General features: G+C 48.6%; 1 protein-coding gene across 1 annotated transcript; it reads right to left on the bottom strand.

Annotated features, from left to right (window-relative positions):
* Nucleotides 1-5,144: 5,144 nt before the first annotated feature.
* Nucleotides 5,145-44,457, bottom strand: TGM3 (transglutaminase 3). Its single transcript, XM_035006019.1, has 13 exons — nucleotides 44,267-44,457; nucleotides 33,454-33,627; nucleotides 32,826-33,068; nucleotides 32,085-32,203; nucleotides 30,368-30,496; nucleotides 27,592-27,769; nucleotides 27,362-27,497; nucleotides 18,729-18,832; nucleotides 16,094-16,339; nucleotides 12,438-12,746; nucleotides 10,198-10,355; nucleotides 6,121-6,254; nucleotides 5,145-5,745 (listed from the first exon to the last, which is right to left on the bottom strand). The coding sequence occupies exons 1-13, from the start codon at nucleotides 44,421-44,423 to the stop codon at nucleotides 5,598-5,600; spliced, it is 2,235 nt and encodes a 744-aa protein (XP_034861910.1). The 5' UTR covers nucleotides 44,424-44,457; the 3' UTR covers nucleotides 5,145-5,597.
* Between the last annotated feature and the right edge of the window lie 26,822 nt (nucleotides 44,458-71,279).

A 71,279-nucleotide genomic window follows, 5' to 3' on the forward strand; every position in this document is an offset into this window, starting at 1 on the left:
GATTGAACCCCCTTGATTACATCTTCTGAAACATGCTAAGTGTGGGTTTATCCCATGAAAATCAGAGACATAGATCATCCAAGGCAGCATGCAGGATTAATGGAATCACTGTGTTAACACTCCAACAACAAATTATGCTGTGCAATAATTCGAACACCTTGGATTTATCAGGTAATGTCATTGAACGTATCATATATTCTAATGTGATATCAATACATCATTTTTATGCACATTTGCTTATGTTTCCACCCTGTAGATGGGCAACCATTGACAGATAAGTGATTGCAATAAAATATTGTAGGTGATCATAAAGGCATATGAAGGCTAGAATGAGAGCAAAGAATGGAGAGAACTTGCTCTGGCCTCTGTTGGTACACAAGGGTGGGTAAATAATGTCCCTTTTTGAAGGTTGCCAGGAGGAGAAGCAACATAATGGGGGAACCCCTCCTACTGGGCAGGCTCCTACAGATGCTGGTTGAATCCACTGGTCTAAGGCTGACTTCTGAGGCACATATGATCAAGGTCGGGAGGAGGAATGGCTGAGAGCCAAAAGCAGGGCAGATGAAGAGGCTGCTTCTGGGAAAGGGGCCCTTGGGGCCCCTGCTGATGGCACCTCCTCGGTATGGGAATGTCAGAGCCGGTAAATAAGCAGTTGTGGGAAGGTAGGTTGGGAGGAGGCATCCAAGAATGCCTCTCCAGGGTTGGGTGCCACGGCAGAGACATGCTTCCTTGAGTTTCTGTATCATTTACCTCCCTGTCTCTTTGTAAACCTGTGATAGAATTTATCACTGGATACCTTTTGAGAATTTGTGTAGGTAACACTGCATAACACCCAGCTTGGGCCCTGGAGCCAGCCTGCCTGGGTACTGCCTTTACTAACTCTCCCGTGACCTAATTAACTATCTGAGTCTTAGTTGTCTCGTCTGTAAAATGAAGGCAATATTAGTCTTTTCCTCAAAAGATTGTTGGAAGGAGTAAATCCACAAATACCAAAAAATGCTTAGAACAGGTTTCTGGCTTCTGGTCTGGCAAGTACAAAGCTTGAACATCGTCACTCCATCCTAACAGGTACAAAGCTGAGCCAACCAACTCTTTTTAGAACCATGAAAGAAGCGAGGTCACAGTGCAAACCCCAAAATTGGAGACACTGATGGGTGAATATAGAGTCATAACTTACAGGAGCAGAAACCCCCTGAGCAGCATCTTCTGTGGACATCAGTGCTGGGGTAGGGAAACCTGAACTGTGGTTGATGAATTGCTGGAGGCTCAGTGTTGACAAGTCTGAGCATTAAAAACTCCAAAGCGTCCTCCAAGGGCACTCCACAACTTTGTGACTTTTACCCCCAGGAGCCCTACTAGATTCTCCCAGTGAAGATCAGAGAAAAATACCCTCATGCTTCAGGAGGAGGAAGGGAACATGAAGAAGGGTTTTGAAATACTTTGAAATATGCCAGAATATTCTGTTCTTCTTAAAAAGGTCTGCCCTCAGGAGAAATTGTTTAACCAGAACCTGATCTGTTGGGGTTTTGTCAGCATCTAACTGACCCAGAGGAAGGGAAATACCCAACCTCAGCCCCCTCTCACCTTCCACATGGGAAAAGGGAAATACACATCTCCAGTACACTCTAGCCATACAGTCCCCCCTGTGGAGGAGGGGCAGGAACTGAGAAGCATGTGTAAAGTTCACAGTTCAGGGGCACAGACTCGTGAAAAAACAGACCTAATCATAAGACTATAGGATGCTTCCCTTCTTCCCACACCTGATCACCACATTACTAAAGGTTATTTTCAGCAGCTCATTTTACCCAGTGCATCATGTCTGGCTCTCGAGAAAAAATTACAAGGCTTACTACAAGGCAAAAACACAGCTTAAAGAGACAGAGCAAGCATTGAAACCAGACCCAGATACAGCAAGGATGTTGGCATTATCAGACCAAGAATTTAAAATAACTATGATTAATAGGCTAAGAGCTCTAATGGATAAAGTAGACAGCATGCAAGAGCAGGTGGGCAGTGTAAGCAGAGAGATGGAAAGCCTAAGAAAAAACAAAAAAAGAAATGCAAGAGATCAGAAACACTGTAACAGAAGTTAAGAATGTCTTTGATGGGCTTATTAGAAGACTGGACATGGCTGAAGAGACAACCTCTGAGCTTGAAATAGCTCAATAGAAACCTCCAAAACTGAAAAGCAAAGATAAAAAAAAGACTGGGGGGGGAAAAAAAGCAGGACAGAGTATGCAAGAACTGTGGGACAACTCCATATGATGTAACATAGATGTAATGGGAACATCAGAAGGAGAAGAAAGAGAGAAAGGAATAGAAGAAATATCTGAAACAATAATGACTAAGAATTTCCCCAAGTTAATGTCAGACCCCAAGTCACAGATTCAGGAAGTACAGAGAACACCAGGCAGGATAAATGCCAAAAAACCCCTACACCTAGACACATCATTCTCAAACTGCGGGAAATCAAAGATAGAGAAAAAATCCTGAAAGATGAAACCAGAGAGGGAGAAAACCCCACCTTCTCTATCCAGGAGCAAACATAAAAAATCACATCTGACTTCTCAGAAAGCATGCAAACAAGGAGAGAGTGGAGCAGAGTATTTAAAGCATTGAGACAAAAAACCCATCAGCCTCGTACCCTGTGAAATTATCCTTCAAAAATGAGGAGAAACAGCGACTTTCTCAGGCAAACTGAAACTGAGGGAATTTGTTGCCTGCAAATTCGCCTTGCAAAAAAAGGTTAAAAGAAGCTCATTTGAGAGAGGAAAAATGAGATAGTTCAGAAACTCAGCTCTACATAAAGAAAGGAAAAGCATCGGAAGGGGCATAAGTGAAGGTAAAATAAAAACTTCTATTTTCTTATTGTTCATTGATCTAAAATATAACAGTTTATTCAAAATAATAATAATATACCTGAGCTTATATATACATACATATATATAGTATATGTGTGTATGTTTATGAATAAGTGAAATGAAGAACAGCAATGATCAAGGAAAACCACAAAAAGGCAGAAAGATAGTGTGAGACAAAAATAGGAACAAAGGACAAGAGGAAGAAATGGAAACGAGTAACAAATATGGTCGATACGAATCCAACTGTGTCTAATTACTTTCGATGTTAATTGTCTAGATACACCCATTAAAAGACAGAGATAGTCAGAATGGATCAAAAAAAGACTCAACTATATTTTGTTTAGAAGAAACCCACTTTAAGTATCAAGACCCCTTAGATTAAAAGTAAGTGAATGGAGAAAGATATACCATGCTAATGAAAAGAAAGTGGGAGTAGCTATATTATTTTCAGACAGCACAGATTTCAGACCAAGGAATGTTCTGGGAGATAAAGAAGGGCATTCCATAACGATAAGGAGGTCAGTTCTCCAAGAAGACATGGCAATCCTTGATGTGTATGGGCCGAAAGACAGAGTGTCAAAATACACCACAACCTCCAACTTCAGTTCTCCCAGGAATCAACGTAGTGCCATGGCTTCTGCCTGCTTTCTTTTGTTCCGTTGCTAAAATTCTCCAGAACCCAAATGGGGTGGAGGGCTTCTATTAGACACAACTCTTACAGGACACGTGTGCCTGGGGTTGGTTAGAAACTCCACACGGATTTTTTAATGCCACACCTTAAGAGTCCCCTTTGAGGGTGGAAACCCAAGGGCAGGGCTCATGCTGTGGTTGATTTTCCATCTCTCTTGATCCCATGCCCAACAGAAAGCCTGGCCCAAAGTAGGCACTGAGGAAATGCTTGCTGATGAGATGATGCTTAAGGGAATTAAGGTCTGGGGCAGGCCTCACTGGGACGGGAAGAGAGGGAAACCTCTGGATTTCCTTCTTTCTATCAGAAACTGGAGTAGGTGTCTGTCCATTTCACCCTCTCCCTCCTCACTGGGGACTGGTGCAGAATCTCATGAGGAGGAATGGAACACCCCATCTCCAAGGCTCCCAGAACTTGGAGAGAGTGGCAGAGCTTGCAAGAAGAGAGACAAGCCCCTTGCTCCGCAGGAGAAGCCTGCTGCATCCAGGACACCGGAGCTGGGGCCTGGTGAGGGTGCCTTGACCTTGGGAGCACAGGTGGGCGCTGGTTCCGGTGCTGACCGCCCCCAGGGAATTATGGAGGTGGGAAGCTGAGCCTGGAGCAGCTTGAGATGCAGGAGGAGGAGAGGGGCATCTGGGACCAGCCAGCTCACCCCCTGTTTGGTGGATCAAACGCCAGTGGGCCCCACGAAAGGAAAGTGGGCTCAAGCCATCATGAGAGCACTTCCAGTGCAGTTAGCCATAGTGGGGTGAGTCTCCTGGGGCTGAAACTGAGGGCCGTGTTGCCCCATCATGGACCACGTAGGGCAGAAAGCCTGCCTTTACACCCCAGTCACACAGAGGACCTCAGCGGCCAAGCTGTTGTGTTCCTCCAACTCCGGCGGATGCAGCAATAGGAGGGGCAGGGGGATGGAAGACAGGAGTGCGTGAGGCCTGAGCTGAGCACAGGGCAGATGCTTTGAGCTGGGTGTGAGGTGGAAGCTTCTGTGTAGCCTGGACTGGCCCCTTAGATTCAGAAAGCGAGGCACGATTGCCAAAATGGGATTCGTCAGCACAAGCGACAGGAAAGCTATGGACTCTGCTTGGGGTCATTTCAAGGGGCGAAGACTGGGGAGCCATCAGAGCGCGTGGGAAGGCAGAGAAAGTTCTAGCTGAGTTAGCAGGGCTGTGGCCTCCTGGCTGCAGGAGGGGCAGTGTGGCTCCAGGGGGGAAGAGCCCCGTGGGAGCAGAGGTGGGGCCACCACGGGGGCCTGCTCTGCAAAAGCGTTCCAGAAAAGATTCTGCTGTCCTTTCTCGCTCTGCTATCTGCAGAGTTTGGCTGCCAGCCACACAGAGAGTGCTCGAAGCCTGCCTGGGACGAGATGCTCCCTCTCCAGGCACCCTCCTCATCTATGTTTGGACATCCTATTAGGAAGGTTTCCTAAATTCACTTGAACTGTCTCTCTGGTTCTGCCCCTGGATCCACACAGGGCAAGCCCGCTCCCTTTGGACGTTGGCATGTGGGGAACAAGGCCCCTTTGGGGTCCCCCTTCTCCCGAAGAACACGGCCCCCACCCCTCTTTCTCCTCCACCTCCTTAGGCAAAGCCGCAGTCTTGGAGAGCCCATGCTAATTTCGTTCTTTTTATTTTGAGTGTAAAGACGTGAGCGCCGACCATCCCCTCCCCCCACGGTGGCCCGAGGGGGGCGTAGGAATGTCCCAGCTGCAGGCTTGGGACCAGCAAAGAGTCTGTCTTCTCCCCCGTATCCATTCAGAGAGTCGCTGGGTCAGGGGCCACTCTGTCCCGCAGTGCTGATGGGCTGGAGGGCCGAGCAGGGCCCTGGGGCTCCTGGGGATGTGCAAAAGTGAGCAAGTGCCAGGCTGGGGTGGGGCCCGCCCAGCCTGGGAGTGAGGGAGAGGGCGTGTGCCCGAGGCTGGGGGTCCAGTCCAGGCCATCTTGGGGGGTATTGTGGGTTTCCTAGGCCGGACAGCGTGGGCAGGGGGCTCACTCCACAGGTGAGCCCTGCCTGCTCCGTGTTACCCAAGTTTGTAGGGGGGCCCCTCGCGCCCTTCACTCGGCCACGTCGACGGGCACCACGGCCTTGATCGCGGGGAACTTGTTGCAGGAGAAGTCGGCGAGCAGCTGCTTGGTGCCACTCCGGGTGGGCAGGATCTCAAAACACACCCGGGACCGCTCCTTGGGGCGCAGGGCCGGCACGCTGGTGGGGGAGGGCATGGGTCAGTGTTGATGGGGAGGCTCACGGGACCTCAGGCAAGGTGGGCCCTCTGTGGCCCTCAAGTCCTGTGCTGGTGAGGTGGCCCCCTCTGGCCGCCTCCCTGGGTCATGGACCCCGCGAGGCCTGGGGCCCCTCAGCAGGGGAGGGAGGGAGTTCCGTGAGCTCCCACAGACGCTGAGCCCTGAGCACCAGCTCCCAGCTCTGCTGATCTCGACTTCCCGGGAGTTTGCGTCTGGCAAACCCCCAAACCAGAGGCAAATGTGCAACCCCACACGCAGGTTGTCCCTGGGGCTGTGGGGAGGCCCCCTGGGACGCCCTCCCGCCATCCCCCACTGGCCCCTCAGGCCCGGGACTCACTCGATCCGGAGGCTGCCCATCAGCAGGCCACTGCCCTCCACCATCAGCACGCAGTCTTTCACCGGCTCGTCCAGCGGGTTGGAGAAGAGCATCTGGACGTTCACGGGCTTCTGCACCTGGGCCTGCTCCAGCACCTGCGGGGAGAGGGGTGACCGCGTCGGTGAGAGCCCACCCGGCTGGGCGGGTGACGTGGGGATGGGGAGACATCGTGCAGGGGGTTCCTGGGAAACTGCTATCATCCCCACGCTTCGGACGGGACCCCCGGGGTTAAAAGGGAGAGGCGGCACATTGTGTGGCTGAAAGCACTTTAGCTTCCCCGCCGGGTTCACGGTCGTCCTGGGGAGGGCAGCCCCGCTTCCCAGGAGAGCCGAGCTCCCTGTGGGCTGCTCAGAGGGCTGGGGACTATTTCATTCTGAACTTAGTGACAGTACTTTCCTTGAGGCTCCTACTCATGGGTCCTGTTTCTCCCCTTCTGGCCTGGAAGTGCCCTCCCCAGGAGGCCTGAGCCGGCTCAGACACCCCCTCTCCTCAGAGCCTCATGCTCTTCTCCACAGGCCATGGCATTGGGCCCCCACCTCAACTCAGGCCACTCTCCTCCGATGACACCCCAGTCTATTGCTGTCCTTCGAGCCCAAAGCTTCCCTGTGTGCCCTGTGGAGTCTGGACAGGGCTCCTGCACCCCACTGTCTTGGTCAGAGGCCGGAGAAGGCTTGGTTTCCCGTCAGAAAAGCCACCTGGACTATATGTTTGCTGTTGAAGAGAAAGCTATGCTTCTGCCAAGAAACAGCCTTGACTGAGCAGACACGTCATCTCTCTGGGCCTCAACTCCCTCATCTGATAAAGAGGGCTAATCGTCCTTCCCTGCCCTGCATGGAAGGAACCGAGTGAGATCATGGATGCAGAAGAAAACGTCTGGGAAATAGAACCTGGATCGGTGTGGCTACTGGATTTCTTTTCTCCTTCTTTGAGGGATCATCTGTTGTTAGTGTGGTTTTCCTTTTCTTGCCCCTCATCCGCACAGCTACCATTTGGTAGCAATAAAGCTTCAGTTCAGATAAATTCAACAACCAAGGCCTCTCTGGTTCCAGAGCCTTTGCCCTTCTTACCAGGCCCTGGGATATCTACCAATACTTTGTGCATACCATGATCTCTACCGTAATTCTTCCCCTGGAACTCACTCACGGCTGGGACGTGATGCTCAGTGTGAAGCATAATTTTATGCCATTGGGATATAACATGGCTACATAAACAGTGCCATATTTTTCACATTGATATTCACTTTGAGATTTTCATGTATTTGTTCTTCATGGTTGCTTACCACTGTGGCCCATTGACCCATATCTGTAAATGCACCCAAAAGAGAGGATAAGAGCCACCAGAAATCTGTGTCTGATCATCAGTGGTTCATGGGCCAACATGAAGGACATCACCCTTTGGAACAAAGTTCACATTTCATGGTCTGATTCCAATAGAACATCCTCAATGTCTGCTGTCAATCAGTGCCAGATCAGATCATGGGATTTCACCCAAATTATTATCTTTTCATAGAGATTACCCTCATGAGTTTAAAAATCTGTGCCTTGCTCCGAGTGAGCTCTGTGCTGATTCTTTCATCAAGACAAGAATGTGTTGATGCCCTGAAGGCTGAAGTAACGGTGAGGTTGTGTTAGGAGGAAATTCACACAAAGATGTCCAAAAGAAGAATGATCAGATGCCTTTTTTTTTTTTTTAGAGGGGGGGAGAGGGGCAGAGGGTGAGGGAGAGAGAGCATCTTAAGCAAGTTCCATGCACAGCATGGAGCCCAGTCTCACAACCCTGAGATCATGACCTGAGCTGAAATCAAGAGTCGGATGCTTAACCGACTGAGCCATCTAGGCGCCCTCAGATGCCTTTTTTTTTTAAAAAAAGATTAAGTAAGAAAGTTCTTGGTGGCACCTTTTCAGCCTGTTTATATTCTGATCTCCTTTCTAAAGATATTATAGTCTCTTTAAAGACAGAGCTGACTTGATATGGAAATCCGAAAGATGTAGAGCAAAAGTGTTGAATAAAAGATAAAGCTATAAGAATGTTTGAGGATAAAGGAGTATAATGGGGAAAAAACTACCTTCCCTTAAACACTCATCATTTTAGCACGGAACGTTTTCCTAACTGAACTGGTTGCTACCCAGGGTCACCTCCCAGCCTCAGGGGGGCATCAGCCCTTGGCTGTCCATCACGTCTGCAAGGACGAGGCACAGTTCTTGGACCTGTCTTAGGAAGCAGGAGAGGCTTCAGCATGCAGAGGACAAGCACGGACTGACAATGACAACTCTTGTGGGTGGGGCAGAATGCACGAGGGCTCGGCTCCAGTCCTGGTTATTTTACACAATCAGATTAGTTTCCAAGATACCGTACCAGGGATGGCAGTGATGGGCCCGGAATGGGGCAGTGCCTCCCCTGTTGGAGCTGACCGTCTGGTCGGAGACCAAGACCAAACAAGTACACGAATAAAGGTATGACTTCCACTAGAACAAAGTGAGAGGACAGAAGGCTCTCAAGGGCATGTAACTGGAGACCATGCCTGATTTGGAGGGGCTGGGAGGGGGCACGTAAGGGAAAGGCTTCTCTGAGGACAGGACACCTGCAAGGAAGTATTTTATTATCCCCATAACAGCGTTGGGGCACCTGAGACACAGAGATCAAGGGCCACTCAGTGTGGCTGTTGATTCATCGTGGTGATTCAAGGGCTGAACTCGTGCCCTTCTCTGCTTCCCCTCAAACTGCCTGTCCGGTTACTGGTTCTCCCTCTGAGGTAGGGGACCGGTCCCCATTCTGAAGCACAGACCGGACCAACTGGAACAGCAAAAGAGCTCAGTCCCAGGCTAGCTGCAATGGGAGTGTGCACCCTTGGTCTCTGCCCTCCGAGGTCAAGAATCCCTGCAGCTAGGGTGCAGCTTAGGGAGGGGTGGGACTAGGGCGGCCACAATTAGCTGGCTTCTCTAGAAATCTGGGGCTTGGAATGCTGGTGGCATTGTGATGGGACGGAAAAGGCAAGCACTGTCTTGGCAGCTGGGGCAGATGGTAGATACAGCAGATGTGGGTGGACCCGACCGTGAGGCTCTCCGTGGGACCTCGCAGGAAGATCCATCTCCTCTGCGCATCCATCCTCCTGTCCTTGCCTGCCAGCACCTCACCCCTCAGATCCGTGCCTTCTGCCTCTGGTGGCCTCTGCCCTGGGCTGGCGGGAGGAAAGGGTGAGTAGGTCCTAGGTAGGCTGGACAGGAAGGGACGGGCTTGGAGTCAGCGCAAGTACTGGCCTGGTGCTCAGGAAGGGACAGAGTGGTCCCAGGTGCCTCAGTACACCTCCCCCCCCCCCCCCCCACACCTGGGCTCCTGGAAGGACCCTGGGAGCCAAGTCACAGCCAAAAGCAAACCCTAAAAGCAGAGACAGAAACATCCTCATCCTCAACCACAGTGAAGATGCTCTTGCTGGCTGTGGACACACCCAGACACCTGGAAAGGGCCCTGGGCTGGGAGTCCCAGGGCCTGAGGTCCAGCCCTGGCTCTGGGCAGGGATGGCAGTTCTCTTTTCTTCTCTGGGCCTCAGTTTACTCATGTGTGAAGCGGCAGGGTTTGGGAGCATGAGAGTGGGCTCCTAAGAGTCCATGATTCTGTAACTCTGGCGTCTTGAATGTGGAGAGAGGCAAGCGAGTGGTGCCCCATTCTCCACCAACACGGCCAGGGGCTGGGCCGTGGGCTCCCTGCGGGCAGGACCCTCCCCTTGTGACTCTTCGTGATTCCTGAGCCTGGCAGAGCCCAGAACACAGCAGGTGCTCAGAGCTGAGTGTGCGAGGGAGCCGAGGAGTCCCTCTAGCTGTTTCTCAGTGGATGTTCCCGGTGCATCTGGGACCAGAACCAAAGAAGCCCATGGGCAAATGTGCCTATTTATCACAAGGAACAAGGACGCCGGTCTGAGCAGGAACTCTGGCCAATTCATGTGGCAGAGGCTGGACCCGAGCTAGGCCCAGTTCCCTGCCCCTCTCAGCAGGGAAGGAGATTCCTGGTGGCTTGGGCGTGCACCCCTTCACCCCCCTTTACCTCCAGGGTCAGGCTGGGGTTGTCCAGGATGATGTCCCTTTCTATCAACACCTCCGCCTCGTCAGACACCTGGCACACAGCTGTGGTCCGGATCATGTTATCTGTCTTCAGGTACTTCTCATACTGAGCATATGTAATCTTCAAGGGATGCCGTATTTCTGGAAGGAGAAGCCGGGGAGGGCAGAGTGAGAGGGAGGAGGGCTGACTTCTGGAACCTTCAGAGCTGAGGCCAAGCCAAGGAGGCGGGGAGCTGGCCGGGAAGGTCTGCAGCCCCGGGCTTGACTGAGCCCTCCCTGCCTGTTCTGTGGGAAACGTGCCCCCGTTCTGTGCAGCCTCCAGAGCAGAGGCCGGGGAGGCCCTGGGCCTCTGACTGGCTGGGCAGCTTCACAGGAGAATGGGATGGTAGGGACCAAAGCTTCCTCCTATCCTGGAAAATGTCAGAGGGCAGGAAAGAATACAGAGGCTTACGGATTGCCTCATGATGACAACAAATAATAACTAGGAAGGGAAGCCAGGGATTGGCTCCATATGCGCTTAGGATCCTCCCGGGCCAACTAATAGTCTGGTATTCTGCTGTGACAACACCCCGATCTGTCTCCCCACCTCTGGTCTCTCCCGCTTCCCAGTCACCCCCACACACCTGGCAGACGCGGCTTCAGAAGCCTCCCCCGCTCCCCAACACCATGCTCCTCCTCTTCCTTGTCACTTGAAATTTTCCACGACTCCTTGCTGCCTCAGAAATAAAGTTCAGACCCCTCGATCCGGCCCTGTGTCACTGCAACCTAACTCCCCTCTCCCTTGAAGGAGTCCTCGGTGTTTCCCAATGGTCCCTTGGCAACACAGGTATATGGTCACCTCCGTGCTTGGACATGCATGGTTCCCTCACGTGGAAATGCCTTCCCCGGCTTCTGTCCCTTTACCTGGCTCCCCGCAAGCCTCAGGGCCCCTCTCCTGCCTCTGTGGTCCAGGTCACTCCCACCTCTCTCTCTCGATGGTCATGCTGGGTGGCCTGGGGTGCTCCGGCACCCACAGAGTCATCTGCTTTTCGAGGAGGAAGTAGCCTCTGCCGTTCCCACTCGAGAAATTAGCCTGGCCTGCCCTGCGTGGGCAGATGAATGTGCAGAATGGATTTTTAAAAGAATTTTTTTAACCATTTCCCTCATGTGAACTATTTTTGGCCTGCAAAAAATAGCTCTCCCCTTGGGCTTTGAAGGTAGCTAGCAGCCTGGCGGTTGCTTCTGGTGTGGGGAAGATTTCTGCTACAACTCCGCCAGAAGCCAGGTTGCTAGGGACGCTGCCTTCTGACAGGTGTAAAACATCTCAGTTTCCCTACAGACAGAGCTCTTTCAAGATGGGCTGTATAATTAATCAGTTTTTATTTATGTGAAGCAAAGAGCCACCCCACCCTTGTTAATCTGCTTTGTAAGGCTCAATTTTTCATAACAGCGTGGAGGATTTTGCCAGTGTGAGCACACCTGCCTGCTAATCCTCCCAGGGCGCCAGGCTCTTGCTGCTCCACCTCGCTCCTTTCCCAGCAGCCGCGAGTCTCCGTTCCTCCCAAACTCTCAGGCATCACTGCCCTGGGGAATCAGGAGACTCCCCAGCTGGCGGCTGTGCGGGGAGGAACACTGGACAAGGGTGTAAGACCCTGCTGTATGTTGCATCCCTTCCGGGGTCAAACCTGAAAAGTGATTCATTGTGGGGAGGGGGTGGAGAGTCCCTGGGGCGGGGGTGGCAGAAATAGAATCTAGAAGATGGGGGGTGGGCCTGGATTTAGCATTAGGAAACCCAGGACCAAGACCCTGCTTTCGCCACTTACTAGCTATGACACTTAATCTCTTAAGCAAGTCACCATCTCTCCAAGCCTCAGTTTCTGCCTCTGTAAAAGGTGATACTGAAATCTGCCCTTTTCAGTAGGTCAAACGAGAGAGGATCTAAGGAAGCACCCTGTGCGCTGAGTGAAGTGGTGTATACCTCTAAGGGATATCGCAGTGGGGCTGTTAACTGCCAAAGCCTCCCTCCTTCCTCCCCCCTGGTGTGGAAGGATTCTGGTTGGCGCCACCTGATTAGCACTGTTCCCCATGACAACTTTCAAGCCTTCAAAACCCACGGCTTAACCACAGTGATGGTGCGCTCCTCCTCTCTTAGCTGAATCCGTTCCAACAGGAACTCTCCAACCCCAAAAGAACATTAGCCATCTTGGATGAGTGGCGTCCCCCACAAACCACAGGACGAGTTACCTTCTTTGGGTCCCAGGGACATGGTGATGGAGTCCTTCCACACCTCGTGTACCAGCTTGCCGTTGTAGACAATGGTCCAGGCCGTCATGTTCACGGTCACCGTCTTTATGTCACTCGTCAGGTTTTTGAGCAACAAGGCCAAGCTGACTGCTTTGCCCACCTCCAATAGGCCAGTGACCTTGAACCTCCCCGAGATGCTGGGCTGCTTTTCCTCTCCTGCCAAATGTCTCGCAGATGTGGCGCTAAAGGACGCGTGGGGTTTAAGTTTCCCCAAGGCCTTTTCAAACACTTGTCTCTCCTGGCTGGAACCTGCATGGTAGGAAAAGAGGGAAGCTTCTCAGGGACGGGGTGGCAGCCTGGGACTCGTTGGCTCTGCAAGGATTCTGATCCAAGCAAGTGTCCCTGCTCTCCGGGTCTCTCCATTTCATCCTCCTTAGTGCGAGGCTCACTGACGAGCCAGTCTGTGCGCTCTTGCAGTCAGCTCTGCATGTCCAAATGAGCTGTAGGGAAAGCTTTATCAGCACCTGCACCAAGTTACCATATGGCCTGATATTTCTAACTAGGTTAGATTTCGTCTTCCTTTTCTTCGTTTTATTTTTGGAGAAAAGATCTCTTGTGAGAACACACAGCTCCTTTAAACATAAGTAACAAAACATAAGTAACAAAAACTGAGTGGAAAAAAGGTTATAATGAGATTATAAGCAAAAAAACAAAAACAAAAACAAAAGGTTATGGTTTAGAATTTTTTTTTCAAACCACTTTTCCATGTTATTCTGCTTTGTTTCTAAAGGTGCTTCGAGGTCAAAGAGCAGAGCTTCTGCCCTTGTCAAAAAAGAACTCTGCACGGTTCGTTTGGTCCCATGTTATGACTGGTTTAAGTTGTCGAGAGACTTCAGGTTTTAAAAACACAAAGGACGGATTTTCTGACTCTGACTCAGATTGTGAGGGCTGTGGAATGTGAGCATGGCCATGGTATACCCTCAAAGTCATGGCTCTTGGGCACTAAGGTGAGTAACCGCTTGCAAGTCTCTGGGCCCGTGGTGGCCACACGGTTCACATAAGGCTCCCTGCCTTGACCCAAAGACAGATCTACTATTAAGGAGAAGGTGTGTTGACCTTCCGGGAACATGGGCAGACATACACAGAGAAGAATTACCATGTTTATATCTGCAAACCATACTTAGGGCCCCCATCTTCCCCAACTACCGTGAAATTTTGAAGACACCAGATGGCTTATTATAAGCACTTTACAATTTAGCGAGGCCTTTCCGTAAGTTCCATGTAACAACTGGCTGAGACCTCAGAGGCCAACTCATCCAAGCCCATCACGTTAAAAGTAAGGTCCTAAGGACAAGAAGTAACTGGTCCAATCAACTGGTCTAATCTTGGAGTTAGAGGCAGAGAGGGGGCAGCCCCCAGGTGTCTACACCCGTAGTCCAAGGTTCCCTGCCCCCCAACATCCTCCTGAAAAGGAGGCAGGCAGCCAGATTACCCAAGCTGATAGCTCTTGGTGGGCTGGGTTCTTTCTGGTGCCTTTCCATCCTGTAGCAGAGTTGTAAGTCCACACCCAGGGCTGATGTCTGTGCAGGGAGCTGAGCCTTCTGTGCCCGGGAGACCTCAAAGCAGGCGTGTTTGCACCATGAGGCTCAGAGCCCAGATACCTATATAGGTCACCTGATGGGTTGACTCAAGACTAAGCTTCCTGCTGCTGTTTTCTCCTTTGGTGTTGCCATTGCGAAAATGCTTAGCAACCCACTTTATGAGCTTTTCCTCCCTGGGGCCCTCGCAGACAAGCTGGCATCACTCGGTAAGGAGAACAGGCAACAACAGGCAGGGTGACCAGCTCTGCTGTCACGCAGAGAGAGGCTGGCGCATCGCCAAGAGTCTTGTCGGAACCACCCCCAACATGGCCATGGCCTGGCCCCGCTCCGTGGCTTAGGAGATTTGCCTGAGACAGACAGAGCCCCTCAATAAGCACAATCAAGGTATATCAGTAAAGGAAGGACCCCCACAGGACATCTATCCCAGTAAGCAGTGCACTTCAAAAGGCACCTTGGGAGGTCATTATTCCAGCGACGCCGCAGATGTCCGAGTTGATAAGCATCACCACTATTTCAGAAGTCCTCTCTCGGTGCCGGGCCCTGCACTTGGCACTCTCTGTACACCAGCTCATTTAAATCCTACTGAAGACAGGCATTGCTGTTGTCATTTTACAGGTGAAGAAGCAAGGGGTCCGAGATCCTAAGACTCCTCCTTACGGTCTCCTGGTGATCAGTGTAGGACTGGAGTTGACCTCCAGCCCCTGGTTATTTGTTTCCTGGCCCCTACACTTGTTTTTCTATCGTGACAGTGTTGAAAAACTTCTCCTACATCTGTGAGCTCGGGCGGGGGGGGGGGGGGCAGGGGTCGGGCAGGGGCCCCATCTGCCACGTCCCTCATTGCCTCCCCAGAGCCGAGCATGGAGTGGGCACTTGGGTGGGTCTCAGTACGTGTGTATTGACCGACAGAAGGGCTGTCTGACCCTAGCCATGGGAGGGCCTGCACAGGCAGATTGGGGACCACCCTGAGGCCACCAATCTCATGACCCTAGGCCCATGCCTCCAAATGTCCACATGTACCACTCCCCGGAGGGGTTACCTACCTGGACCTGGAGTCAGACCTCATCTCCTGAGCTCTTTCTCCAGCTTTTCTCTTTCATGAACTGTGGCTGACACCAACAGCCAGCAGTAGTGAGAGCTTTGGGGTTCACTTTAGGGTGTGTTCTGGGTGCCTTTAGGAGAGCACTTTGCTTGGCCCCTCAGAACCTGTGTTGTGTGAGGATCAACCAAAGTGTCTATTTCCAAACACACTAGAAAGAGACAAGGGACACGTTACGGAGTGACTGGCTTGCTAGAGCCAGCGTTCATTTACTTTTGGCTGTTTCTACAAATGAACGTCACCTTCACACGTGGAACTTTGTCACTCTGGAGAGTGGCCAGGTTGGGGGTGGTTCCGGCAAGACTCTTGGCGATGCCCCAGCCTCTCTCTGCATGACAGTCCCCAGCGAAACAGGCTGCTGACCCTGAGAGCAGCTTCCAAACTAGAGTAGCTAATGTAATTTGCGGAGAGGCAGCTTTGTAGAAAAACGAGCCTTCCCCGTGACTCATGTGGGTGCTTCAGGCTTCTTGGAGAGACTCTGATGCATGCATGGCATGAGCCCACCTCTTCAGGGTCTTTGTCCATTTCTTTGTTCAGATAGTGTTTCCTGCCTGTCTTTCTTGGAGGCTCAGAGAGCAGACTGACCGAGAAATTTCTGCTAGAGCCCTGGGCAGTCTCGGGGCGGGGTGAGGAGAGAGGCATGTTTCTTCCTGTGATGTCCAATCACAGGGCTGTCACCCCAGTTGTGGGAAAGGGACACAGCTGGAGAAGAGCTGGGCTGACAGCTGCTGGGTCCCATGGCAGAATTCCACTGGCACCGCATCTGCTTGTGACAGTTCTGTCCCCACTGGAGATAGTCTGTGGAGCTGGACGTTAGGTGCCAGGGAGCAGTCCTACCATTCAGGCAGAATGCGCAGAGAACACAGGAGGAGTAGGAGGGATTTTCCCTTCTCCACCCGCAAAGCTGTCTTCCTACCGTCAAGCCCCGGGTCGCACAGCCCCACCAGTGCCCTGCCTACCTTCTGGATATTTGTACTTCTCCGTGATGTCCATGCGAGAGTAGCTGCCCACCGCCTTGGTGCTGATGTACTTGCCAACGCTGTGAGTGTCCGAAGCATTCTGCCTCGGAGTGTTGTAGTAGTAGTCATAGATCCAGGTGATGCGGTCGGCGTTTACCTCCGCAAAGACGAAGGGCGTGTCGAAGTCCAGGTTCACATCGCCCTCTCGGACGGCAGCAACGGAAGTGGGGCCGCACTGGAACACCCCTGGTAGTGAGGTGCAGAGACTGCGTGCATGCCAAAGCCAGGTGCCACAGCCCACCCCAGCACCTGTCCCCTAGGAGCCACCCCTAGCGACACCACTCCCCTGCCTCTCCCCCCAGTACCCCTTCAGCCCCCGCTGCCTGCCCCCCTTATGTGGCACTCAGAATGGACTCTCCTGTTATCTTCTGCATGGCACGCCACACAGAGTGTCCTTCTGCAGAAGACTGGCCCCATCCTGCCCTCCGCGGGCGCGCGGTGGATGCTGACCTGCCACCCTTGGGCTGTCTCCTTTCTTACCTCTTGTGCTCACGGCTGCCTCTTTTCTATCCCTACAAATCATCCTTCCCAATTCCTCATTCCCTATTCCTGGAAGTATTCCCTAAACCCAGCCCATAGGAGTCTTGCTCCTCTGAGCTCCCAAGCCCTGTCTATCACCTTCCTCTTCTAGCACTTGGCACAGAGAGGTCAGATAGATGGATAGACATGTAGATGTAGAAATAGATACAGAAGATAGAGTTTCATTCACGAAGTGCCCAGCTGAAAAAAGTAAGGTGCAGCAGAATAGAAAGAAGGGGATTATTCTGTTTGTGTTTACAAGACAAATAGACAAAAAAGACACATATGGGGCACCTGGGTGGCTCATTCAGTTAAGCGTCCAACTCTTGATTTTGGTTTAGGTCATGATCTCGGGGTCGTGAGATCAAGCCTCATGCCAGGCTCCGCACTGAGCATGGAGCCTGCTTAAGATTCTCCCTTTCCCCTCCCTCTCTCTAAAAACAAAACAAAACCCCCCAAAACCCAAAAAACCACATACATGTATTTTTATATGCCTGGAAGAGTGATTTTCAACCTTTTTTTTTGATTTTTTTTTTTTTTTTGCCATGATCTCTATATTATGGCACATAGATGGTCCTAAGACAAAAGTTTTACAGGACAATACTTGTTCTTATTGTGTCCAATGCACCCTGAGATTTTTTCTTTTCCTCTAACCCCACTTTCCATGCCATTTCGCTTCATTTCTTTTTTTTGTTTCTAAAAGATTTATTTTTAAGTAATTTCCACACCCACTGTGGGGCTCAAACTCACAATCCCGAGATCAAGAGTCATACACTCTATCGACTGAGCCAGCCAGGCACCCCCATTCTACTTCTTTTTTTTTTTTTTTTTTAAGATTTTATTTATCTGACAGAGAGAGACACAGCAAGAGAGGGAACACAAGCAGGGGGAGTGGGAGAGGGAGAAGCAGGCTTCCCGCCAAGCAGGGAGCCTGATGCGGGGGTCGATCCTAGGACCCTGGGATCATGACTTGAGCTGAAGGCAGACACTTAACAACTGAGCCACCCAGGCACCCCTCTACTTCATTTCTTAAAATGATAGTCACAACTCACTAACTTGATTTTATAACCATTAATGGGTTGCAGTGAAAAGTGTGAAATACAGAGGCCTGGAAAATATCTGGAAGGTTACCCCCACCCCAAATCTAGTAATGCTTATTGCTTCTGGTAGAGGGGTTGGGTTAGGGTAGGGAGGTATGACTTAGCTTTTATTGTTAATCCTTTTAGAATGGTTTGAAATTTTTTTAACCATGTGCACATATTATTTTTATAATTATTATTATTATTTTTAAAGTAGGCCCCTCACCCAGTGTGGAGCCCAACGCGGGGCTCGAACTCACGGTCCTGAGATCAAGACCTGAGCTGAAATCAAAAGTCAGATGCTTCACTGACTGAGCCACCTAGGTGCTCCATAATTTTTTTTTTTTTAAGTTTGAGAGAAACAATTCAGAATGAAGGTAGTGAACAAGATACGCCCTGGAGGTCATAAGAAGGGAAAGAAAACTTCCTGGAGTGTCTGGGACCCAAGCTCAGAAGGGAGTGGCCAGAAGTGGGAGCAGAAGCCCTGGGCACAGGAACAGGGACGGGGCCAGACAGCACGAAGGCGAGTTTGGTTTGGCAGAGGGACACCATGGATGGGACGGAGGTGGCGGGAGTCGTGATCACGGAGACCTCCAGCCGAGCGGGGGAATTTGGGCTAAATCCCCGGGCGATGGGGACCACATTGTGTCTGTGCTGGGAGACATAGGCTGCCAGAGGCGGTGTGGGGAAATCACTGTCGGCGGATCGCGGTTTCTTTCCCTTGCTGCCTGGCACGTGCCAGGGCCTCCACAGTGGGGACAATACTTGTGTGGGAGCGGGGAAGCCACTCATTTAAATAGCAGCCTGAGCCAGGCAAAATTAGGATGAGAAGTCTACTCTGAAAATATTTTTGGTTTAATTCCATCGTGCCTTCCAGACATGGAGAGCCGCTGTCCGCTACTGTAAAGAATCGAGAGGCCAGGACAGAGAGCGAAACCCAGAGAAGGGGGTGGTCAGCGGGGCCAGTAGAGGGTTACCTTGGCTCCTCTCCTGGGGTGTGGCGTCCAGAACCTGCCATCCGTTGTACGAGGGGCCCAGGTCAGTCCGCACAAACCAGCCTTCATTCCAGACGTGGAAATTCCTGCAGACAGAACCAGACTGCAGAGCTTGCCCAGGGCCACACAGCCGGAGGTGACAAAATACCACGTCTCTGGCTGCACAGTGCAGCACCCCCTACTCATGATCGAGTGAGTCTACCCTGCCCCAGCTACAGTGCTAAACCTTGCCGAGCTCTGTCTCTCGCAAGTCCTCACAGCACTGTGAAACAGGTACCATTTTTCTGCCGATCTCATAAAAGAGGAAACTGAGGCTCAGAGAAGTTAAGCAGCTTGTGATGGCAGAGTCAAAGCTTGGACCCAGGTAGGCCTAACCCCCAAACCTGGGTCCTTGACCATGACGTTCTCCTGCCTTTCTGAGGAGAAGAATGCCTCCAGGTGAGAGCTGGCAACCAAGCAGGCCAACAAACCCACACGGCTTTCTCGTGTGCATCCTGCTGGGGAACACCTCTGTGTCTCCCGTCGACTGAGAGTGCATGGGGCTCCAGCGAGGAGGACAGCTCTGGCTAAGAGCCACATGCTTCCAGGCTGAGGTGTGGATCGAAGAATGACATTCACCAGTCCTAAAATGTTCTTCATCAAAGGCGTCCCCTCGTCTCCCAATCTGCATGTCTCAGTCACATCTCCGGGGACAGCCGATTAGCCGGTCTTAGGCATTCCGTCCTGTGGTTCTGCCCTCTTGATCTGGTCCTCCTTTGCACACCCCGTGCAACTGCATTAGCCCTGGTTCTGGCAGCTTTGATCCAACCAGAAGCTGTGAGTCCGACATGAACCCAAGTTCCACCCAACGTGAAAACAGATTTTTTTTATACTCAGGAAGTGGAGAAGATAGTTTAACGCAGGGTACCAACTCAGAAACTATAAAGGAAATGACTGATAAATTTGGCTAGGTGACAATATTAAACTTGCATATACCAAACAACCAACCAAACTGTAATTCTGTTTCCTCTATGGAAGAGTGAACTCATAACAGATGGTCCCTTCCGCAGATAACAATAAGCTCCGAAACAAAACCAAAAACCAAAAACCAAAAAAACCCAAGACAACTACTTGAGAGTGAACAAAACAGAAGGATTTTGGAAAGGAGTCAAAACATGGAGGAAGGAGCCAGCACGGGGCAAATTGCACTTTTGGTGACTTGGCCCTAAGGACAGGCCACAGTTGGGGTGAAGTGCAGGGCAGTAAAATCTGTAACAGACAATCCATATTTTTCTGACCTGAGGAGCCAAGAAACAGCCCAGGTCAACCGGGGCATCTAGAGCATGAGGGGGAGGCTCTGGAAAGGAAGGAGTCAGAGAAAGAAGATCCCAGATTAGTTCATAAACTCCGCCCGAGTCTCTGAGCGATTCCGACCCATGCATGTATACAGACAAGCAGTCTGGCTGACGATAAAAGAAGCTGAGCGAGATCTGAGTCGTTGCCGGCTCGCAGTCTGGGTCCACCCCAGGCAGGCTGTTGAAATAAACTAACAGAATCCCGACATACCCAATGCCCAGGATACAGACCCAGATGACTCAACATACGAAGAACCAGAAAAATGGGATCTATCCTTCAAGGGAAAAAAGACAACCAACAGAGTAACCTTAAAATAGTACAGATGCTGGAATGATTGGACAAGGACTTTAAAGAAGCTATTATAACTAAGCTCAATGAAATAAAGGAAAACAGGGCAACGACAAGTGAAAAGAGAGGAACTCTTAGCAGAGCAAGAGAAAAGATGAAAGAAGAACCAAATGGAAATTTTCAACTGGAAAAAAAGACCCCTATCTTAAATGAAACAATTCAGTGGTTGGGCTTAGAACAAGAGGACGGAGGAAAAGTTCTGTCAACCTGAATATAGACCAGCAGAAATTGCCCAAGCTGAAGAAGAAAGAGAAAAATGATTGAAAAAAAAATAAAATAGAGAAGATATATATAACATATGTATAGGCAGAGATTTACTGTAATTAATATTATAAAGTACTTACATATCAATAAGAACAACACACAAAAGGACAAGTGAAACACACCAATAAAGGACGATGGCCAGGCAATTTTTATAAGAAATACAAGTGATCCCTGAACATATGAAAATAGTTTTGATCTCACTACCATGAAAAGGAAATTAAAGTGACACTCATAAGATGACAAAGATGAAAGCCCAGGATGATACACAGGACTATGTGATACTCATTTCCAGGTGTGGGAAAACAAGCACAGTCAGAGCCCACTGGTGGGAGTTTAAATTGGTGTGATATTTAGGGAGGGCCATTTGGTAATGGGTATGAAAAACCTTTAAAAATCTACATTCCCCAGGGCGCGTGGGTAGGAGGAGGGGCTGAGGAAGAGACTCTTCAAGCAGACTCCCTGCTGAGTGTGGAGCCCGCTGTGGGTCTTGATCCCAGGACTCCGAGATCACGACCCAAGCTGAAACCAAGAGTTGGATGCTTAACCGACTGCGCCACCCAGGCGCCCCTACTTTTTGTTATTTTATAATCAGGAAAAATGTGTTTTCCTTTTGCGTGTTTGGAAGAAGCTTCATGTGGGGCCAGATGGGATCTATGTACATGGGGAAGTTGTAAACTCTTCAGCTATTGGAAGAGTTGGAAGTGCCCCATAAGTACTTATGGGGTGCAACCTGACCCAGCTAGTCCTTCAGGGAACAAGGGGAGATATAAAAAAGTCAGCTCCAAAACAAGGCAGAAGGGGATTAGGCCCTAAGAGGTGAACAGATGATTAAGAATAATACCAACCAATGATATGAATGGAGAAAAAGAATACTCTTATTTACTACTAAAATGAAACACAGGTGATCACAATCTTTCTGGAAGGCAACAGTGATAGCTGTCATAAGCCTTTAAAATGCTCATTCCCTTTAACCCAGGACATACCATTTCTAGGAATCTTTCTTACAGGATTAATTGTGGATGTGTTCAAGATTTGCATATACGAATGCCCATGACTGTGTTATATATAACAGGGAAAAGAAGGGGAATAGGGAATGGTAATAGTAACAGTAGGAAAAGAAATAATGGTTCAACCATACGAGGGAATACGATGCACTTAAAATCTGATTTTTGATGATTATTTAATGACATAGGGAAAATGCTCAAAATATAGTGTTTCGGCAAAAACACATGATTTAAAACTGCAAAGTTGGTTTCCAGGTGTGAGAAGAAGTAGGATGCACCTATTATATCCTTTGTCTTGTACCCATGCCTTGTAAAATGTGTAATCCCAATTCCAGAAACGACAGCAACTGATAGAGAAAAGATTGGCTGGAAAACTATCAAATATTAAAAGTACGTGAACAGTAAGATTACAGATGACTTTATTCCCTATAATTGTGAGGGGGGAGGTCATCATAAAAAATTATCGCTAGCGGGGCTGCCTAGGTGGCTCAGTCGGTTAAGCATCGGACTCCTGATTTTGGCTCAGATTTCGGGGTCGTGAGATGGAGCCTGGTGTAGGACTCTCTCTCCCTCGCCCTCTGCCCCTACCCCACAAACCCCCCTTGTGCACGCTCTCTTTAAAACTATCCCTAGGAAGACCCACAAAATGTCTTTTTGAATGGGTCTTCATGATCAGTGAGAATTCGCCCAGGAGAAAGCATGGAATGTGAGAACATGATCAAGAGACAAGACAGGGATGAGAGAGCACTTTCATGTTCATCTAGTTCCTGGTAGAGAACCCTAGGGGAAGGGTGGGTTGGTAACAAAACTGGTAAGTAGCTGTGTTTTCATACTTACTTTGGAGGCGGGAATTTAAGATGGAGCAGATAACAGGTACTCTTGGTCCCTCCCTCATTTGGAAGCCAGCTTTACTCACAGTTATTTGAGATGCATGTGCTTTTCAAATGTCCAGGGGCGCCACCATGGAAATTCTGGTTGTTTCTGATGGTATGCATGCTCTCTCCCACCTCCCAACCTTGGGCTCTGTTTCTGTCTTGAGGGGTTTCAGGAGGAGGAGCTCAAGAAAAGAATGCACTGTAGGTATCAGAACTACCTGAGGCATTTCCTAAAAGATGTGGATTCCCGGGCGCCTGGGTGGCTCAGATGGTTGAGCGTCTGCCTTCGGCTCAGGTCATGATCCCAGGGTCCTGGGATCGAGTCCCGCATCGGGCTCTCTGCTCCTTGGGAGCCTGCTTCTCCCTCTGCCTCTCTCTCTCTCTGTCTCTCATGAATAAATAAATAAAAATCTTTAAAAAAAAAAAAAAGATGTGGATTCCCCTATCTCCCTCCACCTAAGTCAATTCTAATGTAATTTTGGAAGTTTATAAGCCACTGCCCTAGAGACAGCATCTGAGTTATACTTACCTTTGAATTCATGGGGTCAAGAGGCCCTGTCTAGAAAGTGACCTCCAAACTCCTACCCCTTCCACTGGCAAACTATTTGTCCTTCCAAATGCAGCCCAGATACTGCCTCCTCCAAAAAGTCTTTTCCTGCTGGAAGAGTGCCAACCATATGTCTGTGCTATCTCTGAATCCTGCACATAACTCAGTTATTTCACTTTTTCGACTCCATAATTGCCTGTCTTCTTATGCAGCTGTGAGCTCCTCTGGCCCAGTTCCTGCATCTCCCCCCCCACCTTGGTGCCCAGTGCCCGGGGCAGGGTCTAGCACACGGTACATACTTAATCATGTGTTCTGGAGCCTGAGCCACTCCTGGAGCTGGCTTCCTTGCTGCAGATCTGAGCGAGGTACACTGGGGCGGCTAAGTATTAGTGGAGGCTGGTTGCCATGGAGAGATTGCATCAGGAGCCAGGGGCCTCCGCTGGGGTGTGGTTGCCAACAGCTTTTCCCCAGAACTAGCCAACTCCACCTCCCTGTGACAGGGCAGGGCAATCTCCACGTGCCTGCTATGAGCTATAGAAAGTCTACAAGTAGAGTCAGCTCTGTGACTCTAGAAATTGGGGAATCAAGTCAAATGAATTAAGAAAAAAACAAGCCAGAAATGTCAAGGTAAAGATAACCTTGGTCCTACTGTTCCAAATCGTTTGCCTTGCTTAGTGACTGATCAAGGCCCGAGAGTCCTCCTTTACAGTGGCTCAGAAGGGAACCGTGGAGAAGCAGCATCCCAAACTAAGGTCCCCGCCCCCACCCCAAAGCAGCCTGATTCTCAAGAAGCGGACACTCCAGAGGCTTGTGCCTCTTAAGCCAAACCACTGGCATGAGCAGAATGGTTAAGAAGAAAATGCACTCCAGTGGATGCAGTGAATGTGATTTAAGGAAAGAAGATCTAGAAGAAATTGCTGAGGTCCCCTGATCTAGCCCTTCATTTTACAGATGGGAAACTGAGGCACAAAAAAGTTAAGAAACTTATATAAAGTCATACACTTATTAGAGAGCCTAAATATCTCTCTAATTTCTCTCTGGGGCTTTGTTTTCTCATTCATGAGATCAGCAGGTCCCTCCCCAAGTCCTACGGCTGTCTGACTTGGGAGAGTCCTGTTGGCAAGACTCTGCGTCCTAGTCCTAGCTTGGACACGAATTCACAGTTTGACTTTGGTAAGTCATTTCTCCTCACTGAGCCTGTGAGGTAGCATTTAGTTTTACGGAGAAGTGACATCTGCTGCCGAGGTGTGAACCAAAGAGCCCAGCTTCTCCATCTGCACGGGCTGGATGGCACCCAACCTCACCACAGCTCTGGTTGGTGTCCAGCCAACTAGGAAAATCTCAAGTTAAGCAATGTTCGGTTGCTCAAGGTAACATTAATCAGGAGTAATAACAACGTTCTCTGGCATCTCTCTGGTGCTTTATAGTTTACAAAACTGCCTGGGTTCAAATCCCATCTCTACCATTTGCTGGCTGTGTGCCCTTGGGTGAGTGACTCTGGGCCTCAATTTCCTCAGTTGTAAAATGGGATGATGATAATGGTGCCTACCTCATTGTTTCTGAAGAGTAAGTGCCTGGTAAACAGCAATTGCTCAGCAAACTATTTGCTCCTGCTGTTATTATCAAGAACTTTCAGATGCTTACTCTCACTTGATCCCTACTTTCTATTACTTAGGCAAATCTGGGCAAGCTTCTAAAAGCTTCCAACATGTGCAACACACAGAGATTCAGATCGAAGTGTTTCTGTCCAGACCCTAACTGTCCTTAAATAATAGGCTGGGGAAGTCACTCCAGGCAGAGAGTGACTCGTGGTTTATCTCCCCCTGGGTGGGATCTACGCAGAAGGGTCTGTAGAGGTTCCCTGGGAAGGGTAGCTCTCATACAAAGAGGAGGGTGGGGATCAAAAAAATTAAAGCCAGTAAGAGACTGAAGTGAACACCTAGTTCTGGGCCAACCCTTATATTTCCCTGATGGAGAAACTTGGAACCAGAAAGATGAGGTGGCTTACACAAGCCCTGGAGCAAGATGGTAGTGGGGCTGGAACCAGGACTCAGGACTCCCTGTCCTCATTCCATCCAGTGCTGGTAGGCAGCAGCTTGGGGAGGGACCTCTGGTTGTCACTGATTTCACCAGAAAGCCTGGCGGGGGGGTGGGGCTGAGAGGGTAAGAGAGGAGGAGACCCCCAGCAAAAATCAGAGCTTTGGGGCCTGGCATCCTCCAATGAAGCCAAAAAAATGACAGTGGAGACACTGTGGGCTCATTCATTTATAATGAATTATAAAGCTAATGTGGGGTGGTAGTGTGAACCAGTAACCAAGAGATCTGAGTCCTAATTCCAAATTCAGCTTAAAAGCCCTACATTTCTGCTCCCAGGAAGCCTTCCTTGGTGACTCCTTCCCTGAGCTCCCATGGGGCTTACTGTCTGACGCACCTCCCTGGTCACTAAACATCCTCGACTAATGGCTTCCCCATCCCCTGTCTTCCAACAGCACCAGAATGCTTTCAGTAGAGGACTGACTCTCCAGCTTTATGGTCCCTCTGCGGATCCTAGCACAGAGGATAATCCCAGAAGGGGTACGCCCAAAGGGATCTTCCTTCCCAAATGATGTTGGACAAATCATCACCTCTTGCGAAGGAAACCAAGGCCAGGAATGGCATTACCCCAGCGGTGAAAAACAGGTTGCAGTGATTTGGGACACAACAACAAAAGAAAAAACCAGGGAGGAGGAAAAAAAAAAAAGACTCACTTATGAGTAGTTGGGAAACAACATCTTGTTAACGCAGCAATGTCATTAGACAGAAAGTTGTATGTGTGCAGATCAGGAAAGAACAGCCTGAAACAAGCCTTCTCTTCCTCATTACACCCTAGAAGCCACGTGACCTCGGGTGAATTACGTAAGCCTTACTCTCCTTCGGAGGTGAGGGGATATTTATTTTACTGAGTTCCCATGTTAGTGTGGGGTTGTTGTTGACTTGTTTTAACAACTTTTTCCGTTCATATTTCTTTTCCTTTGACTTTATTCAATTGGTTACACTAAGCACATTTCAGAAAAGTTGGACCTCCTTATTCTGGGGATATGAAGTAATAGGAAGTCTCTTATACAGACTATCTCAGAATTGAACATCTGGAAATAAGATGGCAACCGCTATCAGGTTATTTAGCCCTATATGCGTGTGAGTGATTGTGTGTTTGTGTGTGTGTGTGTGAGAGGGGGTATCCTTGGAAATGGATTAAAAACAATAGATTGTTGGCATATATGCACATACTTCTTTGCATATATAGGCACATAGAATCTATATGTACATGCAGATATAGACAGAATCATTTTCAGTTACCACTTGGTAATAACTTGGCATATAGTATGATCTCAAATAGCTATAATAATATTTATTTTAGGGCGCCTGGGTGGTTCAGTCGGTTAAGCGTCTGCCTTCAGCTCAGGTCATGATCCTAGAGTCCCAGGATCGAGTCCTGCATCGGGGTCCCTGCTCAGTGGGAAGTCTGCTTCTCCCTCTGCCTTTCACCCTGCTCTCTCTCTCAAATAAATAAATAAAATCTTTAAAAAAATAATATTTATTTTATGTATATATACTACTATATGAAGTTATAGATACATGTCTATAAATTTTATACAACTGACTTCCAGGTACCACCCATTAGCCATTACATGTACATATGTGCATAAAGATACATGTGCACGTGGCATATTTATGGTTAGACATATATATGTTCAATTACACACAAGGCTTCTTCTTTTCAGTTGAAATCCAGAATAAACTGACTTTTTATTCTATCAATCAAGGTGCATAAAAAGTCCACATGCATAAGAGAAAATGCACCGCTTTCCTTTAAGCAAGCCTATAAGTCATATGGGTTGCCTGAAACAAGATAAATTTATATTCGGTACCAGAAAATCAAGAGTTTCTAAAGTAGCTTAGGGTCTAGCGGACCCTCTAAATTCAGAGCAGTTGCCCAGAGCCCATGAGCCACGGGTATTGGACCCTTCATCCGAAGGCGAGACAGTGGACTCCCAGACTTCGCAGAGCCCTGGGAAGCATTGTTTTTGGGTCTTACGAGAGGTCTCAGCAGCATTGCCAACATTCCCATTCTAAAGCTTGCGCTCACGTGTTACTTGCCTCCCAGCTCCTGTTTGGACCAGGGTCCCAGGACCTGGGGGATGGGGGGAGGGGGGGAGTAAGAAGCCGCTCAGGTTCGATGCTCAGAAAGGGTCAGCTACTCACCACACGCTATCACTGCCTTTGTCTATGGGCCTCCCGTCGCGGTCATAGTACACGTCCACACTGAGGTTGTGGTTTGTGTCATGAGCTGAGTTGAAGTTGGTGACCACCCGGGAGGGAATCCCGAAACACCTCAGCACTGCAAGTCAAGGAACAGTATGAGGACCCGGGCTGCAGTGGAAATGGCACCTTGGGCCCCCCGCCCCCCACGGCTGCCCACCGTCCCCGAGTACCTGTGTTGAGGGTCCCAGCAAAGACCCAGCACTGGCCATATCGGACTGGCCGGAAGCCCCAGTTTTTCCATTGCTTGAGGATCTCCACGCTGCCATTCCAGTTCCGTGGGTCCAGGCCACCCCTGTAGTTGCCACTCCAATTCCCAGAGATCAAGCCATTGTCATCATTGCCATTGACCTGAGCAGAGGGAGCCCCAGATCAGCGGAGAGTTCGGGGGACAAGGTGGGGAGATGAGGAGGGAAACCAGGGAGATGTCAAGTAGATTTTATGTGTCTGCCTGGGTGATTTGGGGATGATAATTGTAATAATGATCCTCTAGGGGTCTTGAACAGTTTATTAATCTAAAAGTGTTTTGCTTAATGGGCCATGATCGATTGCCCCTAACCCATCTATCAATCCCGTGAGCGGGCTCACAGGGTAACCTGAGGCTCCACGGCTTGTCAGGGGCAAGGCAGGGTCCGTAGGCCAGCCTGCTGGTGATTTCTTGCCAGGACTCATGGGCTGTCTTTGATGTCTGACTTGGGAGTCCATGCTTTGAAACTCAATCTGGGGATACTGGTCTTCTGAAAAGGTGCCTTTAGAACTTTAGCAGCTAACTTTTTGGAATGCATGAAGATGGAATATTGCTTTTCATTCATTCACTCACTCACTCATTCGTTCAACTGAAGGCCTAATTCTTGTATAAGCAGCACAGGCAGGATGCAGTGTGAACAGAGCACCAGATTAGGAATCAGGAGACCTGAGTTCCATTGTCTTTTAGAGACACATGTTGTAATATTTACAGATGAAATGATATAATGTCTGTGATTTATCGAATACTCTGTAAAGGAGGGGGTCAGCACTGAAACCAGACTGGCCTTGAGAAGGGGACCACAAAAGCTGGTGGTGGGTACCTGGGAGATTGTTTTACTGTTTCCTCTATTTTTGTGAAGGTCTGAGCTTTGCCACAATTAAAAGTTAGAAGAGAAAGAAAGGAGAAACCAGGTTTTAAGCCCAACTTTGCCACTTGTCAGCTGGGTGACGGTGGGCAGGTCAGTTCACCTCTCTGGGCCTTTGTTCTTCACCTTCCTTCCCAAATAGGGAAAGTTAGAAACAAATGGGCTTCCAGGAACCGAGTGTTCAGAGTTAATGAAACTTGGACCAGCATTGATTGACCCCAACCGCCCAGTGAGAGGTCCTGAGCCCCGTTCCCTGTCTTTGTGGGGCTCCACATGTGGCGAGGCCAATGAGAACAGAGTCTGGACACAGAAGGATCCTTGCCCAGCACAGGCCGGGCCAGCCTTCCCCAGCCCCTCTGCGGGAAGGGTGCACTCCTCCCCCCACTTCCAGCAAGGCCTGGGCTATAATCACAGAATCAGGGAAGATGGGCCTTCTCCACAATGGAAGATTACGTAGCCCATCCCATCTCCTGAGTCAGAAGTGCTCCAGCCACCAAAGTGGTAATCAGCCGGGTCATCTCTGGCTGAAAGCTGAGCATTTCAAAGCCCCATCCATACAGGCCGTAATTAGCTCAAGGCAGAGAGCGCAGGGAGGTGCAGCTGAGGAACTTGGCACTGAAATAACGTGGTTTGTCCCCAGGGTCAGAGTGAGTCAGCAGCTGCTGGAGTCAGCTGGCCTCCCCCACCCTCTCCTGGGCGTATGAGGCTCAGTCTTCCTCAACCTCGGCCTCGGCTCCAACCCACCTCTCCCAGGCCACTCCGTTTCCAAGGGTCAGCCCAGGCCCCACTTCCCTGGTTCTTGCCCGCTGCCTCTGTGGCCCCACATCCCCTGGGCCTCCCCCTCACTCTTTTCCTGCCAGGCTGGTGTCAGTCTCCCTTCCTTCAGGAAGCCCTCTGGTTATTCAGCAGTCAGAAGATTGCCCTGATGTCTAGCAACCTATCGAGCTCGTTAACTCAGGTATGTTAAAAGGAAGGAGACGGAGAAAGGCCTAGGCCATTAACAATAACAAAAAAGTTAGACGCTTCTGGGCCATGAGTTTCAGAGGCTTAAAGTTCAAGAACGCTTCAGCTTTGCGCTTTTTAATTTAGAACTTTTGAGCAGGTGGTGACCATGTTTGGACACTTTCTGAGGGAGGCCTTGTCAACACACTGACTAGTGAGAGATAGACTCCTCCAGGGCGCAGCGTGTGTGTGTGTGTGTGTGTGTGTGTGTTCGGGGAGGGGGCAGGTCTCACGTGGAAGGACTGAGTGACTGCAAGAGGCCCTGGGCAGGCCTTTGGAGGACTTGTTCTGGTTTGACTCAGAGACGCTGTGCTGTGAGCCAGTCCCTTCAGCAGCTCGGGGTTCCCCATCTAGGTGCTGAGTGGGCCAGCCTGCTTCGGCCCAGGCTGGCATCTGAACACTCGGCTGTGGAGGGCAGGGATCAAAGCAAAGGAGGTTAATACCTCAGGCTTGCTTGGGAACTTACCCTTTTCCCCAGGAGGCCCAGTGATGGAGCAGAATTTCAGCTTTGTATCCTCCTAGCCTGGGAGACACCAAAAGGGCAAGTTCCCTTAGCTTCTGAGAAAGGCCTCAAGATAGAGCGGACAGGGCCTTGAAGCCTGGCAGGCCCGGGTCCAGCTCAGCCTCTGCTGTTCACTCACCAGGGGGTCGGAGGCAAGTGCTTTAATTTAGAGGAGTCTCATGCTCTGTGTGTGCGAAGTGGGATGGTCATAACCACCAACCATATTTTGTGCGGCTTCCATGAGATGACGTACGTAAGGAACACATGTACCTAACCCGTAGTTGAGTTCAATCTGCGGTAACAACTGGTTACTATGGTTTTCCTATAACTCACCATGGCACTGAGCACTCGGCCGACGTATTTGGGGTCACTTCTGCGGGCCACATCAGTAGCAGGGTCACGGCGGAAATTCAGGCTGTGATCCAGGATCGAGAGGCAAATGTTCAGAATGCCTTGTTCGAACTGTTCAAAATGGGACCATAGGGGATGGTGAAAGAAATGACATGGACTGTTGGCTAATTAAGGGTACAGGAGCTAAGCGGCCGAAAACCACAGGAACGACCCGGGGCCTTCCACTCTGTGGCCCCCCGGGACAGAGAGCTCCCGAGGAGTAGCCGCCCAGCCTCTAACCCGCAAATTCAGCCAGAGCCCTGGCTATCCACCAAGCCCTTTGTCGAGGTCCCTAAACTGAAGGAGACTCCCTCACTATGGTGGCCTTGGGAGCAAATCTCTTAGCCTGCCTGGTCCTCGATTTCTCCATCTGTATAAACAGGGGATCAGGCCAAGCTCATCTCAAAGTTTCCATCTGACTCTATGGTCTTGAGCATATTATTTAGACTTCTGGGAAACTAATCATGAAGATAAAATAGCCCACTAAAAGAAGACTTTGAAGCCATTTTCCCAAAATAAGACTTATTTTTAGTCACTGCTTCTCAAATGGAGAAGGCTCCGCTTTCTCTTGCCTTAGGGTCTTTGCATGTGCTGTTCCTTCTGCCTTTGATGCTTTTCCCCAAGACATCTATTTAATTCCCCTGCCCTCCTTCAGGTTTCTGATTAAAAGTTCTTTTTTTTTTTTTTAAAGATTTTATTTATTTATTTATTTGAGAGAGAGAATGAGATAGAGAGAGAGCATGAGAGGGGGGAGGGAGGGAGAAGCAGACCCCCTGCCGAGCAGGGAGCCTGATGCGGGACTCGATCCTGGGATTCCAGGATCATGACCTGAGCCGAAGGCAGTCGCTTAACCAACTGAGCCACCCAGGCGCCCTGATTAAAAGTTCTGATTGAAAGGGAGGCTTTTCCAGACCACGCCATCAAAATTAGCCTCCCTTCCACCCTGAGGTGCACTGCATGCCCTTACACTTTTTTTTTCTTTTTTCTTCTTTCCAGTGAAACTTGGCCCAAAAATTCCAACATATAAAATATATAGCTGACTTGCTCTGGTTGACTATAGATCGGGATCTGGAGGCCCATGCTCTGCCCTTCCCCTCCTGGATATCCAAGGCACCCCACCCATCCTAATATCTTCATTTATATGCTGGAAAGAAGGAGAGGTGGAGGGAATCCCTGAATGTTTTCTAGGAGCTCTGTGGATTCAGATGGGGGGGGGGTGTTACAGTAACGAAGGACCAGGAGACTATGGCTTTAAGAGGCCAAATGCTCCTACCAGGGAAGTTCTGTCGTATTCTTACATGGAATGAATAACAGAAAGTACACTATTATCCCAAGTGGCTCTTCTAGGCCTTATTCTCATCTGTGTATCATGGTACCAATAAAAACCCCATTTGTATTGATTTAGTTATATATTTGTTTTGTCCACTAGAGGGTGAGTCCCTCAAAGAGGAAAATGTGTCTTATCTGTCTTCTGGGTGCAGAAGTGTGCAGCTGGGGCCTGGCACATAGTAGGTGGTCAGTAAATGTCTTCTGAATGAGTAAGTGAATGAATAGAAGGGCAGGCAAATAGAGTTGGGAACTTCCACCTCTCTGCAGGGCCAGCCACAGAGCTTCTTGGGTAATAGGAACAGTATCCCCAACCTCCTCATGACCCTTTTACCTGTCCGAAGTTCCAGCCAACCATGCTGATTCGATTCGTGTTCCCCACATAGATGACGCCGGCATCCTCCTGAACGTACTCCTCTCTCTCAGCGTGGTTACTCATAAAGACATCATCCTCTGTTTGATACAAAAATCAGATGTCATGAACTAGAATCTTACAGAGGACTATAGAAACCAGTCTTCCTCCCATTCCTGAGTACCGGCTTAGTGGCTGGGGCAAACCATACCTGCAGCCCTTCCCTCAACCTCCACTAAGGAATGAAGCCTTGAACTCTAATGCTTCCAACTCATATTGTGGCAACTATGAACTTGAAGAAGCCGGGATGACCTGAGGGTCTGAAAATGAGACCCTAGGAATGAAATACTTGCTCCTTCAGGTGGGAAGCTGTCTCCATGCTATGGAATTGTACTGTGGTCATTGTCCCTTATAGTTATACCATATTATGCACTTTGTAAAAGCTCATGAGATCCCCACAATAGCTCCAGAGGAAATAGCAGGGTTTCCATTTAATGGTAAGGAATTTGAAGCTCAGAAGGATAGACTGCCCAGACTTACAGAGCTGGTTAGGTGGCAGAGCTGGACTCAGATCTATGGCTTCTGACTCCTAGCCTCTATGCTCTTTCCATAGCCCACAAACTTCCCCTAATCAAGCTTGAGCCTGTAAAAATCATTCCCTCAGCTCCTTTCCATCAGTACGGCTTAGCCGATGGCCGCGAGTGTGGTTGGTTAGGTGCCTACCTGGCAACCAGGGGTTAAAGAGCAATATGAACATCCCAAGTTTCAGAGTGAAGTCTTTGCCCTGGGAGGAGATCTCAGTGCTTAGCGTGTACCATCCTACAGGTGCACTGGCAGGACTAGAGATGGAGATGGTCAGAACATTGTCCTGTTCGGACACGAGCTGGGCACTCCAGCCCCCATGACTTGTCCCACTGGAGAGTGGAAACACAGCCTTTGTCCTGGATGACTCTGAGGGGTACGGCCCTGTAAAAGAAGACAGAGAAAAAAAAAATAAAAGAAGACAGAGGACAATGGGAACCAAGGAGTGCCAGCCAGACTGTGGGGAAAAATCCAATCCTGATACAACCGCAGGGGCACTTTGGGGGGACATCATCCACAGAAGTCCCACATGATGACACGGGAAGCAACCAGAGAGGCCAGGTAGGCCAAATCTCTCTGGACTTGAATAGTAGGACTCTCGGGCTTATAGACAGGCAGGAACTAGCCCAAGGTCACACCAAGTCAACGGCAGGCCTGGGTTGGAGCCCAGGGCCTAGTGACCCCAATGTCACACCACCACCCCTTGGGTGGACAGCCCCAAGGGCTGCTTCGGTGTGTGTGTTTGTGGGGGCGAGTGGTGAGCAGATACCTGTGGAGACGATAAAGCCCAGGCTTTCTCCATTGTCAAGACTTCGGTTGAAGCTCAATGAGAAATTGAAGGATTGGCCTCTCCGCAAGATGAGTTCCTGGCTGGAGAACCTGTCTGTATGATGTGCCTGCCGGTTGGAGGTCACCTGCCAGTTAATGCTCTGCGGTTCTAGAGCTGTAAGACAGAGGGGGGACCTGAGGTCCTGGAAGGCAAGGGATGGTGGCGTGGGGCAATTACCAAAAGGACAGCTTTTGGGTGGGGCTGGTTGGGGAAGAGCCAGACTTCTAGGAAGAAGCACATTAAAATGCAGAGACCTTGACTGAGCATAACAAGCACTTCATAACCTGTTCCCCATGCTGCCTGTCCAGGCAGCTGAACCTCTGCGCACACTACCCCTGAGACTTTCTTCCCCTCCACTTGGTCACCTGTCACTCGGCTTTAAGGCCCCAAGGCCACGTGCTCAGCGTAGCTTCACCCAACCAGCCAGGAGAACCATGCAACCAGTTCTGTGTAAGCACATTCTGTCGCTTCAGCATCATTACTTTGGTGGGGGCGGGGGGATCAGACTGACCCGGGAGGAGGCTGTGTCTCTCAAATCGACCACCCACCAAGGGAAAAATCTTGCTTGCTTTTTCCCTTTGCACCTTCCCAGACACCAGGTGCTTTTTACCCACTCCAGGATCCAGCAAGTGCTTATTCATATATTCTTTACTTTCTCTAGCTGTGCACCCCCTGGGTGTGGGATGGGCCTCTTCTGCTGGCTGGTGGTGGGGGGGTGGCATGACACTGAGAAGCATTTCTAGGCCAAGAGATGGGGCAGTCACTGACCTGGAGGGGACTTTCAGATGCTCACTGGCAAGAGCGGTATATAGGGACCAGTCAAAGCCCCATGAGACCTTTGGATAAGACCCTGGGGACAAATACCTCGAACCTCCCCCTCCCCGGTCCCAGATTCTTCTTATGTGATTGTGGAGCTAAACTGAGAAGGGTTTATGATGGATGCTGTGATGTATAAGGAGGGTAGCCTAGCTCAACCTTCTGAGAAATGTTATTCCTTCAAGTTGCATTTGAGATGTTCTATCATCCTTCTTCTGCAGACCCAACCGGTTTCTGGCTTTATGATGGGAGTGTGATGACACGTCCCAATGCCGGGCACAATTTTTTTTTTTATATGTGTCTGCCTCTCTCCATCAGAATGTACCTTCTTGATCTTCATATTTTGATGCCTAGCACATTGCTTGCTTGTGTTAGGACAAACAGATAGACAAATGGATGAAGGAATAAATGAACAAATAGAGACTCATCATGCAATGACCATCATGACTACAGCTCAAAATTTAGTCCATAAGGAAAGGTGAGTATGGGGCATTCATTCAATAAACATACATAGAGCATTTTTTGTTTGTAGGACACGACATTAGGCGCAATGTTGGAGGTGTAAAACTGTATGAAAAGTGGTTTTAACCCTCAAAGAGCTTCAGCCATGGGTAAGACAAGTGGGAATGAATGATGTAATGGGGTAAGTCCACCGTCCAGAGTAAAAGGTGCCTAGGAGATGCAGGCAGAAAAGAATCCCTCTCAGTTGTAGGGATCAGAATAAGTTTCATTGAAAATGTCGGGTCTTCGGGGCGCCTGGGTGGCTCAGTCGTTAAGTGTCTGCCTTCGGCTCAGGTCATGATCCCAGGGTCCTGGGATCGAGTCCCACATTGGGGTCCCTGCTCGGTGGGGAGTCTGCTTCTCCCTCTCCCTCTGACTCTGCTTGTGTGCTCTCTCTCTCTTTCTCTTTCAAATAAATAAATAAATAAAATCTTTAAAAAAAAAAAAGAAAATGTAGGGTCTTGAAGAGAATTTTGTTAGATGCAGAGGCAGCAGCCTGCATCCCAGAAGATTCCTGAGGCAGGGCAAGCAGGTGTTTTGTTTGGCTAGCCCAGTGGCTCTGCACGCAAGAGAAAGGTGAGGTGGGAGAGAGTGGGGCTCTAGGGCAGGCCCGGCGCCGGGGGCTCCCACCCAAGCAGTGCAGGAGATGGGCAAAGGCTCCTCATAGATTCTCTCTCAGGAGAAATGCAGACTGTTTGGGGTGGTGAGCCAAAGACTGCTGCTGGAGAGGGGGTTCAGGAAGTGTTCTTGCCACCCACTCAGGGTACGAAAGATTCATTCACTCACATCTGCCATTCACTCATTCATTCATTCATTCAACAGAGAAGTATTGAAAGAATAAAGTGATAAGCTTTTGCACAAACTCAGGGAAATGAAAGCACTCATGCAATCAACAAGTATCTATTGAATAAAGGGAGAGCAGAAAGAAGATGAACGTTCCTGTACATAAATACTGAATGACAGCCCAGATCTGAGACACTCTATACACCCCCGTATAACTGGGCAAACACTGAGCTCTATATGGCTTGTATAGAGCTAGCTTGTCAGTTGTTTGGTCTTTCTAGGGCAATGGTCCCATCGTTTTAAACCTGTTTCCTACCAACTTGCTTACTACCTACCGTGCATCCCCGCCAGATGCGATCTGGTAGAGCTTTACTCTCTGTCTTGTTTTAGAAAAAAGAAGAGCCTTAAGGAACATGTAGCTTCAGATCATATGAGTCTCCAGAGATTCCTCACCCCCCTCCCAAACCCAAAAGGAAGCATGCCTTTCTCCTCCAGGTGCAGCTCGCTACTTTAGACCATGAACCTTTTGAGAGCAGAACGTATGTCCCCAGATAGCCCTCTACCAAGCACAGGGGTAAGGAAAGAGGGGTTCCATGTCTGTAGCTTGCATCTGCTTCCCCTCCTTCTTTGCGCCACCGGGGGTTATGCACTATTTGCTGAGTCCCTAGTAGGGTTCTCCCTTTCATCTCAGAAACCAATGGCTTGTTTGTAGGGAACATGACAAAGAAAAGGCTGAGCTGCAGGTACTTGGCTGCAGAGATCCCAGAAGGAGATGAGGAGCACTGTGCATGCCCCAGGAGGTGAGGCCTCGCTCAGAGTGACTGTGATGGTCATCTCTGCATTTCCTGACCCCAAGCATGAGCCATGGCACAAAGGAGCCAAGCTCCCCATGAGGGCTTGTGGGATACACAAGGCTTCTCTGAGCTGGAAGGTGAGGGGAAGCAGGCCTCACATTTGACATCAGTCTACTGCATGTCAACTGCTGTTAACAATATACAGAGCACTTTGCATACATCATGGCTGGAATCCTTATACAAATTGGAAACTGATGCTCAAGGAGATAAATGTCTTATTTGAGGTCTACCTAGTAACCGGCAGAGCCAGGTTCTGAACCCAGGTCTTACTGGCACTCTCCTGTTGCCGTGGTCCCCAGTTCTCTGCCTGGAAGGGAGACCCATGTAGGACCTTCAGTCTAGAAGTTACCCAGGGGTGAGGGAAACTCACTATACATTATCCTCCCTGCTGCCGTTTGTATTCTGACAAAGAGGAGAGAGGGAGCATCTGGAAGAGAAGCGTCTTCCAAAAGGGCGTTCATTCTACGTGGGAGGTGGATAAAAGGGGAGCAGCCTATCCCTGCATCCCCGAGTGGACCGGTAGGTTGAATGCATGCTCATAAAGCCTCTGGTGTGGTTTCGGAGAAATTTCCCCTTCCACAGCTGTCCCCTTCAGTCACTGTCCTGTCTCTGAACCCTAGGATTGGCTTTGCCAGCCCCCAAATCAAGGATCTGATGATCCTGTCCGTGGATTTCCTAGTTTCCTTTGCCCCCCCACCCCTTGAGAGAACATTAATTACAGCCCCCTCTGCCTGAGTATAAGGGAAGGGAAGGGTAGGGAAGGGTAGGGAGAGGGGGAGAACAGGAGAAGTAAGGTTCTTCTCAAGTTTACAACCTCATGGACATTTATGAGGCTCAGAGCTATATTCTGCTCCAGTCTGGAAGGAAGGAAGGGAGGGAGGAAGGGAGAGTTACATGACTCCTACAATTGACTTATGAACCTACACTCTTAAAAAACATCAGAGGGAAAGAAACCATGGAGATAGATGATCTACTCACCCTGATTCTGGATGTGAGCACATGGAGGCCCGGAGAGTGGCTTGCCCACAGTGGGACATCTCTGGGACTCTCATCCCAGTGTTCTCACGTTTCCATGCCACCTCCTTGAGTTACTGCTTAACTCCAGGGCAGGCCTGGGGCAATTTCCCCAATTCTTCTATTCTGAGAATATCAGTGCCACCAGCAGTCCCAACGTGGTAGAGACTACTAAGCATCTATCTCGATAGTCCCTCGTCCCTTCTTTCTTGGTAATAAAAGCCCCTATATAACTGGGCACTGCATTTTCCAGGCTCCCCTGCAGCTGGCGGCGGGGGGTGGGGGGGTGGTCACGTGAATGAGTTCTGGCCAATGGCCTGTAGGCAGAAGTTATACAGCTGCCAGGAAACCTCTTTTTCCCCCCCTTAATTGAGCTGAAATTCACAGAACATACAATTTACCATTTTAGCCATTTTAAAATGTACAATTCAGTGGTGTGTAGTACGTTCACCATGTTGGGAAACTATCACCATGGTTTGGTTTCAGATCTGCTCATCATGCCCATTAGCAGTCATTCCCCATTCCCCCTTGGCAACCACGAACCTGCTTTCTGTTCCCATGGGTTTGCCTATTCTGGACATTTCATATGGAAGGAGTCACACAGCTCTGTGGCCTTCAGGATTGGTTTCTTTCACTTAGCATAATGTTTTCAAGGTTCATCCATGGGACAGCATTTATCCGGAGCTCATTCCTGCTTATGGCTGCATAATTGTTATATGGCTATAGCCTATTTTGTTTACCCATTCATCCACTGAGAGACATCTGGGTTGTTTCTACCTTTTGGCTCTTGTGAAGAGTATCGCTAGGAATGTGCTTATGCCAATATTCATTTGAATACCTGTTTTTAATTCTCTTTTTAAAAATGGTTGGCAAATCATTAAGAATCTGCTTACCTCCCTCTTCTTCCAACCTGCTGCCTGGAGTGTGGGAGTGATGGGGACAGAGGCCATCTGAGACCATGCAGGGCCATCCCCTGGGGATGGCAGAGCGGGAGCCTGGACAGAGTCAGGCTGCTGCCTTACCCGCCCAGAAGGGCCCACATCTAGACCTGTTGTTTAAGATAGAAGCAAGCTTCTGTCTTGTTTCTCTAAGCCATTGTTATTTGCGAGTTCACTGTCATTCATAACCAAGCCCAATCCCATATTTCTGAAATGTAACTCCCACCCACTCATTCTGCGGTCCACGTTGGGCAGAGATAACATGAGAAGCACAGAACAGATTCCAGGTCTCTCAATCTTCATCAGCCTGGCTCTGTAGCTGAATTACCGGCTGCAGACCAGGGTTGCCCCCTGTGTGTCTGGGGTTTGCACGTGTCCTAGTTCCAGGAGGACCGCACCATCTGCTGCCGGCAGGTGGGCTGGCATGATAACTGATACTCCAATGGCTGGGTCTTCCCCACCTGCCCAGACCCTAGTCCCCATCTCCCCTCCCTAGACAGACTTTAATCTTACAGGTTTCTAGAGCTATTTGGGGCTGATAGATATACTAAAAATCATCTAGCCAAGTGTCTTCAAGCGTTTTGTTAGAAACCACATTAAAAAATTAGAGTGTTTAAATACATGGGTCTATAACAGAGTTTCACTGATATTTTCTCTTCTACTTCCTCTTCCTTTTTTTTTTGATCGCTGGTCACAATACACTAAACTGAGTTTACAATCTAACGAATGACAACTGGCAGCGTGAAAAACAGCGATGTAATCCAATATTCCCATACTATAGGAAGAACACTGAACCTCTAAAAGGTTACAGAGTAGTTTGGAAGCAGAGCGTGGCCCAGAAACCAGGTCTGGAATCCTGGTCACTGAGGGGCTGTGAGCCATTCCCAATTCCCCCTCTTCTCCCCACCGCTCCCCTCCGGGCACCTGGGACCCCTAGCTCCTGGCCAGCCCCGCATTGGCCCCAGGCACACAGGGCTTTCCTCTCAGATCTCAGCTCTCTTGAGCCTGGGCAGTTTCCCTTTGTCATTCCCCCACGTTCAGACATGTTTGATCCCTGTGCAGCACGGCCGGGGGGGGGGGGGGGGGGGGAGTAGAGTTTCTTGGCACCCAGGTGGTGGGGAAGACGGGGTTCCATTGGCAGCTGAGTGAGAGCCTAGCAAGGTCCCCTGGGGTCATGAGGAATGAACCCTGGACTGTTGTTCTGAAGGGGTGAGGGGCCTCGGGCGAGCTCTCCACATCTCTGAGCGGTGCTCTCTCCATCTGTAGAAGGGGACAGTGAGACTGGAACGTCCTCCCTGGTAGGGTTATTATCGGGATCCCATCACTAGCGCCTGGGCCCCCAGAGGTGAGGGTGGGGAGGACAAATCCCTTATTATTATCGCACACATAATGCCAATAGCAGCAAAGGATAGAGGAGGGTTTGAGCTTCTTTCCTGGCTGCCACTGAGAACCTCAGACGCACTAGGCACGGTGCATCTTACCTGCATTATGTCCCTCAATAGTGACAAAAACCCTACGATGTCATTATCCCCATGTCTCGGATGAGAGATTTGAAAGTCCAGTCAGGTGACGTCACTTGCCAAATAACATGCTCAGGCAGAGCCTGGACCTAAGCCCAGGCTGGAAGCCAGTTTTGCTTGACCACACGACTCCTAGCTGCCACCCGGTAGCCAATCAAGGGGACTGTGGAGTCAATGACTTGGGCACAGTTCCAGGAAGCTGTCACGGAGAAGGGGCCACCCGTAGCCTACTCCCTGCCTTGATGTTACATGGTCAGGGGGAGGGGAAGGAAGAAGGATTCCGTGGCCCCTTCACTTCGAAAGAGAGGTCAGAAGCTCCTGAACCAGGGGTTCTCCACCCTGGCTGCACATAAGAATCGCCTGCAGAGTGTTCTATTGGCCTGAGCCCCTTCCTAGACTGACTCAATTAGCGTCTCAGGCATAGGTCAGCATTGGTGGTTTTGTTTTTTTTGTTTTATGGTTTTTTTTTTTTGTTTTTTTTTTTCTGTTGTTTTAAACTTGCCTGGTGATTCTAACAGGCAGGCGGGACTGAGAATCCCTCCCTTAGACTTATTCACCATTTAGCACACATCAGCACCCTCTCCCACCAACTGTCTCGCCTGAGCCACACGGCTGCTCTGGGAGGGAGGTGGGGGGAATCACAGGCTCCTGTTCACGGAGGAGGAAACTAAGCTAAGAGCAGTGAAGGCAGATGTCTTCTGAACCCATCCCTCAGGCCCTACGAGAAACCCTGGGGCCTTGTTCCCTCCACTCCTAAGCGATAAGGAAAAGAATTTCCTACTTTGCCTCACACCCCAGGCCGGCATGCGGGCCCTGGGGAGCATGATTGCCCCATGTGTGGAGTGCAGCCCAGCAAGGTGGAGACAGATGGAGAGATTATGGGAGGTGAAGCAAAACAGCACACAGACAAGAACTGGGGACTTGAGAGGGGCTGGTGAGGGGGCCGGAGGGGGAGAGGGTCCTGGGAAGTCCTCCTTGATTAAAAAATGGACTTCATCTCATGGGGTTTTCTTCAGACCCCAAGGCAATGAGAGAAGAGGTTCACGAAAGAAGTTTCCAAGTAATAATAAAATATGTGGCCTAAGCACCCATGAAGTGGATACCAAAAGAGCCGCATTTTATTTTAGACTTATTTATTTATTTTAGAGAGATTGAGAAATAGCACGAGTGGGGAGAGGGGCAGAGGGAGAGAGAGGATCTTGAAGCAGATGCCCCACTAAGGGCGGAGCCCGACACAGGGCTCGATCCCACGATCCTGAGATCATGACCTGAGCCGAAATCAAGAGTCGGACACTTAACTGCCGGAGCCACCCAGGTGCCCCTAAAGCAGCCCCATTTTAGAGAACCTGAGACATGGGGTTAAGTAGCCTGCCCACGTCACTCAGCTGGTAGGGGCACATCTGTGGATGCGCACTTGTAACCCTGGGGCTGTTCTACCTCCGCATGGAATCCTAGGCAGCAAAAGTGGAACTCTGGGCAGCCCTCACCGCAGGGGGATGCAGCTGCTGGCCGGTCTGGGTCCAGGGAACAGGGAGCAGGGGCTGCCCCAGGTGACAGGAAGCTGGGCGGGGGGCTGAGCCAGAGAAGGGGCAGCTTATTCTCATTCACCCGCTGAGCCCCTGAGCCCCTGAGCCCGTGAGCCCGCAGGGGCGATGTGCCTGCAGAGGGAGCCTAGGTGTCACTCTGGTCCAGGGGGCTGAGACAGGAAGCCAGGGCCCCCCTTCTCGTGAGGCGAGCCCTGCACACTTCTGGGTTTACAGAAGGGGGGCAGGACCCCAGGAGGAATTCCTGGCTGCTTCTATAGCAGAAAGAGCCGCCAGTATTCCAGCTCCAAGGAAAAATGTGTTGGGACCGACCCACAGCCCAGAATGGCACGAGTCCTCGGCAGATGGGGCATGAGCCCAGGGAAGCTCTGTGCTCTGCCCAGGAAAGTAGCTGGCAAGAAAAGCTCACCGCCCCAGGGGGACCGAGGGTTAGTCCCCAGAACAGAGGTCCTGGCCGCCCGCAGGTGTGGACCCTGAGGACTCTGCCTCTGACCCAGGGCCCCCAAGTCCTTTGGGGGTGGGGAACAAGGCTCCCCCTCCAGGGTGGGCTCCAGGACGCTGCTCCACTTTGTGCAGAGCACGGCCAGCCAGGCCTTCCTCTGCCACCGTCGTCCCCACCACCGTCCCCACCACCATCCAGGCTCAGGAATACCTGAGCCCCTGCTGATTCCAGCTAGAACCTTAAGTTAGGAGCCAGGCGTGCACCTGGGACCCTGGCTCACACCTGCCGACCCACCCACATTCATTTTCCTGTTCCCTGTGCCCGAAACACTCCTCACCCCACGAGGCTCCTGACCACGCCTAACTCACCATCCGTGACCAAATGCCATCCGCTTCCCAGGGCCTCCCCCAGCCCAAACCCTGGCTGAGCTTAATGTCCTCCTCCCGCCGGCCCCCACAGTGCTGGGTTTGGATTTGCAATGCAGCCTAATGACAGTCTGCCTTGCGGGTCACTTGCCGGTGAACTGGTGTTGCCGAGCACGGTCAGGCTGTGAGCTCACTGAGGGCAGAGACTCCAGCTCCGGTGGCTGGGTCCCCCACTGCACCTGCCGTGCCTCCTTTCCCTGGCTGTCCTACGCGTAAAATTCATTTATTCAAGAAACTTCTTCTGAGCACTGCCTGGCTGGGTGACTTGGTGCTGAGCTAGGAACTGCATGCGTGACAACGTGACAAATCCAAGGGAATGAAGGTATCCACCTGTCTCTCCCCTGCCTTTTGAAAAATTGAATTTTTTTCCTAACTGGCTAGTGTCTACATTCTGTCGTGACCTTAGGACATCTCTGGTTGATTTAGATGTTGAGCTCTTAGAGCTCAGAGTCTCCATGAGTCACGGGCACTGACACGCTGCGTGCGGCTGTGGGGTGGTCTCACGGCGGGCGGGCTATTGGGGGGTCCCTGCAGGGCCTGCGGATTGATGGCCGTGCGCTCGCCCCCTGTGGTGAGCACGTGCCGGGGCCCAGGCTCCCTGCTCCCGGTTTCCTCTCATGGCGAGAGCGGTCAATACCAGAAGGAGCCCGGAGTCTGTCTACTCAGGCCTTGCATCTTGCAAACTGGAACCTGGGGCATGGTGATGTCAAGAAACACAAAGGCAGTTGGGAAGAGAGCTCAGAGGAGAAACCAAGGTCAGTACTGTTTTCCCGCGTCCCAGATGTCACACGTGCTCATCTCTGAGCTCAGCTCTGGTAACAGGACAGAGTGGAAAGGGCACTGTGGGGACCTCATCTGGGCTCTGCTCCCAACTTCCTATGTGACCCCGGCAAGCCTGCCCACTCGGAGGAAGGGAGATGGCCTAGGTCACGCTGACATCCCCTCATGCTACAGTCTGTAGGGTCCAGAGCTCTTGTTAGCAACCCGGCGCGAATGCATGTTCACAGGAGCAAACGGGGGACAGGGGAGGGGCTCGTGTTTACAGCCATCCTGCCCTGGGCTTTGGGTACCCAAGTAACCAGCATTCGCCTTTTGCATCATGCTGAAGGGTTTCTTTGGCAAACCTTCCCGAGGTCCCAACGACCATTCACGGTATTTTACAGGTTTGACTCATGCCCTGTTTGGGTTTGGCGTCGCAGTCAACCCACGAGGCTGAGCACCCCTGACAGGCAATAATTAGCACGCTGCCCGGCAGGGGCACCGACTAACGAGAGCCCAGATCCTCAGCAGTGACCACAGGGCCAAAGAACCCGTACTCCCCGTAGCTCTTTCTCACCCCCTTCCCCGGTGTTGCTGGAAGGGACGGCCTCATGGCACACCTGCTCCTTCTGCCACGGGAGGTTTCAGCTCATCAAGTCACTTTCAAAGAGCCTGCGGTACTTCCGGATGTGTGGTTTACTTAGGAGCATTCCAGCTGTGCTAATGATTTTTTTTTTTAAATCAACTTACATGCTGTCACTCTCGCTCTCCTTTGTAGTGCTGAGATGTGCTTTCCTTTGCCTGCGTTCCTGACAGCTGGAACAATTGCACTGAGAAATAGGGGAAGCAGGGCTCAGCTGGCTTGAAAAGGCCAGACGTGTCCATTTGTCTAAGGGATGTGACATCCAGCTGGGTGGAATACCCGGCCATTACTCAGGACTACATTGCAAACATGTCCTAACCCCGGAATCGCGCTGGAGGGAAGAGGCAGCCCCTGAGAAAGAGGCGCCCGTGAATACACCATCCTTCAGTACTAAGATCTGGCCTTCAGGGCCCCCCGGGGCAGATGTCCCAAGCCAAACACGGGCCTCTCAGGCTGGGCCGGGAGAAGCTTGGGCTTCCAGCAGGGACCTGGAGGGAAGATGCCATGCACTCACCCGTCATGTTCGCCTTCCTCTGCCTCTTCTGTGGGAATGGCACGGACAGATGGACGGAAGATGTGGGGAGATGGCTGGGGATGTCCTTACCATTTATAGCAGCCTCTCCTACACATCTAATTAGAATTCTAATGATGTGGGCGAGGCACCAGGTCATTCCTGTAGTGCCTGTAAACGTTTCCCTTACGACATATTTGTCATCCAGTGGAAGGTCATCCTGCTTGTGCAAGACCAGCTTGGGCAGAAGAAGGGAGATAAGAAATGCCAGGGGTTCGCTTTTGTGGTTTTTTTTCGAAGACGAACTTCCTGGATTGCAGATATTAGGAAATGATGTCATGCTTTTCTCAAAGGACCTTGCCCAGAGCTTGTGCTAAGAAGTCCTCTGGGGGGGCGCCTGGGTGGCTCAGTTGGTTAAGCGACTGCCTTCGGCTCAGGTCATGATCCCAGGGTCCTGGGATCGAGTCCTACATCTCCCTCTCCCACTCCCCCTGCTTGTGATCCCTCTCTCGCTGTGTCTCTCTCTGTCAAATAAATAAATAAAATCTTTAAAAAAAAAAAAAAAAAGAAGTCCTCTGGGGGGAGGGAGGGGGGTCAAATGGATGTTTCTACAGAATCCAGGAGCAGAAAACGGCGTAGTCCTTTCTCCACGTACAGTGTTGGTGTTTTCTGCTTGCACAGGAGGAAAGAGACGCTCTACACGGCCGGCTTGTTGAGGTTGCAGTGCTGCAGAAAGAGCGCTTGGTTGGGAGCTTGAAGCAGTGGGTTCTGATGCAAGCAGGGCCCTGGGCCATCACTGAACCTCAAAGCCTTGGAAGACCCCCAGTGAACCGGGGGGGGGGTCATTGTGTCCACCCTTCTCCGCTCCCTAAGTGCTGGGAACGATCAAATGAGGTGGTACAAGTGTGAAGTGCACGGATGTGGACTGTAATGGAGTAAATCCAGACCGAGGGGAGACTGTTCTTTCTAAAGAGGCAGCCAGGACAGCCACAGAGCTAGTCGTGGTGACACGGTTTCATCCCGGTTCTGCCCCACAGTATCTGCAGGAGGGAGGGTAGGTCATGGTCGCTCTCTGAGCCCACGTTCTGCAAGGGTTTAAAAAGGGTCGGGGGAGGGGGATGACTCTGACCGTCTGCATTTTGCATTCGTTGGTTTGTCATTTACACATTTTTCAAAAAATCCTAGTGTGGATATTTACAAGTACCGAGGTTTCCTGTGATCGACAAAGGAGTTTAAAAACATCATAATGGAGTCATGAGAGAGCAGAGATTGCTCAAGGCGTTCCCCAGGGGTAGAGTGAGAATGAAGATCGAGCATCATGATGACAAGATCGGGTCTCTAGGGAGAAGGTGGGAAGACTGGGCCTCGAAGAAGGTGAGACTGGACAGACAGGCAGGATGGAAAAGAGGAATCAGCATTCTCCGTCTGTTCTTTCGGCTCCCACAGCATTTCGTACCTGGTGCACTTTGGGCCCCCAGTGGCCGTATGTGTCTCACTGGGCTGGTTCCTCTGCTTAGGTCTGCCCCCATCCCTAGACTGAGCTCTTGAATATACAAGTTGTGTACCATTCGCATCTTCTCTGAGCCGAGTGGAGGGCTTGGCGCACAGCGGGAGCCACATATTTTTGAATAAGTGAATCCATCCATCACCATAAACATGGAAATATTAACTACCATCAATTTAGTGCTCCCCATGGGCAGGTCAAATACTTCACATCTATTACCTTTTCTCATCTTGAGAGCAATCCCATGACATAGGTACTATTATTGCTATCTTGCAGTGGGGAGAAACGGGTGAACTTGAGTCTCTGCAGCCTGGAGATTCACACCCATTTCTGAGTGACTCCAGAGCCTATTTGAAGTCGGCTGGCCAAGTGCGGTGGGAAAGACTGAGTTCTCTGGAGGGTCCAAGTAAGGTGGCACTGTGCCCATGCCCATGCAGAATGCAACCCCCTCTTGGCTCTGGCGGATGACTGAGAAGAGAGCGGAGGGCAGAGGGGTGTATGGCACGGAGTGTTGGGCCCCAGTTGTGGGTCTTGGCCCTTGCCATGGCACTGGCCGTGACTGTGAGCAAAGCCCTCCTTATGCTGGGTCAGTCCCGTGGAAACCCGTAGAACTGTGTGCATTGTTTTGGCTGAGGGTCTGAAAGTGCGCTATACACTCTTATCTTACCATAGATAATGGCAGTATGACATGAACCAGGGTCAGTGGACAGGGAGGAGGCTGGCAAGGCCCGTCTGATCCAAGTCCTCCCTTTGTCCCGTCATTCCTGGATGGCCCAGCCAAGATCTGCTCACCAAACCTTTACCTGTCCTGTTCTTCCCGTGCCTGGCCTTCCTTCCCTCTGAAGCCCCAGACCCTTTAGTCCTTAGCCCAGAATGACATAGATACCTCATTTTGCCTGACTGTCTTTGGAATCTCTCACATTTATGTCGGTTTCTGCATGGATGTAATTAAATTTGATTTTCTCCTGTTACTCTGTCTCGTATCAATTAATTCGCACACCAGCCAGAAGAACCTTGAGGGGCAGAGGAAGACTTTTCTTCCTCAGTAGTTGGCCTAACTGGCAGAATAGACTTCCCTGGCCGGAGACGCTGCAGAGGAGAGATCCTAGGACGAACTGCCAGCAGAGGTAAGAATTCCTACCCTGTCAGCAACCCGGACTCTCTTTCTGCGGGGTCTGGTGGAGCCAAAGTGGGGAGAGTCCTCTTTCTCTCTCTAAATTGAGATGAGCAGGAAAAAAATGTTTGTGGAAGTAGTTCCTTGGGTTTAGTGACTCTCGTAAATTTGGGTTTTACGGATCCATTTCCTCTCAGAAAGAGTCACTGCTTTTCTCTGTCTGTGTCTTTCGTGTCATTTGTCGTAAGAAGGAAAAACTATAGGGTATGAACGCAGGTGTAGGTCCTCTAAGTCTGCAGCTGGAGCAGCCTTATAGACTCGGGGAGCTCATGGTTCTCACCAGACCAGCGTCTGTTTAGACAGACGTGCCGTGGGTCAACGTGCACATGAGGTAAAGGCTGTTGCTAAGGGACATCTTGGAAGCCAAAGTCACAAAATTGGTGGGCACAGATGGAGCACTTACGGGCTGTTAGAGCACTTGCAACCTAACCCCGAGACTCCCCTGTTCGGATAAGTGGGCCACAGAATGGGTTCCGGGGACACTAGGTCACCTGACAACCTCAAGGACACTCCCGTGGGTCCAGGTGCTCTGTAAGACAACACACAGTCCCCCACCCCACAGCGCATGCCTCCGAGGGACCAAAGGCTTAGCGAAAGCTGTTAATGTGCGTATTAAAAAAAACTGGGTGAGGTTTTTCCTTTCGTCTTGTTCTGGGTTCTGAGGGCTTCACTTTGTGACCAGCAAGGATACCCTCTCTGGTCTCCATCCTCGAGAAGAGCACTTACTCAAAGTGGAAGAGGCTGGTGCTCCAAGATCTCCTCTTTGCCCAGCTGTGCCAGCTCTCAGGGGGGAAGAGAAGACTTTAGGGGCGCCCAGCTGGTTCCGTCGATAGAGCATGAGACTCCTGATCTCAGCATTATGAGTTCGAGCCCCACGTTGGGCGTAGAGATGACTTAAAAATAAAAGCTTAAAAAAAAAAAAAAAGACTTTAAAGCCACAATTCTTGCTTGTGAAACCTGAATCTTTGGAAAGGCAAAAGCGTGACTCTGAGAGAATGCAAAGCCCATTCCCTATCTGCCTCCAGACAATTGCAGATGTTGCAAGAACCTAGAACATTAAAAGAAAAATTGTGCTGGACTTAAGAAAAAAGGAGAGTTTGGGGCGCCTGGGTGGCTCAGTCATTAAGCGTCTGCCTTCAGCTCAGGTCCTGCTTCGGGCTCCTTGCTCGGCGGGAAACCTGCTTCTCCCTCTCCACTCCCCCTGCTTGTGTTCCCTCTCTCGCTGTCTCTTTCTCTGTCAAATAAATAAAATCTTAAAAAGAAAAAAGGAGAGTTTAAGAAGCAATTTCCCTAAACTGCATCACCCTCAGAAAGTTCATTTCTTCTCCTCCTCAATTTCCCCTCAAATGACAGGTCAGCTGAACTTCAGCCACACCCCAGAGCCCACCATTAAGCCTCAAATAGAGGATGGGGAACAAGATTTCTTAATTGACACTGGTGTGATTTTCTCCGTCATCTGCTCAGAAGATTTCCCTCCAGCCGTCCCGTCTGATTCCATCCAGGTTGTCCGAGTCTCTGGGCAGCACGTTTCATTGCCCACATCCCAGACTGCCCCAATATCTTAGGCTCTCTTAACACCATTCGTGCCTTTCTAGTTTCTTTTTTTTTTTTTTTTTAATTTTATTTATTTGACACAGAGAGAGAAAGCCCAAGCAGGGGAAACGGCAGAGGGGGAGGGAGAAGCAGACTCCCTGCTGAGCAGGGAGCCCGATGTGGGGCTCGAACCCAGGACCCTGAGATCATGACCTGAGCCGACTGAGCCACCCAGGCGCCCCATGCCTATCTAGTTTCAAACTGCTCACCAGCAAGCCTTTTTGGTAGAGATGTGTTATGTAAATTTAATGCCACTTTAAACTGTAGTGAAAAGGGCATTTTTAGCTCCCTTCCCTCAGACCAAGCCCCAAATCTCCTATTTCCTTTGCTAGAAACTAATTCTGATTTTAATTCCTCTGAAAATGTCTTTTTTTTTTTTTAAATTTTATTTATTTGAGAGAGAGAAAGAGCATGAGCAGGGGGAGAGGGGGCAGGAGGAGAAGCAGGCTTCCTGCTGAGTGCAGAGCCCAACGTGGGTCTCGATCCCAGGACCCTGAGATCATGACCTGAGCTGAAGTCAGACGCTTAACTGACTGAGCCAGCCAGGCGCCCCTCAAGAGGATGTGTTTAAAAGACGTTCTAATTAGTCCCGGGGCTACACACGCAAATGGAGTTGGATTGCGTGCCAAGCCTGTGTGCATTGCATTAACTTGGAGAAGGAAAAAACGGATTCCATCAGTAGCTCAATATGGGTTTCTACTACCATAGATAAGTAGAGTGTCCCTATGAAATCTTTCACAAGCCAAAGGGGCAGAAAATGAAGAAAGCAATTGCTATCACTTTATGTGGAAAAATATTTTTGAGTGTTCCCAGACCCCAAGTTAACCTCTCTTTAGCTTTGATGATACCTTAGGACACATCTTGCTAACAGATGCACAGAATAAATCAAGACAAAGCACGGATGCTCACAGACACACTTCGAAGCTATGGTGTCTTGATGCTGAGATGCTTTGTGCAGGTCCCTGGGAAGGAGCTGGGCGGGGCCGCTCTCAGCGCTGGGGGCGTGTTTGGCCTCTACAAGGCTCACTGCGCAACAAACGCTGAATGCTATTTTTGCTTCTCGCCTTTTTTCTGTAAAAACGAAAATCCTCTTGGGATTTCTTTCAGTTAGCGAAAGCAGGGAGCAATGTAGGTCTTTCATAAACGCCAAGTGGTGTAACGCAGACTTTTGAAAAGCGGGGGCCACTTGGATCCCCTGTCCAGCCTGGCCGAGTGAGGAGTTGAATCTATAATAGACTTTCTCTTGTAACAGGGTGTACTTTTCCTTACTTCTTCACCCTGGAATACTCCAATCTTGCCAGTAAAGAAAGAAGGTAAATTTGACTGAGACTGGAATCAGATCGATTGGTGCAAGACCTAAGGGCCATAAACCTTTGTTCTTCCTCTGCATCCTGCAGTCCCAGATCTGGCTATTATTCTTAGTTCGATTCCTGCTGAGGCAGCCTGGTTTATAGTAATTGATCTCCGCTCAGCTTTCTTTTCTATCCCATTGCACCCTGACTCACAAATTTCTTTTTGCATCTACATTCAGAGGGAGACAATTAACATGGACTCGCATACTTCAGGAATACCGTGAGTCTCCTTCAGTATTTTCCAAGTACTTAAAGCAGACTTGGATTCTATAGCCTTTACCCAAGGCTCCATGCTTGTTCATTCTGTTTGATCACTTTGTGATCAAACTAAGCTCTTACAGACCCTCATTCTGCTAAAGGCACTAGCTGAACTAAAGGCCAGAGGGTCTCCGGTCCCAACTTCAATGGGTGCAAACAACTATTACCTACTTAGGACATGAGATAATCTTGGGGCATTTGAAAGCTCACCCTAAAATGCCTTGAGTCAATTTTGTCCATCTCTTTTCCCAAAACGAGAAAGCAGTTACATAAATTTTTAGGGGCAGCTGGCTATTGCTGCCCATGCATCCCTAATTTTGCAACCCTTGCTAAACATCTGTATGCCCTTCTCCTAGATACCATATACCCTGGCCCTCGGAGACATGGACGTCCTTCGAAGCCTTGGAACCAACATGTCAGCACCCCCAGCTCTTGGCTTGCCAACTTTTAACAAATCTTTTCACTTATACTGCCATAAAAATCGTGGGATTCCTACTGGCATTTTAGGACAATCTTGTGCCTCTCAGATATATCTTATGGCATATTTCTCGTGCCAGTTAGACCTTGCGGCATCAGGGATGGTCCCACACTTGCATGCAGTAGTGGCTTCTGCCAATGTGATTGACAAATCCAACGCACTTACATTAGGTTCCCACATCCATCTCTGTGTTCCCCATGCGGTGTCTGCTCTCTTTAAAGTTCATAAAACCCAGCACCTCTCTACAGTGACAGACCCCTTGTGAACAAGCTCTTGACTAACCCTTCCGTCATCTTAGATGGTTGTCACACTTGAAATCCAGCTACCTTACTGCCCCCCGATGATGGAGAGCCCACTCTATTCCCCATGATTGCCTTACGAGTATAGAAATGGCCTCAAAGCCACAAGAGGATCTCTCAGACAACCCCTGAAACACCCAGACTGACTTCTATTTTGTGATGGCTCCTAGAAATGCTATTTCTGGAGAAACATAATAACTGGGTATGCGATAGTTTCCCCACGTGAACAGTGGAGGCATATTCTTTGCCCATTAAAATCAGCCCACGCGGCTGAACGCCTAGCTCTTACTAGAGCTTGCACGTTGGCAGGAGGGAAAACTGTCACTATTTACGCAGCCTGCAAACATGCTTTAGGAGTCTGCCATGCTGTTGGCATACGTTTGCTGGTACTCCAGTTGCTAATGGGCATATAACTGTTGGCCTATTACAAGCTATTCACCTCTCTTCTGAAGTCACCGTGGTTCATTTGTTCATTGTTCCCAAATTAAAGAAACGGATGCTATATCTTCAGGAAGGGATAGGACTAACAGAGCTGCTAAATATGCAGCCCCAAATGGACCCCCTTATCTTCTCTCCACCCAATTTGCAAACCTGCCTTTGTCCTTGACAGATATGATTAACTTGCAGGCAGACGCCCCACAATCTGAAAAAGACAGTAGCATACAAATGGGTGCCAAACAATCATCAGATGGATTATATATTTATCAGGTCAAATGGACTTCCTATAGCCCTCCCCCCCCCCTTTTTTTTAACCCTTTGGCTTGTACTTTTCTTCCACCAAATGGGACATATGGGCTGGTAGGGGATAGTTAAGGAACTAAAATCCAATTGGTTTTGCCTTGGCATCCACAAAATTCCTGACCAAATTATTTTCTTGTGTACTACTTGTGACTCTCACCAAATTTCTGGAAGAAATCAATATGCCCCAGGAAGTCCTCCTAGTCCTCCCGTGTTGCCCTTTGTGGTACTTCTGATGGATTTTGTACATTTGCCCCCAGCCTTGGGCTATTCTCACTGTTTGGTTATTCTCTTCACATTTAGCAGATGGACTGATGGCCATCCAACTAGACCAGCTCGTGCCACAACAGTGGTAAAGAAGTTAATAATTGAGATTGTTTCTCATTTTGGCATCCCTTTAGGGACTGAATCAGATCAAGGAACTCATTTTACAGCAGAGATAAACCACTTGCTTGCAAAAATTCTGGGGTACTCATTAAGATTTCATACCCTGTATCATCCTCGATCATCAGGGTAAGTGGAACGTAACAATCTAGACAAAGAAACGACTTCAGGAAACATCTGTCAAGAAACCAGACTTAAATGTCCAGAAGCATTGTCCTTGGCTCTTAGAAAGATCCAGAAGACTCCAAAGAGGGGACATGGATCAACTCCTTTTGAAGTAGCATTTGGGTACCCAATGCCTAGCCAATGGGCATCTCTCAAACTTCTGTGGGTTAAGTGAACATTACAGAGACTGAAGTGAACAATTTAATGCCATGACTAGCTATCTGGGGGAGCTAACTAGTATACTAGAAGCATATCACCAACAGGTAAAAGAAGCATGGCACACACTGATAGACGAGCCTTGCCATCCCTTCCGACCGGGAGACTGGGCGTGCATCAAGGTCTTTAGAAGCAAACATGTGCTGTTACCTCGCTGGGACAGACCTTATGAGGTACAGCTAACCACCCACGCTGCTATCAAAATAAAAGAAAAATCCTCCTGGGTTCACGCAAACCACGCCAAAGCAGACCCGGATCACCGCTCTCAAGACCACTGGAGACAAGCCTTACGGGTAACCTTAACGTGAAGCTTTCCGGGGCCAGTTCCCAGGCCCCAGAAACGGTCAGCATCACAAAGTAGACAGCTTTTCCTAAGATCACGGAGCAGGTGACTTTGTTTTCACCTATCCCTCCTTTAAAACGAACAAGCAAGCGAACAAACAAAAGCACCCTACATTCACACTCCAACCCAACAACAACGACAAAACCAAACACTCCTTTTCTTATTAAGACTTTTCCGTATTCATGAATCAGAAAGTTGGCTGGAGAGCACGGGTCTCCATCTGTTCCATTTCCTGTCTCTAAGTGTCCACTCTGGGTGCCTTTTCAATCTGTATCTTGCCCTTATTAATAAGCGCTCCTTTTCAACAGGTCGCGTTTAGAGCGCACATCCCCTGGGCCAGGTGGCCGCACCCAGCCCCACTGCCGGATGGCCCTGCTCCTGGGACTGGGAGCTGCTCTAAGGAGCCGCGGGGACATGTGTTTCCACTTGTTCTTTCCTGTTTGTCCTCGTTATAATCCTTGTCTTCCCTCCCGTGGTGGCTCCCTCGCCACTCAGCGACTAGCCCATTTTCTCTCTCCACAGTCACAGGCTCAGCTTTTAAGATGTGAAACTTCCAGGGAAGTTTCAGAGGCGGGAACCCTGGAGGTTCAGAACGAGTTGCCCTAAGATGTGCTACTTTGGCATTTGAATCATTTCGAACTGCAAACAACCAAGGCCCACAAGACTCAGGAAGAAACGTCGACTTCCCTACTTCCCCAACTGCCTACAATGTTTTTTTAGAGAGGACCTGCTCCAGGAAGGGAGCTGTCACCATAGATAATGGCAGTATGACATGAACCAGGTTCGGTGGACAGGGAGGAGGCCGGCAAGGCCCGTCTGATCCAAGTCCTCCCTTTGTCCCGTCGTTCCTGGACGGCCCAGCCAAGATCTGCTCACCAAACCTTTACCCGTCCTGTTCTTCCCATGCCTGGCCTTCCTTCCCTCTGAAGCCCCAGACCCTTTAGTCCTTAGCCCAGATGACATAGATACCTCATTTTGCCTGACTGTCTTTGGAATCTCTCACATTTATGTCGGTTTTCTGCAGGGATGTAATTAAATTTGATTTTCTCCTGTTACTCTGTCTCATATCAATTTAATTCATAGACCAGCCAGAAGAACCTCGAGGGGTGGGGGACATTTTTCTTCCCCAACACTTTCAATGACCTGGCGAGGCCACTTGCAGAGGTGACAGGGAGGTGGTGCCGTGGAGGTCACATAGATGTGGGTCCATATTCTGGTTCTGCCAAGTCATCTCACTTCTCAGAGCCTCCATTTCCTCATCTGTAAAGTTGAGGTTAAGGTGCAGCAAGAATCAAAATAGACAATCAATAAAAAGTGCTTAGCACAGTGTCTGCCTGGCATAGCCCAGAGCAAGCCGTTAGTGTGGGCATTATTAGTCTTCTTATTACCCTTATAGAACCCTCCGGTCCTGAGTGGTGCAGATTTTGCCCTGGGACCCACAAGCGTGGACAGTGGTGCCTGCCCACTTGGTCTTCCTTTGCAAAGGTCTATGGCTGATCAGTCTTAACCCTGGTGTGGTAGAAAGAAGCCCAGGTTGGACTCAGAAGACCGATGGAAAGCCGGGCTCTGTGGCATGCCCACCGTGGGAACTTGATGGAATTCTTTTACTTCTCTGAGCCTCAGTTCCCTCACTGGCCTCTCTACACACCTCCCAGGGCTGTAGCAAGGCTCAACACCATGAAATCCTGAGTATGACACTCCTCTGTAGATAACGTGGTGTTGCAAAGATGTCAGGGCTGGGCTTCCTTCCTCCTCTCCCTGCTGCCCTGGCCAGCTCCCTTGCAACCTGCTGACTGACCAGCATCAGGGCCCTGCCTGTGCCACCCAGAGTCTGCCTTGAGTTGGCCTAATGTTAGCTGCTGGAGGATTGCACCATGGCTGTAGCCACAGGCCCAGTAATTTGCATGCTTATGTCACAATTGTAGCTAAATGACTTTCAGTTCATAGGTGGAGTCACCCTGCTACAAGAGGATGAAATTCCTGCTTGGCCACACTCTGCACCTTGGACTCCAGTTAAGATGGAACATGCACATATGGGCTTTATTATTTTTTTTTGTAAGATTTATTTATTTATTTGAGGGGGGAGGGGCAGAGGGTGAGGGAGAGAATCTCAAGCAGACTACCTGCTAAGCATGGAGCCAGACATGGGGCTTGATCCCACGACCCTGAGATCATGACCTGAGCCAAAACCAAGAGTCAGACGCTCAACTGACTGTGCCACTCAGACGCCCCCAAGTATGGGCTTTTTAAAAAAGGCAACGCTGGGTGATGGGAATTAAAGAGGGCATGTGGTATTATGAGCACTGGGTGCTATAGTCAACTAATGAGTCATTAAACATTATATCAAAAACTAATGATGTACTGTACCTTAGCTAATTGAATTTAAATAAAAAAATAAAAACGAAATGAAAATAAAACTGGCAATGTTAATTAATCATTTGCCTTTTTCCTCCCTTCAGTTAAGGGATTTAGGGCTGCTGGAGATTTGCAACTTGTGGAGAGGCACAGAATCTTGTGAGATGTCATCGACCCAGCCTTTCTCCAAGCCCAAGGATCCCCTTTCCTGACAAATTTCTCTTGAAAACTCCAGTGGTGGGGAACTTGCCACTCTCAAAGAGCCCAGCCTCGCGCTAGCTAGGTCTGGCTGTACCAGTCATTTCTGGGGTGCTTCTTCTGTTCAAGGAGTATCTTCCCCCATTTCATAGGAACTGTATGAGGGCAGGAACTCTCTGCATCCGTGACTGGCATCCGTCAGTGCATCCCTGTGCCTGGGATGTTTACTCTCAGTAAACTGGGGTTCAAGTGCGTTGAAAGGACCAGAAAGTTCTTCCTCATTTGAACTGAGAATTTGTCCTCCTGGAGCATCTACCCGGTGATCCTCATTGCTTCCCCTGCAACCCCTCATTGAGCCCACGTAAAAAATAAGTCCGTTCTCCCTTCACCCAGCCATGACCATGTTCTCCCCCAGCATGGGGGCAAGTCTGGCAAACACCTCCCCCACACCCCGCAATAAGTTTTCTCTTTTCCACATTCAACGCCCGTTTCTTCAACCATTCCTGATGAGTCCTGATTTAGAGATCGCTCCCCATCTTGGTGAGATCACGTTACTCGCCTCCCCTGAAACCTTCAGTGGCTCTTCACGGGCTCCTGCAGCCCAAATTCCCTAGTCTGGCATTCAGGGCCTTTCAGTGGATATTCAACCTTAATTCCGTTGTTTTCTCCTCCTCAGCAAAACACATCGAATCCTTTTTCTTAGAACCCGGCCTGCTTGTCCCTGCCTCTACACTAAAATGCCCTTGCCGGCAACACCTTCCCCATTCCTTCTGGCTTGAGATCTCTAGATTACCAAGGCCCCAAGCGAGTCGCTCCCTCCCTCCCCATCCTGCCAGTGTATTGTGGAAGGAGGGTTTGCAATGAAACAAGCAAATCTAGATGTCAGTCTCAGAGACACATTTTCACTGATCATGAGCTTGAGCGTGTATTTTTATAAGCACACTGACCCTGGGCAAATCACTTAAACTCTCTGAACCTAAGGCTTCTCCTTTGAAAAATGTAATGATTCCCGCACCCCTCACCCTTTAGAGCAGTCTGAAGAATCGGGAGATGACCTACGGAAAGCCCTTTGTAAATGACAAGACGCATCGACTCCCCCCTACCTTGGCGCCTCTCGGACATGCTCTGTGCCATTCACCAGACGCTAACAACACACCATCTAGACGTGTCCGTGATGCTTCCTCGGGAGGGGAGGCGGCCAGCCCACATGGCTGGCTGCCATTTCCTCATGCCAGGCTCCGTGCTAAGAGTTTTGTAGCAGTTTCCGTTTAAGCCTCCTGACAACAAGGAGATATTCCTATTCCATTGCATAGATCAGAAACCGGAGGCTGGGAGAAGCTACAGAACTTACCAAGCTTCCACAGTTAACCAGTCGCAGCACCAGGGTCTGAATTCAGGTCTGCCTGGCAGCTGAGGCCTCGTCTCTACCACCCTGTCTCTGACAAATTCTCCAGTTCAGTGAAACCCGGGTCTTGCATTCAGGAGACTATCCCTGATCTTGGTGATGATGGCATTAATAACCCAGGGCTGAACAGGAAGGTGAGCCCATTTCCAGGACTAATATCAAAGCTTCCACTTTAATACGTTTATGCTCCAATTTTCCAATCCCGCCCAAACAAAACCTTGAAGGAAGAGATCTGTAAAAGTCCTTCTAACTCCTGTTGTTCTCATTTCATCAAATGCCTGCTCGCATGATGTCCAGGGTCAGTGCCAAGGGACACCCAGCCCCGCCCCCCCCCAGAAGATAGATGGGGAACAATGAGACTTGTTTTTTAAAAGAGAGAAACTGGTAAGAACTAAAAAGGTGTGCATACTGCTGATGGAGAGAGTTCAGAAGGAATGATTTATACCATTGTGGAGATAAGAGTTATTTACCGAGGAGGATGCCTTTGGGGCATACCCTGAAGGTCAAGATCACAGGGAGACATTCCGGGTAAGAGGAAAGTGACTTGGAGGACAGCACACAGCTCTGCCCAGGAAGTCTGCAAATGAGTTCATCGGGAGCGCTCGGCGCCCAAGGACAGTGGGAGGGGACCACAGAGACCCCCGCTGCACCGGGAAACAGAAGGAAGGCGTGGGGAAGGTAGAGAGGTGGGCAGCCCCGGCTTGCCATGTGTCGGGGGCCTCCTGAGGGACGCGTGGTTTCCTCTGCCCAGCTGTGGCTCAGCTTTGTCTGCGAGCCAGCCTCGGAGAAGCCCGACAGCGGGGAGAGGAGAAGCCACAGCCCATGCTGTGTGGGCTCGCAGGCCCTGACCAGGAAGGCCATGTGGTGGTTTGCATCGGACCAGAGGCACGGAGAACACGCTGGAGGACAGGGCGGTCAGAGAGCAGGTCACCGGGGTTGTGCAAAATCCCAAAAAGGGAATGATCTGAGAGATCATCCAGCCTGACCGGTCATTTTAGAGATGAGGAAACAGGCCTTCAGAGAAAAGACCTGCCCAAGGTCACAAAATTACTGACTGACCTGCGTCTCAGAGCCAGAAGAGCATTTAGGGGTCAAGTTGTCCACCTTGTCCACTTTTACCGATGAGGACCCCGAAGTCCGAATCACCTGGGACTAGTGCGCGGCCTTTCTGGCCCTCTGCACCTGCTTTCCTCTGCGCAAGCTCAGTCTGTCCCTTCCTTTCCGCGGAGAGACCCACTGTAGAAAGGCCTATGGGGTGGCCTGCAAGAGTGGGGAGGGTTTGTCCGTGTTATCAATAGCGGCAAATATTATTAACATCTCTAAACACTCGTACAACGGCCACAAAATTTGCTCTGATAGTCACCCTCTCCCCTGATCCTTACCCAGCTCCTAGGAAGCAGCCATGTTACGGGGGAGCAAGTGAGTGCCCGGGGGGACCACAGCATCTTAGAAGAAGCCAGACTCAAATGGGAGACTCTGGATCCCAAATTCCGTACTCTCTCCCCACTTCATGTTAGGGCTAATAATAAGTGGGTTTCAGAAAAATGTAGTTTTGGATCACACCCATGCTGGCTTCCCATATGACAGAGCATAAGCCGCTTGAGTGTAAATGTGATCTACGAAGAAGCCTAAAGGCTAGGGAAGGGGGTGCAGGGCTGTCCAGGGGAGTGTGGTCAGTGGGAAGGCACAGGCCAAGCTGGGAGTCTGCTGGTGCAGGGAGCCCGCTCTGGCTCCAGCCCTGAGGCTCCCCTACAGGCAGACTGGGAACCAGGCACCCCCTCTCAGGACCCATCTCTGAGGCCACCACCACTGAGATAAGAGAATTGAGGTGGCTCGTTCATGCACGCCCTGCCTTTAATCTGGGTCCTTCCCAGCGAGACTGAAGAATCAGTAGATCTTCCTCTGAGGTCTCAAAAGAAAAGAAAAAAGATCTGAGGGAGGGGCAAACAATCGCTTCTGGATTCTATTCATTCATTCCCTCCCCCCCAACATTTATTACGTCCATTGTGCGCAGGGCTCTCTTTTGACATTTTGGGAGATTAAAAAATGAACGTGTTTTATGGAGGGCAATGCCTACCAAAACCTGGAAAAGGGTACATATACAAATACATATAAAACAACAGTTGATGACATTTGTTAATAAAAGGAAATATTTTAGAAAAAATGTGTTCGGTAACAGGAAGCTTATTAAATTGTGGCAGAGCCATACATGTTAGAAAGGATGATGTAGATATTTATGTATTTGACATTGAAGGATGTCCATGATATGTTCAGTAAAAGCCAAAATTATGGGCATGAATGAACATAAACAACTGTATACGAATGGGATACATATATACATACTTGCTCTCACAGAAAAGATCTAGTATGTCTAGTATACAGAAGACTGTGCTACCACATAAACAGTCGTCTCTGTAGTGTTATTAAAAAATGACCTTGATATTTATAAAATTCTGTATTTTCTCAATTTTTATAAATCATATTATAAATCATATCACACATCTTTAAAATCAGAGAAACAAATTTCCATTTAAAAAAATGACCAGGGGCGCCTGGGTGGCTCAGTTGGTTAAGCGTCTGCCTTCAGCTCAGGTCATGATTCCGGGGTCCTGGGATCGAGTCCCACGTCAGGCTCCCTGCTCAGCGAGGAGTCTGCTTCTCCCTCTCCCCCTGCTTGTGCTATCTCTCTGTCAAATATATAAATACAATCTTTTAAAAAATGACCAGATAACCACAGATGTTAATGATTTATAGAAATATAAAGTAGATTCAAAAACTATGTACGAGATGATCCAATTTTGATGCATCTTTATAACGAATGTAGGAATTTTAAAAACCTAGTATGTCATTCAATAAAATGCAAATGGTTTGTATTCTCGATTTTGCTTTGCTGTATTGTCTGGTGTCTATAATGAATATGCATAAACTAGGTAGCAAGAAAGAAAAAGAAGTTTTTATTTTTTGAAGAAAGTATTAATAAAATAGAGTTCCTGCCTTTAAGAGCTGATAATTTAACAGAGGAGGTGAGAGCAGAATACACCTGACTGAAGTAGGGGCTAGGGTTCCATAAGTTCACCTTCTGTAGGAGTAAGGGCTCAAGAAAAGATTTATGGAAGAGAGAACATTTGGGCCCTGGCTTCAAAGGTAGATATGAAGAAACAAAAATCGGAAGAAAGGCATTCTCAGCCAAGAAAAGGCTGGGGAGTGGCACACTGGATCAACTCTTCCTTATGAGCCACCTGCCAGGCCCACCTGAGCATCATGCTTCATCATCAAGCTAGCTCGTGTTTTTTCAAAGGAGGCAGCTAGGAATGAGCAGTGCCAACGGTCCGCTTTCCAATCTGATCTGATCTTGTTACATTGAACAGCTAAGTAAAAATGGGTTCAGCACTAGATGACTTACTAATGAATTATTTCACAGTTTTAGCTAGATTTGATTGGCAGTTTTGGTCTTCATCAAACTTATCCAAACTGGGACTTCTTGAATGCTCAAGGACAGTTAGGAAGAACCCATGCAGCAGATTTAGATCTTGGTTTCATGCACCTATAAAAAAAAACTATAAGGCTTGTCCTGGCATAGCATGGGCCTTCATAGCAAGGAAGTTAGTAACTTTGCAATGGCAGAGCGACTTGCAAATGATGCTAGAATGCTCTCTCCCGGAAAAGAGTCAAGATAACCAGAAGGGTGGGGGTAAGTTCTGAGAATGCTTTGTTCACCTCTCTGGAATGTAAAGGTCTGGAAAGTCCAAATAAGGCTGGCTCTTAGAGATATAGGAATATTCCACTAAATCTCAGTAGGAATAGTAGAACCTGTGATGTTTGAGCCATGACTGTCTCCCCTCTGGCTCCATGTGATGAGAGCTCTACTCCCAGGCAGGTGATTCTTCCTCCGTGTCAGTCCATCTGTGTCATGGAACAACTGGCCCCTTGACCTTCGAGAGTCTGGATTTTAGAGGTATTCAGTCCCACACCTTTTGGTTTGGTTTTGTCTTTAATAGCAGAACCCATTTTTTTTTATTCTTATGTTAATCCCCATACATTACATCATTAGTTTTAGATGAAGTGTTCCATGATTCATTGTTTGTGCATAACACCCAGTGCTCCATGCAGAATGTGCCTTCCTCAATACCCACCACCAGGCTAACCCATCCTCCCACCCCCCTCCCCTCTAGAACCCTCAGTTTGTTTTTCAGAGTCCATCGTCTCTCATGGTTCCTCTACCCCTCCGATTTCCCCCCCTTCGTTCTTCCCCTCCCGCTACCTTCTTCTTCTTCTTTTTTTTTTCTTAACATATATTGCATTATTTGTTTCAGAGGTACAGATCTGTGATTCAACAGTCTTGCACAATTCACAGCGCTTACCAGAGCACATACCCTCCCCAGTGTCTATCACCCAGTCACCCCATCCCTCCCACCCCACCCCCCACTCCAGCAACCCTCAGTTTGTTTCCTACAATTAAGACTTCCTCATATCAGTGAGATCATATGATACATGTCTTTCTCTGTTTGACTTATTTCACTCAACATAATACCCTCCAGTTCCATCCACGTCGTTGCAAATGGCAAGATCTCATTCCTTTTGATGGCTAGCAGAACCCATTTTTAAAGGCAAACTTTGGTTCTTCCAGGACTGTAAAGTCCAGATTCCGCAGTATGGCAGACAGCAAGGAAACAGGACTAAGAATCAAGATATTTAGTGTCAGGTACTTACTGTTTTCTTGGGCAAGTCACTTCCCCTTTCTGGGTTTCCACTCCTGAAAGAGAGAGAGAGAGAGAGAGAGAGAGAGGGAGAGGGAGAGAAAGCCCATTTAGGAAGACAACTCAGTACTGTCCCAAAGACTCAAAAGTCATGATCAGACTCTACTGTCCCCACAACCTGCCCCTCCTAGGTTCTTCTTCTCTCCTCCATAAGTAACTCTCATGCACTCTCTGTCTCTCTGTCTCTGTCTCTGTTTCTCTCATGTCTGTTACAATGTTTATCTCCTGAAAAGCTCTGGGAGACGTTTTGGAGTGTGTTAGAGATGAGGACTAAGTATAGGTGGTTAGAGCTTCTGATACCTGAAGATATCCAAAGGCTTAAGGCAAAAAGAATGTCCTGATGGGAGAGCTGAGAGCTGGGTCTGGGAGGAGACACAGGTAAGGGAAGCAATTGGTATGTAAAGGGAAACTTGGAGCAGAGAAGAGTGGGGCTGAAGTAGGCTTACAAGTCAAGTAGGCAGGTAAGTAAGTAGGTTTGCTTCCCCCCTCATTCCTCCCTTCCTTTTCTAGTCTCTTTCCCTTCCACTCCCGAAAAAGAAAGGATGAAATGAGCCTCAGTGCTTGCCACATGCCAGCCGCCATATTTGGTCCTGTATCAACTCCGAGTTTCCCATGCTTCAGCCATTCACATAACATGTTCATGGGTTTTGCTCTATCTACACACCAGCTATACCATCATTTACTTAATATTTCTTTAAATTGGGGCACCTGGGTGGCTCAGTTGGTTAAGCGACTGCCTTTGGCTCAGGTCATGATCCTGGAGTCCCGGGATCGAGTCCCTCATCGGGCTCCCTGCTCGGCAGGGAGTCTGCTTCTCCCTCTCCCACTCCCCGTTTGTGTTCCCTCTCTCCCTGTGTCTTTCTCTGTCAAATAAATAAATAAAATCTTAAAAAAAAATTTCTTTAAATTAACTCTCTTTTCTTTTTTTCTTTGCCTTACATACCTACTTTAGCCTTGTACCAATCAATAACATCCCTAAAAGGGTTTGGTATGTTAGTTACTTTTCTAATGTACATCTAAACCAACATATAACTATTAGAATTTAAAGATGTTTGTCTCCATGTCAGAGTTACATATGCCCCACTTCAGGATACATCTAGATTAGCTCATTTGGTCTTCCCAACTACCCTAGGAAGTAGGGATGATTGCTTGTCCTACACATGAGGAAACTCATACCCAGAAGGATCAAATCACACACCCAATGTCATGAAACAAGCAAAGACAAAGTAAGACTGGAAGCTACTTATGTCTCCAAGGCCCGTGGTCCTTCTCTGAACACTGCCCAACAGTGGGCAGGGAGGAAGAAAAGAGCTGTACAGAAACAAGATCAGTCCAAAGAGATTCCAATGCATTTGATACAACCAGCTTGTTCAGTCTCCATAGAGCCAAGCCCCATCGCCCGTTCTTGCCTCCCTGGCAGAATCCTGGTTTCCTCCTCCACAATCAAGCCCCGTGTCTGGCACAAACCTGGTGCTTGATTTGTGTTTGTCAAGTGGTGGCTTCTTTCCAAGGGCAGATCCCACAATGAATGTCCTGGTGCCAAAGCTCCTAGAAGCCACCCCAAACCCTGCTCTTTGTGCTTGCCATCACTCAGATCATGACTTTTGTTTCAGTTTCTTGCCCAGGCAAACAAGCCAAGGCTCTGCCCTCAAGTTGGGGCTTGGGAAGAGTTTGCTATTTTAGGTAGCCCATTTATGACAGTGGGTGTTCATTCTGGAACAGTTTGAAAGCGTTCTTTCATCTTCTCTTTTTACTGACAGCATCTAGCTGCCTGGAACAAACACCTTGTTTGGCAAAGAAGGGCAAGATCCTCTGCCACCTCCCCCTTAGCCCCTTCACCTTGGTCCTTTTGGGGTGTAGTTCTTCCGTGAAACTAAGAGAACATGGTCAGGGTCATGTGAGGAAGATCTGGACTCGACATAGCCCTCTGCTACATTCTCTGCCCTACCAGTGGCTGGCTATGGTTTGGGGGGCATGGGGGAAAGAGGCAGAAGAAGAGTGTCAAGAATAACAGAGCAAAGGAACTGGTATTTCTTACAGGCCTATTATGTCTCAAACAGTGTACTAGATACTTGATGTCTGTTATCTCATTTGATAGTTGGTTTAAATAAAATTAAATAAATGTCTGTAGGACTTTTAGAGTCTTCAATATTCTGTGTGCATGAATCTCCAAGAGGGAGCTATAGTGTGCAACAAATGACCCGAGGAGACTCTTTATTTTCCTACCAAATACCCAAGAAACCAGTATTTTACTGGTCTCCCAGTCACTGGGTCCAACATGGTGTGCCCACTCTCTTTGTGAGCCCATGATTTCTGTGCAGTATGATACCTAAGCTCTTTGAGGTGGGAAATCAGAACATAGTGCTTGTGAGCCTGCATTCCATCTGTGCAAAATGGGTGAAGGAAGGGAAGCACTCAGATCAAGTGCCCTCCTACAAGGGAGCCTTCATGGTCGATCCTAGAAAACAAGAGTGGCTGCTCAGGTTCTAGGAGGTGGGTTTTGGGTCCAGCCTCTGCCTCTGCATCACTATTTGCCCTTGGGTGGGTATCACTTCCCCTCTCTGGACCTGTTGCCTCATCTACGAGAAGGAGGAAGTTGGGTTTGTGATGTTTCTTTTAGCTCTAGAGTTCTGTGAATGTTCCACGGGAAGGAGCTTCATGTCAAAGGCCAAAGCATGGCTGACACCTGATTGCCTCTCAATGTCCCTGCTCTATGGTCTCACCCCTTTAATCTCTGGACATTTACTGGGCACATTTTCTCACTTGAGATTATAGAACCTGTGTATGAGAGACCCAAGGCCTGAGATAGGCAGGCTGTGCGGCGGGCAGAATATAAATGACAAGTAACTTGCCATGGCAAGAGTGGCCTGATGAGCCTGCTGCCTGAGCTGTAGGGAGGGAGGGTCCACCTGCCCCTGAGGGATCTTCTGGAGAATGCGGTCCCACCCCTCTACTGGGTCCACAGCCACTGGCTTCAGCCAAGGCCAAGCCTTGATACAATGCTGAGCTATTGACATGGTGCTGCCCGTTGCCTTGGCAAGCCAGAACAGTCCTGGGCTATGGACCCCACTAGCTCTAAAGCTTCCAGCTCTGAAATCAGAGATCATCCTTTCCATCCTGTACTGTCTCCCTGCTTAGAGGGCATTTTTCTGAGGTCAGAGGTAGAGGTCAAGTAATTATCCTAGAGGAAGTATCCTCTGAATTCAGGCTATCTCTGGTATCCAGCTGTCATTGCTAAAATTTGGCCAGGACGCTGGCCAAGGTGATAATGGGTCTGGGAACCCAGTTCTTCTTGGAATGTTTTAAGTGACTACTCTCTAACTGGAGATATTTAGCTTAGAGACTTTAAGCTGCGTGACACAGAAGCATCATGATTATGGTCTTCAGAACAGATGGGCTGTCACATTGAAAGAGGGATTGGCTTTGTTTGGAATGGGCTCTGATGTAGAAGTACCTGGTTGGCAGGTTGAAGTTCAACATAAGGACAACACTTTCCAGAACTCAGGTAAAGAGAAACAGTACGTCAAGGGATGGTGGATTTGTCCATCACTGAGGGACAAATGGAGGCTTGATGATCATGACAGGAATGTTTTGGAGACAGTTGGCAGATCAGCCAGGGTCAAGGGCATTACACTAGACGGTCAACTTAAGGTCCCTTTCAATTTGGAGGTGTGATTTCTGGAAAAATCCTGATAAGAAGACGTTTGCCCTTCTGGGCACAGGTTGCCCAGTAGTGCCTGAATCCTTCCTGAAAGAAAACGATTTGTACATTTCTCCAAATACCTCTGGATTTGTAGAAACCATATCTTCTCTCACCAATAACTCTGTCATGCCTCCTTTTAGACTAGGTAATAAACGCCCGGAGTTCTAAACTTGTAAGATTTCTCTCTTTTATCTTGAACTTCTTGGAGAATAAATAAGCATTCTTTTCTCTGTTGAGACACCTATCCCATAAACTGGGATTTCAGTACTCTGTGCTGTGTGTGTGTGTGTGTGTGTGTGTGTTTCCACTTTCTTTGCCAAACTGACATTATTTTACACTTGGGGCTGATGGCTCATAAATTAACCCTTCTACTTTGGTTTCTTGATGAGATGATTAGAAATTTGGCTACAGTTCACTGCCATCTTCACTGCCTTGGGCTGTTTGGGAGGTGGAATGTCAATTAGGTCTTTTCACTGCTGTTGCAGAGAGAGTGAATGGTGATTTAATTTATATAAGTATCAGTGATTAGGAATGATTGGAGAGGCCAATCCTGACCTCACAAAAAGTATGACTATTTCCCCTAGTGATAGTCCATGATACGTGTTTGGAAACCAGATCTCAAGGGAGAATCCATGTAAGAACATGATCAGACTTGAACTCAGAAGATGTGGGTTTTAGTTATGGTTCCCTCACTGGGACAAACCACTCAACGTCTTTGGATCTGAGTTTTCTCATCTGTAAAATGGAGATTCATCCATTCATTCACTCAACAAAGCACTGGATGCAAGAGATAATAACTGCTCTCTACTTGTGGAATTGCTACGCATAAGAATTGATGGAGATCTGTCTGGAAAAGTTTCATAAATTATAAAGTGCACCCAGAAGAGAAAGGGTTGTATCTTATATATAAGATGGGATCTGGAATATTTTTTCCTTCCCAATAAAGCCCATTATGTTTGGTTCTAAGAAAGTGCTTCTTGGCAGCGATCCTACTTCTTTTGTGGCTGATACCACTGGAAATATAATAGATGAGAACAGGTATTTTCCTTTCTTTCCATCCTGTCCAAAGTGAAAAGTCTATGCACTTATGAAAGAATGGAGGTCATCCTTCTTCTATGCTTGAATTCTCTTTAGTTAGCTGAAAAGTCTGCTCAACTGTTACGACCTCTCTAGATGTGCACTCTTCTACAAAGTTCTGCACATGCCCTAAGTTGCATAAGGCACCAGGGCCACTTTTCATTTCTGGAGATGCTTAGGAAGGCAGTGATGAAAAACAAAAACAAAACAAATAACCCCCTATTCTTATGGACATCTTGGCGGTTCGCTATAAGCCTCTGTCTCCTTATCTGTAAAATAAGGATTATAACACACAGCCTACCTCCCAGGCAGAGCAGAATTGTGCTTCTCCCATAGGACAGTGCTGTGAAAGCACTTTGCAAACTTAAAAGGCCACGTACCAATGTCAGGGATGACTTTGCGGGGCTTACCACCTGAACGTGCCTTAACAGTGCTGGCTCAGGCTGCAGCCGCAAGTGATGGTGTCTGATTTTATGATCATTATCTATTTAATGAGTTTTCAACACTTGTGTATTTTCTAGGGTCATTCTCTCTCTCTCTAAATTCCTGTACAGAATCATTCTCCCAACCCAGAAGTGGAAACCCGACTTTACCCGATAGTCCAGCTGTATGGCTACCTCCAACCTGTTTCCAGGAAGTAGAACTCCATTTCCTTTTGCTGTTTAGGTTGCATTCACTCCAAGGTCATGGCCACCTACGAGTTAATGAAGGTGACTTTATTTCCAAGCCTTCAAGTCAGTCCCAGCATACTCCTTGCAGCACCTCCTGGCTATCCTCCCACAGTTAAATCTACTGATAGACAGGAATGATTACTTAGCATTTATAAAGCACTTGGTGTCACAGAGGAATTTATGACTTGTTTTATTAGTTCTCCCTTAGAAACTCCCTAAAAGGATGGCCAATAAGACTGATGAAGAAATTGGGGTCAGTATGCTAAACTGTTTCCATAGGTAAGACTTGTATGATTAATTCTTCCAGTAAAATCCTACGGGGTTGATCAAGTTCTGACATTAATAATAAAGGGATTGTGAAAACTCCAGCAATACCATCAACAAAAGTGATTGGTTCTGATGGCCTTTCAAAACTCCATCAGTAAGCTAATGATTTCTAGGTGCATATTCCCCCCAGCTAGCACAAATATTTCTCTCTTTCCTATATGGGTATCTCAATTTTCTCAGACATGGAACAGGGAGTCTGAGTGACTTGCCCAAAGTCACCGAGTGAATTGGCTGCAGAGCCAAGATCACAGCACTTGGCACAAAGTAGGTGCTCAATAAACACTTGATGAATGAGTGACTGAAAGAACCCAAATTGAGTACTCGTTTTTATCCTTCCACTATACTCTACAAGGAGCTAGTTAGAGTCCTGTCATATTTTCTATTTTTCAGAAATGAAGTTAGTTTCCTCAAGCTTACTTAAGTTCTAGTTCTTATCCTGTACTGTCCAATGCCACAGCCGCAGGCCTCGTGTGGCTACTGAGCGCTGGAAATGTGGTGGACAAGGGCTATGAATAAATCCCAAATTCTGAAGGATTCATGTGAAAAAAATATTGTAAAATACCTCACTAGCAATTTTTCATATTGATTACATGTTGAAATGATAATAGTTGGGATATGCTGGGTTAAAAAAAGTATTACAATTACACTTTAAAAAAATAAAATTACACATGTTTCTTTTTACTTTTTTAATGCGGCTACTAAAATTTTTAAAATTCTGCTCATGGCTTGCATTTGTGGCTTGCATGATAGTTCTATTAGACAACATTGTAGCCTATAGAAGTTTTAGAAAAGTAATTATATATGAATTTTTAATCTTTCAGTAAAAATGATCTTTTTATTTATTTATTTATTTATTTTTAAAGATTTTATTAATTTATTTGACAAGAGAGAGAGAACACAAGCAGGCAGAGCGGCAGGCAGAGAGAGAGAGGGAGAAGCAAGCTCCCCACTGAGCAGGAAGCCCGGTGCGGGGCTCAATGCCAGGACCCTGGGATCATGACCTGAGCCAAAGGCAGACGCCTAACCGACTGAGCCACCCAGGTGCCCCTGATCTCTCTTTTTAAAAAGATTTATTTATTTATTTGAGAGAGAAAGTGAGAACACAAGTGGGGAGGGGCAGAGGAAAAGGGAGAAGTAGACTACCCGCTAAGCAGGGAGCCCAACATGGGGCTTGATCCCCAGGACTCCAGGACCATGACCTGAGCTGAAGGCAGATGCTTAACCAACTGAGTCACCCAAGCGCCCCGCCCCCCCCCCCCCCCCCCGCCCATATAAGTGATTTCTTCAGGCTAGCCAAGAACTTAGGAAACAAACAGGAGGTTAATTAACTTTCTTTTGCAACAAAAAGGAAACATTCCTCCATCTTTTTTTTTTCCCCCTACCTAAATCCTTCCCCTGAAGTTTCTACTGCATTCTGCTTAACCACATGCCTGAAAACCTGGGAGAGCCATGGAAGTCCGGAGCTGGCTGGTGCTAATGAAAAGAGCATCTACCCCCATCCTGACCTCCATAAGGCGCAGAAAGTCATCCCAGAGACCCGGGACGCGTTTTTGGAGCAAACTCTTGGTGAACAAGTTTTGATAAAAACAATTACCATAATAACTGACATTTTTACAGCACTTTGCCACACATAAAATACTTTCACATCTACCATCCCATTTGACTCTCCTAACAGATCCATAATATGGACATGATTAAGATCCCATTTAACAGATAAAGGTGCAAACTTTGAAGAGGTTAAGAAGCTTGTTCACAATCCCACAGCTAGAAAGTGATAGATGTTGTTTTAAACCCTGGTCTCCTAAGAGAGGGGTTAGATTTTATCTGAGGGCACTCCAGAATCCAGCATGTGAGCTCTGACGGCCCGACCCAGGACTAGGTGGCCCCGAGGTCTTGTGCAGTGCCTTGCTGACACAGACTGACAGGACAGGAGGAAAAGGAAGATGTGAGAAGCCATAGAGAGGAAAGTAATCCAGGGAAAGGGATTACATGTGTAATATCTTGAAGAGAAACTGCCCTAGTGACAAGCCATAATCCCCACTGTAATGAACTTTTATGCCAATACACAAAAGGAAGCTCTGTACTGGCCAAATCCTTATTGGTAGAAGTCCTACCTACTGTTGAGCAGAGGAGAGCATTATTATTTCCATTGGAGAGATGAGGAAACTGAGGCTCAAATGTCCAATGTCCGTTCCACTGCCTTAAGTTGGTTTGTGCATCAGTATGTAAATCACATGGGGGCACCCGGCTGGCTCAGTCGGTAGAGCGAGCGACTCTTGATCTCAGGGTCGTGAGTACAAGCCCTGCCTTGGGCGTGGGGCTTACTTAAAAAAATAAAAAAATATATTAAGAAAATATATAAATCATATGTATTTTTATTCTTGCCATTTATTTTTTGTCTTTATGCATTAATTATTCAATAATTATCTTGATTATTTATATCCCAGTTTCTCTGGGTTTGTTTTCTTTTCCTGGCTTTTAAAACAGAACACTTTAGGTTCTTAAAAAAAATCTTTGTTTTCTAGTAAATGCATTTAAGATTATGAATTTTCCTCCAAATACCTCTCTCATTGCATATGTGGGTTTTGTTTACTTCCATTATGTATCAAAACCCATTTCATTACTGTTATTTCATTAATAATTTCATTATTATTCAGATCTAAAGATTTTATAATTTTCTTTGGGTTTCCTCTTTAACCTATGGATTATTGGAAGTGTTTACTTTGTATCTCTCTCTCTTTTTTAATAGATTTATTTTTTGAAAAGATAATATATACAGATGGCACAAAATTTAGGGGGTACAAGAAGCGTACAATGAAAAATCTCTCAAAAGCTACATCTGTATGATTCCATTATGTGACATAACAGAAAAGGCAACTATAGGGACAGAAAACAGATCAGGAGTTGTCAGGGGCTGAGGGTGGTCAGAGGGGTTGGCTCTCCAGGGACAGGAGAAAATCTGGAGGGTGACGGGGTGGTGTTATACCTGCATTGTAGTGGCATTTACATGGCTGCATTTGTCAAAATTTGGAGAAATGTCTACTGAAAACAGGAAATTCACTGAATGTAAATTATACCTTAATTTTTAAAAAAATTTAAAGTCTCTCTCCCCTCTCCAGAACTTAATGGCAGTTTTCTCATTCATCTAAAATTTGTAGCCATGGTTTTTCTCTTTATACCACAGCAACCTTGATTTTAATTACAAAGAAACTTCTAAAACTAAGTTTTCAAAAGCTGCTTGACAGAATGATATTCTGAACTAGGACATATCCTTCACAGATCTTCCTTCATGGATCTCTGCATTTTACTGGGATTCACTGGGAATAAGTCATCTTGAACGCACAAACCCCTATACCTGGGAGCTACCGTAGCTGTTAGAATATACTAGAACTGTCTGGAAAACACAGGGATGCCAGCAAAATTCAGCACCCATCCATCTGGGTTACTGCTTGAGATCCCAGCTGAAAAGTCAAGTTGACATTGTACTCAAAGCCTGGATGTCATTGGCTCTGCTCTCACATCTGAGTTACCATTAGGTGGCCATGGGAGAAGCTTACTACGATGGCATGTTATAATTATTCATAGCCAAACTAAAACAATCTAATTGTCATTAATATTGCTGGCTTGTGATAGTCAGACATCTAGGATTAAGCAGGGGAGTAGGTAAGGTAAATCATCATCATGAATAATAATAATCGTCCCTCTCTGAAGTCTGTATGTAGCAGGCAGATGGGGTAAAAGAAAGCCCTACTCTATCTAGAAGGACTATTTATTGATGTATTCTTTCCCTGAAACCACAAAGTATTTAAGGATGCTGAGTCCTTACTTAGCCTTTAAGTACAAGAGTGTCAACGGAGCAGTCAACCTCTCTAAGCCTCGGCTTTCTCCTCTATAAAATAGAGAACATTCCATCCATTTCACCAGTTCCCGGAGAGACCGAGGGAGATAATGGTCAGAGAGACCAGCTACTGAGAAGATTCCTTCCTCAGTAACCACCACGTTTGTCAAAGGAACCCTCC

This window comes from Mirounga leonina, unplaced genomic scaffold (assembly GCF_011800145.1).
Source record: "Mirounga leonina isolate KUSES-001 unplaced genomic scaffold, KU_Mleo_1.0 Mir_150, whole genome shotgun sequence".
NCBI lineage: Eukaryota > Metazoa > Chordata > Mammalia > Carnivora > Phocidae > Mirounga > Mirounga leonina.

Bases quoted from the DNA above. Each gene is read 5' to 3' on its own strand.
- TGM3 (XM_035006019.1), bottom strand. From the start codon at position 44,423: ATGACCTGGTGCCTCGCCCACATCATTAGAATTCTAATTAGATGTGTA. The intron at 33,628-44,266 runs GTGAGTGCATGG...TCTGTCTTACAG, and splicing joins GAGGAAGGCGAACATGACGG to CTCTAGAACCGCAGAGCATT. The intron at 16,340-18,728 runs GTAACCCTCTAC...CCTCACTACCAG, and splicing joins ACCCCAGGAGAGGAGCCAAG to GGGTGTTCCAGTGCGGCCCC.